At 52.9% G+C, this 62,162-nt stretch overlaps 5 protein-coding genes across 8 annotated transcripts in view; 2 read left to right on the forward strand and 3 right to left on the reverse strand.

Annotated features, from left to right (window-relative positions):
- Nucleotides 1-10,621, forward strand: part of CERS4 (ceramide synthase 4) — a 33,021-nt gene extending 22,400 nt beyond the window's left edge. Inside the window, exons 1-11 of one of the 2 annotated variants that reach the window (XM_029216200.1) lie at nt 3,147-3,152; nt 3,253-3,426; nt 5,656-5,773; nt 6,059-6,177; nt 6,276-6,333; nt 6,733-6,783; nt 7,140-7,232; nt 7,453-7,581; nt 7,886-7,992; nt 9,734-9,890; nt 10,165-10,621. In XM_029216200.1, coding sequence (XP_029072033.1) covers nt 3,254-3,426; nt 5,656-5,773; nt 6,059-6,177; nt 6,276-6,333; nt 6,733-6,783; nt 7,140-7,232; nt 7,453-7,581; nt 7,886-7,992; nt 9,734-9,890; nt 10,165-10,341 — 1,182 coding nt within the window. In that variant the 5' untranslated portion in view covers nt 3,147-3,152; nt 3,253 and the 3' untranslated portion in view covers nt 10,342-10,621. Of the gene's footprint in view, nt 1-3,146; nt 3,153-3,252; nt 3,427-5,655; nt 5,774-6,058; nt 6,178-6,275; nt 6,334-6,732; nt 6,784-7,139; nt 7,233-7,452; nt 7,582-7,885; nt 7,993-9,733; nt 9,891-10,164 lie in introns of those variants that run through there. The other variant, XM_029216199.1, reaches the window with a different exon arrangement.
- Nucleotides 10,622-31,212: 20,591 nt separating this feature from the next.
- On the reverse strand, nt 31,213-37,861 carry CD320 (CD320 molecule). The gene is made up of 5 exons (XM_029219230.1): nt 37,488-37,861; nt 34,698-34,823; nt 34,101-34,334; nt 33,661-33,819; nt 31,213-33,501 (listed from the first exon to the last, which is right to left on the reverse strand). Exons 1-5 carry the CDS (start codon nt 37,624-37,626, stop codon nt 33,362-33,364), a joined length of 798 nt encoding a protein of 265 aa, XP_029075063.1. The 5' UTR covers nt 37,627-37,861; the 3' UTR covers nt 31,213-33,361.
- A 2,337-nt stretch (nt 37,862-40,198) lies between these two features.
- On the reverse strand, nt 40,199-45,811 carry NDUFA7 (NADH:ubiquinone oxidoreductase subunit A7). The gene is made up of 4 exons (XM_029219223.1): nt 45,729-45,811; nt 45,225-45,274; nt 41,763-41,912; nt 40,199-40,410 (listed from the first exon to the last, which is right to left on the reverse strand). Exons 1-4 carry the CDS (start codon nt 45,777-45,779, stop codon nt 40,320-40,322), a joined length of 342 nt encoding a protein of 113 aa, XP_029075056.1. The 5' UTR covers nt 45,780-45,811; the 3' UTR covers nt 40,199-40,319.
- Nucleotides 45,812-45,912: 101 nt separating this feature from the next.
- Nucleotides 45,913-47,052, forward strand: RPS28 (ribosomal protein S28). Its single transcript, XM_029217787.1, has 4 exons — nt 45,913-45,987; nt 46,082-46,129; nt 46,637-46,770; nt 46,976-47,052. The coding sequence occupies exons 1-3, from the start codon at nt 45,949-45,951 to the stop codon at nt 46,757-46,759; spliced, it is 210 nt and encodes a 69-aa protein (XP_029073620.1). The 5' UTR covers nt 45,913-45,948; the 3' UTR covers nt 46,760-46,770; nt 46,976-47,052.
- A 169-nt stretch (nt 47,053-47,221) lies between these two features.
- On the reverse strand, nt 47,222-60,281 carry KANK3 (KN motif and ankyrin repeat domains 3). 3 transcript variants are annotated; one of them, XM_029217783.1, is made up of 10 exons: nt 60,253-60,281; nt 56,570-56,686; nt 54,504-55,781; nt 54,320-54,419; nt 53,919-54,116; nt 53,723-53,810; nt 53,026-53,242; nt 48,967-49,109; nt 48,466-48,837; nt 47,222-47,499 (listed from the first exon to the last, which is right to left on the reverse strand). In XM_029217783.1, the coding sequence occupies exons 2-10, from the start codon at nt 56,601-56,603 to the stop codon at nt 47,422-47,424; spliced, it is 2,508 nt and encodes an 835-aa protein (XP_029073616.1). In that variant the 5' UTR covers nt 56,604-56,686; nt 60,253-60,281; the 3' UTR covers nt 47,222-47,421. The 3 variants fall into 3 exon arrangements, with proteins under 3 accessions (XP_029073616.1, XP_029073617.1, XP_029073618.1); XM_029217784.1 differs by lacking the exon at nt 60,253-60,281 and having other exon boundaries at nt 48,466-48,564; nt 48,637-48,837; nt 56,570-56,802; XM_029217785.1 differs by lacking the exon at nt 60,253-60,281 and having other exon boundaries at nt 47,237-47,499; nt 48,466-48,564; nt 48,637-48,837; nt 53,723-53,807; nt 56,570-56,803.
- Nucleotides 60,282-62,162: the final 1,881 nt, after the last annotated feature.

Consider the following 62,162-nt stretch of genomic DNA (forward strand, 5'->3'; position numbering starts at 1 on the left):
GTGGCAAAGGGAAAGTGAGGTTGCAGATGGAATTAAGGCTGCTAATCGGCTGACCTTGAGATGGGGGGACGATCTTGGATTATCTCGGTGGGCCCCCATTCTGGCCTCCAAGGCCACTTCCTGTATGGAACCAACCCCCCCCCCCCCCCCCCCGCTTGCCATCTCACCTAAAATAAAAACACGGGCCATAGAACTCCCAGACTGCACGAAATGGAGTGTAAAATGGTACAGCCACCCCAGAGCACAGTTGCTTATGAAGGAAAACATGCAGAATGACCCAGCAATTCCACTCCTCCGGATGGACCCAGGAGACAGGAAAACTTCTGTTCACACAAGACTCGGATGTGAATGCTCTTAACAGCTTTGCTCATAATTCCCCAATGCTGAATGCATCCCGAACACCTATCAACAAGCAAATGATAACCAATCGTGGTATATTCATTTGGTACCAAAGATTAGGGAATAAGAAAAAAAGAAGCTCGGGACTTCCCTGGTGGTCCAGTGGTTAAGAATCCACCTTCCAATGCAGGGGTCACGGGTTCGATCCCTGGTCGGGGAACTAAGATCCCACATGCTGCAGGGCAACTAAACTCGCACGCCACAACTACTGAGCCCCAGCGTGTGCGCTCTAGAGCCCACACGCCACAACTAGAGAGAAGCCTGCATGCCGCAACTAAGACCCGGCACAGCCAAATAAATAAATTTTTTTTAAAAAAAAAAGAAAGAAGGGAGCTACTGATCTTGGAACAATAGGGATGAATCTCGAAAATATTACACAAGTGAAAGAAGCTAGACACAAAGACGGGGTTTGTGATTCCATTTATATGAAGTTCTGGAACAGACAAAAGTAATCCCTGATGGAAAAAAAAACTGGAGCAGACGTTACCTTTGGACAGTAGAGATGGAGGCTGACTGGGAAGGGGCCCAAGAGAGAACCTTGTGGAGGGATGGGAGTGTTTGTGGCCGGAGGTTGGTTTACACAGGTGCGTGTATTTGTCAAAACTGAGCAACTGTACAGTTAACATGAATGCATTTTGCTCTAGTAAATTTTACCTTGAAAAAAAAAAACACATTCGTCAATATCGAGCTCTCGTTAATGATCTGTACGCTGAAAATATTTAGGGGTGATGTGACTTGATGTCTGCTGCTTTTTAAAATTTTTTTCTTGAAATATAGTTGATGTACAATGTTGTGTTAGTTTCAGGTGTACAGCAAAGTGATTCAGTTATATATATATACACACACATATATTTAATTTTTAGATTCTTTTCCATTATAGGTTATTACAAGATATTGAGTATAGTTCCCTGTGCTATACAGTAGGTCCTTGTTGATTATCTATTTTGTATATAATAGTGTGTATATTTTAATCCTGAACTCCTTATTTATCCCTCCCCCCACCCCAGCTGCTTATTTTGAAATGCACAGAGAAATGCACTGGTGGGTGGATAGAGGGATGGATGGATACATGGGCAGATGTGTGATGAAGCAATAGACCAAAACGTGAATGGGAGAGTCTGGTGGCGGGTATATAGATGTTCACTGTAAATTCACCTTTTCTGTGGGTTTGAAATTTTTCATCATAAAATGTTGGAGGAAATCATCCAAATTCCACGGGTCCTGCATGACCTGCCCCGTCCCCTCCCCCTGCTCTCCCCTTGCTCACTCTGCTCCAGACACACAGGAATCCTCACTGGTCCTCCAACACTCAGTTTTACTCAATCCTGCCTCAGGGCCTTTGTACCTGCTGCTCATTTCTCTGCAAAGCCCCTCCCAGCTCCCTTCGCAGCACCACTACCTTCTGCACAAATCCAGGCCCTCCTCACCTCTAGGTCTCAGCTCAGAGGGTGTATGAGCTGAGACCTAGCTCAGACCTTCCTTGATAAATCGCACCACCCTGTTTCTTTTCTACCAGGCCCATCACACTGTGTTATTTATTTATGAATCTGTTTACTTGTGTATTGGTTGCCTCCCCCTGCTGGGCTGTGAGCTTCATGGTGACAGGAATGTGTCTGCTTTGTTCCCTGCTTGTGTCCCCAGCATCCAGCCCCAGGCGGGCATGTACAAGCCACTCAGAGGATATCTCATGGACGGATGGATGGATGAGTGGATGGGTGGGTGGATGAACAGATGGATGGACAGATGGCTGTGCGCATAGATGCACAGGTGGGCGGGCAGATGGCTGGCTGGATGAGCAGATGAATGATAGGTTGATGGATGGACGGATGGACGGATGGATGGGTGAGTAGATGGACAGTGGGTGGGTGGATGGATGGATGGACAGACAGGTAGACAGACGGGTAGACGGACGTTATGGATAGGCGGATGGATGGATGGGAAGATGGACAGGTAGGTGGGTGGGTGGATAGATGGCAGGCTGGCTGGCTGGCTGGCTGGGTAGGTGTACAGGTGGGCAAGCAGACGGTATGGCTGAATGGATGAACAGATGACTAGATGGACAATGGGTGGGTGGGTGGGTGGATGGACGGACAAACGAATGAACCAACTTTGCAAGTGGGGACCAGTGTGGGGTTGGGGCACTTAGTCTTAAATCTTGGGACCAGGAGAAGCTATGTGGGGTCATCAGGACAGCTGGGCCCCACTGCAGCTCCCCAGCAGCTCTTGGTGGAAAATTGGCCCACCTCGGCCACTGCTTCAGTATCTGGCAGTAAGCTCGATCACGCAGTAGGCTGTCTCGCCCGGCTGCAGCCGGGCTCGTGGGATAGCGAGCGAGAGAGCCGACATTCACACCTCAAGGGGAGTCCACGTGTGGATAGTTGGCCAGGGAGAGAATTGTGGATTTCCTTAAATCCTTCATCTTTGGGCTGTATCAGAGGCACCTTCCCACAGTGGCAGAAAACCTTCCCGGACATTTTGAGACCTCAAGTTCGTGACCCCGATCAGCCACTCCCTTGATTCTGGCCGCTGTTCTCTTGTCTGTAGAGTACAGAATAATAACTACTGTCATGAGCTATATTTAAGGGTCAGTGAACACTGCGCTAAGCACTTCGTGTGCCGTATCAGCCTGGGCTGAGAGGTGGGTATTACTGTCCCTATTTTACAGATGAACTTGAGATTCAGAGAGGTCAGGTCATTTGCCTGAGGACACCCAGCCCAAGTCTATCCTTAACACTGGCTCTAATAAACTTCAGGTTGCTAGGCGCTGGGGGGTGTGAGGGCGAGGTGCTGGGCCCTCCCACTCTACCCGTCCTGTGTGCAGAGTTCTCCATTAACTGGACCCTGTGTCCACAGTATGTGGTCCAGCCTGAATGAGTGGCTATGGCAGGAGAGGTTCTGGCTACCACCCAACAACTCATGGGCTGTACTGGAGGACCGCGATGGCCTGGTCTACGCCCACCCCCAGGACATGCTGATGGCCCTGCCCCTGGCTCTGGCCCTGGTGGCCGTGCGCTTCACCTTCGAGAGGTGAGTGTCCGCTGTGCCCTGGCAGGTTGACCCCGTCATCGCTCGTGTGTGCGCAGCACCCGCCCTGTGCTCTCCCATCTGTGTGATTTCATCCTCATGTGTCCCTGGACGGAGCCTGGCTTTGAGTCAGAGTGCTTTTCTGGGCTTCATCCTGCCCCCAGCTGCCGCCACCCCCACTCCGATGGTCTCTGATGCCTGGAATGCTGGCTGAGCTCAGGTCTGGGTGTGCCAGCATCTTCAGAAAACAAGTGGGGGCCCTGGAGGGGATGTGCCTGCTTTGCTGACCTACGATGGGTCTGCAGAGGCCAGTGAGTCAGCGAAGGAACTCCTGCCCACTCCCTCCTCCCTCTGCCCTGTATGGGCACCTCTCCCCCATCCCCACCTCCTGTCCTCTCCCTTACCACCTTTTTCTCCCGCTCCCCTTTCTAGCCAAAGGAAGGGGCATAGACACTCCAGCCCTCCCCCCCCCCGCTTTGGGGCCCCCCTCCACTCACCTGCAGCCTGGCACCCGGCCCCCGAGTATACGCCGCCTGCCCAGGTTCCCAGCGCCCTCCTGGTTGCCAGGCCCCGTGGATTTTTAGTCATTTCTCATGTGACTCAAACGCTGCCCCAAACTGGAGTTCCTCCTCCTTCTCTGGCTGTTCGACTCTTGGGTCCCTTCCCTCTGACCTAGGTGGTCCCACCCTTTTCTACCTGACTAATGCTGCGGCCACAGCTCCCAGACCTGCCTTGCCCCCATGGCCTACCCCCACCGGGCCTGCCCCTGCTTCCCCCGGCTTCCCCCTCCATGCCTGAGGGCCCCTCCCCCTCCCCTTCCTCCAGGTCCCCCACCTTCTTTGCGACCCCCTGGCCTTTGCACTCACTCCCCTGCAGTTCCTTCAAGGCTGGGTTCCAGGGAAGCCTGCCCTGACCCTCTCCCCACAAAGCCCTTAACCCCCTCTGGCCCTCACTTCGGGTCCTTCCCTCTGTCCCACTCTTTGGCCACAGGGACGTGCGAGCGTTCCATACTTTGCTTTGACTCTCCCACTCACGAGGACCTTCCTAGGGTCTGGGCTCCCAGGACACAGGCTGGACATGGGGAACCCAGGGCATGTCCACTGACACTGTATTTACCAGACACTCTTTGGGTTCTTCCTCTGTGCCACCCATTGCTCTAAGCAGTTTGTTTGTCTTAACTCAGCCCTCACCCAGTGAGGTGGTACTGTTATTATCCCCATTTTACAGAAGAGGAAATGGAGGCACAGAGAGGTCAAATGACCTGCCTGAGGTCACACAGCAGGTAGTTCAGCGAGGATCGAGGCTTTGCCTGAGGGATTCTGGGAGGCCCAATTCAGCCAGGCCTTGAAGGCTGGGTCTATTTTCCCACCTATTTAGCCAGTGGCTCCAGCTGAGGTGGCAGTGTTAACTCCTCCCAAAGCCATCCCTTGCCTTTCTAAAGGGCAATGGGGTTGGAAGTAGCTTTTCTGGGGTCAAACAAAGGCAGAGGTTTTCCCTGTTAAGGGAAAATGAATCCTGGGTTTGCCATTCACTTGCTGTGTCACCTTGAACGTGTTTCTGGCCTCTCTGAGCCTCAGTTTGCCCATCAGGACAATGGGGACAATAATAGTGTTAAGTGAGCCAGCACACGAGGTGGACTTGGACACATGCTTGGCAGATCCTAAGTGTTCAGTAAATGGCAGTCATGTCCCAACCCCACCCCCGCCTGCCCCCCACCACAATTGAGTCTGGAATAATTTCCTTGCTGGGCTGCTCTGAGCCTCAGTTTCCCCCAATGAAAGGTGATATTAGGATGGTGGACATGCAGTTTGGTCCTGACCCCTGGTCTTGAGGGCCCCCCTGTGGGCAATGTGGTAATTGACTCACCAGGGTCCCAGCTCCTCCAAGTGTGCACAAGGGAGGGGGGGATGCTGGGTGGAGGGAGGCCTGAGAAGAAGCAGACCTGCTTCTGCCCATGCGGGGGGGCCCCCAGCCTGGTAGAGGGGCAGATCAGGACCCAGGCCATCATAAGACAGGCATCGAGGGGACTCTCATCCCTGGTTTGGGATGAAGTGAAGGTGCCTGGGTACCACCAAAGTTGTTCATCCCCCACCTTGAAGACCAATCCAGCTTCCTCTCTTAGGTTGGGTGCAATGCAACAGCCAGGCTACCGCCTCCAGGGTCCTAAAATGCGGCCCAGTGAGCCCCCGTTTCCCCACCTGGACTGACAAGCTGTGTTTCCCCTACACCCAGATTCATAGGCCTGCCCCTGAGCCGGTGGCTGGGTGTGCGGAACCAGACCAGGAGGCCGGTGAAGCCCAATGCCACGCTGGAGAAACACTTCCTTATGGAAGGGCAGAGACCCACAGAGGTGAGATCCCCGACCCCCTCCTCCCTCCCCATTGGCCTGCTTGGGTCCCCTGGGGGAGGTTCTAGAGGGGGTGTTTGTGAGCAGAGCTGGGTTTTTATAAGGCCTCTTTTTGGGGAGACCCGCACCCTGTGAAACCCCCTACTCCCCCATCTCCAAAGGTAGAGCACCCCACAGGCGAGGTCTGGGGCTATAGGGGAGGGGGGGAGCAGAGCTGGGTCCTGCCTGTCCTGGGACAGGGGCAGGAGGCCACCTCTGTGACCCTGGCCCCCATCACTCCCTCCCCAGCCCCAGATGAGCCTCCTGGCGACCCAGTGTGGGCTCACCCTGCGACAGACCCAACACTGGTTCCGGAGACGCCGGAACCAGGACCGGCCCTGCCTGACCAAGAAGTTCTGTGAGGCCAGGTAAGCCCAGGGTGGGGCCGGGAAGGGGGAGTCTGGGGGTGCGGCGGGGGGGTCTGGTCCTTTGGCAGCTGCCTCAGGGGCTCCCTCCCCGCCTGCAGCTGGAGGTTCGCCTTCTACCTGTGCTCCTTCATCGGTGGAATCTCGGTTCTTTACCACGTGAGTGTACCTGACAGCTCACCTGCCCTATCCCTCAAGCACCTAGTATACGCTGGGCCTGGATTGGATTGGGAAGGGGTGTGTGGGGTTCGGGCAGAGGGGGAAACATGTGCCAAGGCACAGAGAGGGAGGGTGGAGGGAATGAGGCCAGGTCGTGGTGAATGTTCACTCCATGGGTGCCTATTGAGAGGACCTACTGTGTGTCTGGGCTGGGGATTCTGAATCAGCCCCTGGTCTACAGTGAGAGCAGAGTTGCAACCAGGCAGGAAACAGCCGGCCTGAGTGACAGCAGCATGTCAAGGGCCAGGGAGGCCTGAGGAGGCCCCAGGCCTGGGGTTGGGGGGTTGGGGGGGCTGGGCTCTAACCTCTGGACAACTTCAGACTCCCGTGTCCCTGCAGGAATCGTGGCTGTGGACGCCGGTAATGTGCTGGGACAGTTACCCACAGCAGGTGAGTGGGAGGGGTGGTGTTTGGAGGCTAGTGGGAGGATCAGGGCAGAGTTCCTGTGGCCACAGGCAAGAGCGCCAAAGCTGGACATCACACCATCATTCTCCCCCTTGAATCCCACTCTATTCTTTGGCTCCCGTGTGGAATGGAGAGGGGCCAGGAGTCAGGACACACTGGAAGCAGGAGCTGCCACAAAACCACTGCCCTTGATTACCTCTAAGGATGGGGAGCTCATGCCTTCCTCACTCATTGGGATTCATGTGTCATGGGTTTGAGCAAATGGGGAGGGCCCTACCCCACGCCCCATGTCCCGTGGGAACCTCCACTCCCCACAGCTAACCCTGCACTCCCTGCCACAGCCCCTGAAGCCGGCCCTGTACCACTGGTATCTCCTGGAGCTGAGTTTCTACATCTCTCTGCTGATCACGCTGCCCTTCGACACCAAGCGCAAGGTGAGGCCAGGCCAAGAGTCTGGCCTGGGGCGGTCGTGACCCAGTTCCAGGAGGAGAGGGGTGGCCTCACCCCGCTCCCAGAGACCCTTGGTGTCTCAGGCAGGAGGCGTAGGGTCCACATGCCAAGCAACCCCCTGGGAGGGCCTGCTCCCAGTCCTGCGGGGTGGGGCCGCTCTGGCCCCCCAGCCTCATTCCGGCTATGACCCTCCGTTTCCCGCAGGATTTCAAGGAGCAGGTGGCACATCACTTTGTGACCATCACCCTGATCGTCTTCTCCTACAGCACGAATCTGCTGCGCATCGGCTCTCTGGTGCTGCTATTGCACGACTCCTCCGACTACCTGCTGGAGGTGCGCCTGGCGCAGCCCGACCCCTTCCAGCCCCCCGCCCTCCCAGGTGCCCCTGGTGTTGAGGCCCACCCCCTGTCAGTCTTCCTGGGAGGTGAGGCCCCACCCCCGTCATCCGCAGACCACGCACTTTCTACCTTTCTAGGCAGTTCCTAGAGATAAGACCCGCCCCAACTCACCTGGCCCAGGCAGAGGCACCTTTTCCCTGGGAAGAGGCCCCGCCCTTTCTCGGCCCCGCCCCGCCCTTCCCGCGTGCTTCCGCCGCAGCCCCACCCCCAGGTCTATTTCTCTCTGCTGTCCCCTCCAGGCCTGTAAGTTGTTCAACTACACGCACTGGCGGCGCGTGTGCGACGCTCTCTTCATCATCTTCTCGTTGGTCTTCTTCTACACTCGCCTCGTGCTCTTCCCCACCCAGTGAGTCAGCCCTCCCGCCGGGGGTTGGGGAGGTGGGGGGCGGTAAGGCGGAGATCCAAGCCCGCCTCACCCTCCGTTACCCGGTTCCCGGGTTCCGCGATCCAGATAGCTGGGGTGTGGCCTGGGAGGTTTCCAGGAGGAGGCAAGGAAGGGCGTTCCCGGCACAGGGCGCAGCATATGCAAAGGCCCAGAGGTAGGAGAAACAGAAAACTGGGCTTAGTCATCATCCCGTGCCGCGTGCCTGGAACATGGGTTGGGAGACAGCGTCGGGCCCCACGCGCTAAAGTCTTTGCCCGGCAATTTGATGAGCTTGTTGCAACAAGCAGAGGGAACAACGTGAAGGTCCCTGCTCACCTGGAGCTGACACTGGCAGGTGGGGAAATATAATAAGGCAAACAAGTAGACTATAGAATATGTGAGGCAGTGATCGTGCTAAAGAGAAAAGAAGTTGGGAAGGTCACAGGAACTGTGTGGACAGCTGGAAATAGGGTGGTCGGAGAAGGCCTCACTGACGGCGTTCATATATAGACTGCAGGGAGGTGAGGGAGAAAACTACTGATACTGATCACAGGGGGAAGAGCACGTGCAAAGGCCCTGAGGCAGGACCGTGCCCAGCATGTCGGAGGAACAGAGAGGAGGCCCGTGTGGCAGGACCAGAGTGAGCAAGAGGGAGAGAGGCAGGAGGGGAGCGCACAGAGCTGACGGGAGAGAGTATGCAAGGTCTTGTAGGCCTTGGGGAGAAGTTGGGCTTTTATCCCAAGCCAGGTGGGAGCCCTGGAGGGTTCTGAGCAGAGGATGGGTGGGACCTAAATCGAGTACTCACGGGCTCCCTCTGGTGGCTCCAGGGGGAATAGCTGGTAAGAGGTTGGAGCAGGAGCTGGGGGACCAGGGCGGAGGCGACAGCACTGGTCCGGGTGGGCAATGTTGGGGCTCGACCAATGCAGTCGAGACAAGTGGGTGGACTCAGGGGGATGACTCAAGGGTCATGAGATGAGAACGGGCTCAGAGTTACTGCTTGAGGATCAGGAGCTTAGCTCTGGCTGCGCCGGGTTTGAGGGGTCTGCAACACGCCCCTCAGGCACCACCACCGAAAAGTGGAGGAAGCAGTGGACACCAGCCTGGGGTTCTGGGAGAGACGTCCATGTCCAGTGTTTGCAGTCGCAAGACTGGACAGAGTCACCGAAGACCAGGTGTGGACAGAGAGGCCCAGTCCTGGGGCCCCCTGATGTTTGCAGGTCGGGGGAGCCTGCAGAGGAGATGGAGAGGGAGAAGCCATGAAGTGGGGGCATGGGAGTGTGGGTCCCTGCAGGCACGTGAGGAAAGAACATGAGGAGGAGGGAGGCCAGCTGGGTGCCTGCTGTCTGATCAAGGCGGGTCACTGATGACCCTACAGCTGATCTGGGTGAAGGTGGTAGTGGGAGGGAATGGGGAGGGACCTGAGAAGGTGTGAAAGGACCACCCAGGAGAGCTGCTGGGACACTAAGCACCCCCTTGGGGTTTACAGTCACGACCGGCCAGTTGTCCAGCTTGTTCATTCTTTGAATTTAACATAACCAGGCGTGTGGGGGGGGGTACTTAAATGCCCAGCTGAAGGGCACAGGTATCATTCTTTGGAGGTGGGTAATGGGGAGCTATAGAAGGTCCTGGAGCAGGGAAGGTCACGCAAGTTAGAGATTCCTAGGACCGGGGGCAACAGCAGCTTATAACCCCTGCCTCTCTCCCTCCTGCCCACCCACCGTAGGATCCTCTATACCACATACTACGAGTCCATTGCCAACTCGGGCCCCTTCTTCGGCTACTACTTCTTCAACGTGCTTCTCATGACACTACAGCTGCTGCACGTGTTCTGGTCTTGCCTCATCCTTCGCATGATCTACAGCTTCATAAAGAAAGGCCAGGTAGGTGGTCCAGTGGTTAAGGCTCCCCGCCTTGTCAATGCAGGGGGTGTGGGTTCGATCCCTGGTCGGGGAACTAAGATCCCACATGCCATGCACGTAGCCCAAAACTTTTTATAAATAAATATTAAATAAGTAAATACATATAAAATAATTTTAAAAAAAGAAAGAAAGAAAAAGACCAGGTAGGGCCGGGCAAGGGTTGGCTAGCTTGTGCCTCCCTGGAGCCCCCAGCCCAGCCCCGCCCCGCCCCTCCTCCCTTCTCCCTGTTCCCCAGATGGAGAAGGATGTTCGCAGCGACGTGGAAGAGTCAGACTCCAGCGATGGGGAGGCAGCCCAGAAGTACCCGCAGCTGAAGAACAGGGCGGCTCACCGGCCCGGAGCAGCCCCCACCGAAGGCCCTCGGAGCCGGGCAGCCAGGCGGATGGCCAACGGGCACACACCAGCCACGTAGCCGGCCGAGGACTGACCCCAAGGGGCTGCCCCAGCACCCGGCAGCTCGGATTCGTGGGGCGGCTGGACTGGGGACCCTTGGGCCGATTCTGTGGAGACAGGGAGGGCCCCACCCCAGGGGCTGATGATCTGTCTCCAGCCCCTTCCTTCTGCCCACCCTCCCTCCTTCCCTCAGGCAAATGGACAGAGCTGCGGCCGGGGGAGAGAGGGGTACAGGCAGCCCGGCAACTGTGAAGAGCCCCAGGCTGAAAGGGGGTCCAATAAAACTTGACCGGAGCCAACTTCTCTGCCTGAGAGCTTGTGTCCCTGTCACAGCTCCTCATCTATCCCCAGAGGCCCCAAGGCAGCCAGGACTTACATACCTCACCAATGGGTCACTCACTGCCACCCCAAGACACAGGCCCACCCCCAGGGGACCCAGACAGTGAGCAGCGCGTGGGGACCCCCTGGGGTGAGTCCCTGACTCCCAGCAGAGCCTCCTTCCACCCCAGGGCAGCCCTTGGTCAGCTACTCACAGACCTTGCGTACAGATGAGCAGGTGCTGGGCTCAGACAGGTGGAGTCCTTTGCCCAAAGTCACACAGGTCCAAACAGAAGGGCGAAGGGGAGACTCACACCTGTTCCTGCAGCCCCTGCTCAAGCCTGGCAGTTCCCCGTCCTCAAGGTCCCCAGGACCTCCCTGGAGACAGTGAAATAGGACTTCGTGGGAGGGCAACTTCCTGCAGGCTTCCCAAGGGTTCAGCTGGCTGATTTCACTGTCTCCTCAGGAGCTCTGCAGGAGGGTGCCCCCCCACACACACCCCAGAAATCACTGCCACAAGGTCCCACGCAGGGCCAGAATGTGCTGCCTTCAGGGGAACACCAGAGACAGGAGTCAGAGAAGAGAGAGAAAGCGTGGGGGGACGGGTCTCACCTGTGCTTCTCAACAGAGGAGAGGATGGGAGTGGGGAGAGATGGCAGAGAGGAGAAAGGTCCCTGCTGTGTCTCCACTGAGAAACAAGGATGGAGGGAGAGGAAGGTGTTACATATGATCCAGCAATCCCACTCCTGGGCATATATCTGGACAAAACTATAACTCAAAAAGATACATGCACCCCCCCCCCCATGTTCATAGCAGCACTATTCACAATATCAAGACATGGAAGCAACCTAAATGTCCATCAACAGATGAATGGATAAAGATGTGGCACACATATACAATGGAATATTACTCAGCCATAAAAAAGAAGGGATAATGCCATTTGCAGCCACGTGGATGGACCTAGAGGTCATCATACGAAGTGAAGTAACTAAGAAAAAGACAAATATCATACACTATCACTTACATGTAGAATCTAAAAACAAGGATAGATACGAACTTATCTACAAAACAGTAAGAGACCACAGACATAGAAAAACAAACCTATGGTTACCAAAGGTGGGGGGAGGGATAAATTAGGAGTTTGGGATTGGCAGATGCAAGCTATTATATATAGAATGGGTAAACAACAAGGTCCCACTGTGTAGCACAGGGAACTGTATTCAATACCCTGTGATAAACCATAATGGAAAAGAATATGAAAAAGAATGTATATGTATGTATAACTGAATCACTTTGCTGTACAACAGAAATTAACACGACATTGTAAATCAACCCTACTTCAATAAAATAAAAATGTTTTAAAAAGAGGCAGGTGTTAGAATCACTGGAAAGAGGGACTGGAAAGATGAGAGAGGAGGGAAAAATTAGAAGAGCTGAGATGTCATGGGAAGTAGGAAACAAACAGGAAAAGAGAAGGGACAGTGGGGGAGGTGGAAGAAAAGGCGGCATTGGAGAGACACCGGAGATGAGAGGGGAGAGAGCAGACTAGGAGCTTGGAGGATGTGATGTCAGAAGATGGTGAGACCTGGAGGGAAGAAAGGGAGAGGAGAGAAGAGAGAGAAACGGGAAAAGAAGAGGAGAATACCGAGGTGTGAAGGGGTTCTCAGACAGAAATGTGAAAGAAGAAAAGTGAAGAGAGGGAGAAGTAGATCCTAGGAGGAGAAGCGAGGGAGAAGTAGATCCTAGGAGGAGGAGCGAGGGAGAAGTAGATCCTAGGAGGAGGAGCGAGGGATGAAAAGATGAGCAGGTGGTCCACAGGAGGGAGATGCGAATGGCTTGGAAGCGGATAAAAAGATGCTCAGTCTCACTCCATCTGAGCGAAGCGCAAATTAAACCTACAATGAAATGCCAATTCTCCCTGGCTATCCCCGGCAAAAATACAGAGTGATAGCATCCTCTGTCGGTGAGATTTGCAGGGAAAACGCCTCTGTCCTGGAACACGCCCCTCCCACCACCACCACCCTATCCTCTTTATCCCTAAAAATACGTCTAGATCTTCCTAGTACACCTACAACTCAGTAGAAGGACAACCGACCTAAAAATAGGAGCAAAAACCACCATGGACACTTACAGAAGAGAAGATACTTATGGCCAATAAACGGATGAAGACATACTCAAATCTCAGTGATAATCAGGAAAATGCAAAGCAAGGTGGTGAGATACCATTTTAAGCCCATTCAACTGGCAAAAATAAACTGGCCAGGGAATTCCCTGGAGGTCCACTGGTTAGGACTCCACGCTTCCACTGCAAGGGGCACGGGTTTGATCGCTCGTCGAGGAACCCCGTATGCCACATGGGGTGGCCAAAAAATAATAATTTTTTAAAAATAATAAATTGGCCAAAGCAAGTATTGGAGAAGATGGGAATCAATAACCTCACATATATTACTGGGGAGGGGGGAGTGTAAATTGCTACAGTCATTTTGGAAAACCACTCACCATCATGTCAAATTGTTGACCGTTCTATGAAGTTCAAAAGCAACTCAAACAAGATGATGTATTGTTTAGGCATACACATCTATCTAGAAGAATTATTTCTTTAATAAACAGAAAACATAAACACAAAATTCAGAACTTATCAAAGTTACCTTTGATTTGGAGAGGGGGATGGCACTCAGGTAGATATAAATTACTGTCACTGTTCTAACTTTTGAGGTTGTGAGGTATAGTGACAGATACTCATTTTATTGTTAATAAATACAACTTAAGGGACTTCCCTGGTAGCGCAGTGGTTGGGAATCCACCTGCCAATGCAGGGGACACGGGTTCAATCCCTGGTCTGGGAAGATCCCACATGCCGCACAGCAACTAAGCCCGTGCACCACAACTACTGAGCCTGCACTCTAGAGCCCGCGAGCCACAACTACCGAGCCCACGTGCCACAACTACTGAAGCCCACTCGCCTAGAGCCCGTGCTCTGCAACAAGAGAAGCCACCACAATGAGAAGCCCACACACCACAATGAAGAGTAGCCCCCACTCGCCGCAACTAGAGAAAGCCCACGCGGCAACGAAGACCCGACACAGCCAAAAATAAATAAATGAAATAAATTTAAAATAAATAAATAAATACAACTTAAAAGGGATATGCAAAAATACATGCAGCAGAATGGGAGACACTATTTGCAAACCATATATCTGAAAAGGGTCTAGCACTTAGAATATATAAACACTTAAAAACAAAAAAAAAAATTTTTAAAGATGGCGAAGGACTTCAATTGACATTCCTCCAAAGAAGATATACAGCTGATAAGCACATGAAAAGGTGTCTTAAGGAAATCTAAATCAAAACCACAAGATACCACTTCACACCCATAACCATAAATATAGCAAAAAATAAAATAACCACTGTTGGTGAGGTTGTGGAAAAATTAGAACAATTCTTGTAATGTTGTTGGTTGGAATGTAAAATGGTTAATTACTGTGGAACATCGTTTGGTAGTTCGTTGGAAAGTTAAACAGATTTATCATCTGACCTAGCAATTCTACTCCTAGGTATATACCCAAAGGCTTGAAAACAGGGACCCAAACAAATACTTGTATACGAATGTTCATAGCAGCACTGTTCACAATAGCCAAAAGATCACAACAACACAAATGTCCATCGGTAGGTGAATGGATAAACAAAATGTGATACATCCCAAAACGGAATATTAATCAACCATAAAAGGAAATACTGGTACATGCTACAACGTGGATGAACCTCAGGAACATTATGTTAAGTGAAAGCAGACAGACAAAAGGTCACACATTTTATGACTGCTTTTATACGAAATGTCCAGAATACCTAAACCTATAAAATAGTACAAAAAGAATTTGAAAAGGAATAGATAATATGTGTTGAATATATGTATAACTGAATCACTTTGTTGTACCCCTGAAACTAACACAACACTGTCAATCAAAAGTAGAGGAAAGGGCTTCCCTGGTGGCGCAGTGGTTGAGAGTCCGCCTGCCGATGCAGGGTACACGGGTTCGTGCCCTGGTCCGGGAAGATCCCACATGCCACGGAGCGGCTGGGCCCGTGAGCCATGGCCACTGAACCTGCGTGTACGGAGCCTGTGCTCCGCAACGAGAGAAGCCACAACAGTGAGAGGCCCGCATACCGCAAAAAAAAAAAAAAAAAAAAAAAAAAAAAGTAGAGGAAAAATAAGAATTTTATCTTCCGGGATGGAAGATAGCTAAGGAGTATCTCTCTCAAAGCAGAGTAAAGAGAGAACTTCTCTCTCAAAGCAGCATAAAGAAGAAATTCTCTTCTTCTTCTTTAAACCACATGGAATATAGATCCCTACAGACCAACATCTGTCTAAAAGTAGTAAAAAGAATTAAGAAACTGAAATAGAAAGGATTATTTGAAAGAAAGGAAGGAAGGAAGGCTGGAACATTCCCAAAACTGAAGAAATTCATGAGCCCCCAGATTGAAAGAGCCCACTGTGAGCCAAACGAAGTGAATTCCTTAAAAATTCCACACTGAAACTTACTGAGATGAAGTTCCAAGCCATTAAGGATAAAGAACAAAACCCCAAATCTACCAGAGGAAAAAGACAGTTTTTCTACAGGAGATGAGCAGTTGGAGAGCACAATTTTTAATCTGTACAACAGATGCCTGACAATAGAAGCGAATCCTCAGAGCCCACAGTATAAATATCTCAGAACTGAAAATTCCATACCCAGCTAAACTACCACTTTAGGATAAGGGTGCAATAATGACATTTTCAGACAAACAAGATCTCTCATGTTCTCCCCTTAAAAAGTCTTCATATTCCTTAAGCCCTCTCCACTGTCCAGTACCCAGGCATCAGCTCCCAGAGCTCTGGGTTGGACATATAGGCTCTGTGCAACTTTATCTGTTTTTGTTTAATTGTTTTTACTTTTTATTTTGAAATAATTTCAGACACAGAAAAGTTGTGATGATAATATAAAAAAAGTCCCGGCGGGGAGGGGTGGGTGGGATGAACTGGGAGATTGGGATTGACATATATACACTAATATGTATAAAATAGATAACTAATGAGAACCTGCTGTATAGCACAGGGAACTCTACTTCACCTCGCTGTACAGTAGAAACTAACGCAACATTGTAAAACAACTATACCCCAATTAAAAAAAGAAAAAGTCCCACATACTCTTCATTCAAATTTCTCTAAGGTTAACATCTCACCACATCTCCATTATCCCCATCATCTCTATCATCTCCATCTCCATCATCATCATCTCCATCTCCTCCTCTTCCTCCTCCTCCTGCTCTCCTGCTCCTCCCGTCCCATTCATATATATATATACACATACACACATACTTTTTTCTGAGAGAGTAACTTACAGACATGATGCTCCTTTACCCCTAAACAGTCAGTGTGTGTTTCCTGAAAAAAAGGACATTTCCTTACATAACTACAGTAGAGTTACCAAAGAAGGAAAGTTAGCGCTGTTACAGTACTATTATCCAATATGCAGACCATCAGATTTTTCCATTGTCCCACTCATATGCTGTATAGGCTGCAACCCAGGGTCACATGGTGCACTTAGTTATAATTTGTCTCATCAACTCTCTCTTCAGTTTCATTTAATCTGGAACAATTCCTCAGGCTCTATGTCTTGTGTGACTGCATCCTGATCAACAGACGTCAACCCTCTTCGGACACACACTCTTGTCACATCCTAGGTGAATATGCAGTGTCCCACCAGGGTACTCGATCTGGCCACCTGTGTCCCAGGAGAGGTTTTGGCTCATCAGTGGAGGCCAGGGCTGTGTGGAGACTGCTGGGTGGAGCTGAGGTCTCTGAGAGGCTCCAATGGAAGCTCAAAGCCCTCAGACCACTAAGAGGAACCCAGGTACATCCAAGGGGAAACTGAAGCATGGAAGTAGTGTTGCAGCTACAGGAACAGAGGGGAAGGACCAGCCTGGACTCCCCTAGGACAAGCTGGTGAACAGGGATCCAGGGCTTCTCACAGATCCAGACAGTCCTGTGTCCCCTCACAAGGAATATGCCCTCTAGTGCTGCCCCCTGCCTCCAGCCAGTTCTCCTTCCTGTGCCAGTGGGCTCCCCCTTTCTCTAAGACATGCAGACACCCTCAGCACCTTCAACCTCGCCCACCTGGACCAAGGCGGTGAGCACCTCTGCTTCCTGAAACATGATGGTGAGATTCCAGCCACCCTCCCAGAGAGAAACAAGGTTAGGGCATCTGGTCTCTTCTCTGTTCACCCACCTCTGATACAGCACTCCTGGATCTTGCCTGACCTGAAGGTGTCCCGTCCATCTAGTGCCAGGTGCTCTTAGACCACTAGTCCCTCAGTCTGACATAGGAATTTTGGTAATTTCCATTCACTGAGGCCCACGCTGGTTACATCCTGCAAGTGCTGATGTTTGTTCCCCAGCGTGTGTCTTCATACGTTTTTCTCCACATTCTAGTGACTTAGGCATGCTGTCCTGTGTGTCCTCATGTGTTCTGTGGGCTCATGCATATTATCACGTGTGTGTTTGTGTGCTTCGTCTATAGAGGATATGTTTTATTCTATATAGAAAGTTTGTGCGCATCTTTATTGGGGGCCTATGTGGAGGGCCCACGAGCCTTCTCCGAGGTGCTGAAAGTTCACCATTCAAGACCCACATCCACTCAATCTCTCAACCGAGGCAAGGCTTCCTCCTCCAGGAAGCCTTCTCAGATTGCCCCCATCTCCTCTTCAACTATGGGATGCAACATCCATTGCCTATGTCTTCAAGCCCCCAGCCCTTCCCCACCAGCTGGCCCTGCAAAACCTGGCCTCGCCTGTGCAGACCCTAGATTCACAACCCAGGACTGAGAGTCCATCAGCCTGGCCAGGACCTACTGACCAGACAACAGGTACCCAGCCAGGCAGTCCCAAGGAGGGAGGCTGCGCTCAGCAGGAGAGGTGACCTGGCACCAGATCAGGAAGTGCACAATAGAATTTTTGTTTTTTTTTTTTTTGGCCAGTTCGTGCGGCATGCGAGATCTTAGTTCCCCAACCAGGGATCGAACCAGTAACCCCTGCGTTGAGAGCGCAGAGTCTTAACACTGGACTGCCAGGGAAGTCCTAGGAAGTGCACAATAGAGAAAACCCAATGACACAAGAAAATAAGGAAGTAACACAGATTAAAGAAATCAACAAAACAGAGGGTAAAGGAACAAAAATGGCCAGAATAAAACCAAACTCTGGCTCCTTGGGAACATTAATAAGATAAACCCCTGAAGAGAATGAGCAAGGAGGAAATGAGGAGAGTTGTAAAAATATATATGGGAAGGTTAAGGATAACTATACGTCAAAAAGACAAGAGATGACAAGTGTCAGTGAGGATGTAGAGAAAATGGAACCGTAGTTGGAATGTAAATTGGTGCAGCTACTATGGAAAACAGTACAGAGGTTCCCCCCAAAATTAAAAATATGACTACTGTATGATCCAGCAATTCCACTTCTGGGTTTTTATCTGAAGGAAACAAAATCACTATCTTGAAACGATATAGGCACCCCTCATGTTCATAGCAGCATTATTTACGATAGCCAAGATATGGAAACAGTCTAAATGTCCACTGACAGACGAATGGATAAAGAAGACGTGGTATAGGGGACTTCCCTGGTGGTGCAGTGGTTAAGACTCTGCACTCCCAATGCAGGGGGCCCGGGTTAGATCCCTGGTCAGAGAACCAGATCCCACATGTATGCCGCAACTAAGAGTTTGCACACCACAACTAAGGAGCCCATGTGCCGCAACTAAGGAGCCCGCAAGCCACAACTAAGGATAATGCCTGCTGCAACTAAGACCCAGAGCAACCAAATAAATTAATTTTAAAAACGAAGAAGATGTGGTATATATACAATGGAATATTACTCAGCCATAAAAAGGAAATCCTGCCATTTACAACAACATGGATGGACCTTAAGGGCATTATGCTAAGTGAGGTTAAGTCAGACAGAGAAAGACGAATACTGTATGATCTCACTTACATGTGGAATCTAAAAAAAACCAAACTCATAGATAGAAAGAACAGATTGGTGGGTGCCAGAGGCAGGGCAGGGCATGGGGCAGGCAAAATGGGTGAAGGCGATTTTAAAAAACTATATGAACGATAGGCTGATAAATTTGAAAATCAAGATGAAATGAATTCATTTATGGGGAAATATAAAATGCAAAAACTGTACCAAGAAGAATCAGAAAACTTGACTAGACCCATAAATGTTAATGAGCTGGAAATAATGGGGGGAAAAAACTCCCTCTACCTAACACACAAAACTTAGAGGATTTTACAATCAAGTTTTATCGCCATTACAAGTAGCGGATAATTCCCATCTTATTCAGATTGATACCAAGAATTAAAAAAAAAAAAAAGGTGGGGGGTAGGGCAGAATACCCAACTTCTCTTAAGAGGACGATATAGGCTACAAACCAAAACCAGATAGGGCTACAACATGGATGAACCTCGAAAACATTATGCTAAGTGAAAGAAGAAGCCAGACATAAAAGGTTACATATTGTATGATTCTGTTTATATAAAGTATCCAGAATAGGTAAATCTACAGAGACAGAAAGCAGATTGGTGGTTACCAGGCAGAGCGGGAGGAGAAGGAATGGGAGCATATGTTTGAGTACCGGGTTTCCTTTTGGGAGCATGGAAATGTTTTGGAACTAGACAGAGGTGGTGGTTGTGAGTACACAACATTGTGAGTGCACTAAATGCCCCTGAATTGTTCGCTTTCAAAAGGTTAATTTTGTTGATGTGAATTTCACCTCAGTGAAAACAAAAACAGATAAGAATATGGAACAAGGTAGGAAAATTCTGACCAATTTTCAGTGATGACCATAGAAGCAAAAATCCTAAATAAAATACTGCTACCCACAAGACATGGAAGCAACCTAAGTGTCCATCAACAGATGAATGGATAAGGAAGATGTGGTACATATATGCAATGGAATATTACTCAGCCATAAAAAAGAATGAAATAATGCCGTTTGCAGCAACATGGATGGACGTAGGGATTATCACACTAAGTGAAGTAAGTCAGACAAAGACAAATATCATATGATATCACGTATATGTGGAATCTAAAAATATGATACAAGACTTCTCTGGTGGTCCAATGGTTAAGACCCCATGCTTCCACTGCAGGGGACACAGGTTTGATCCCTGGTCATGGGAAGCTCCACATGCCAACCAAAAATAAAAAGATACAAATGAATTTATTTATAAAACAGAAACAGACTCACAGACATAGAAAACAAACTTATGGTTAAGAAGGGGAAATATATATATATATATATATATGAATCACTTTGCTGTACAGCAAGTGTGAAACTAACACATTGTAAATCAATGTTATACTTCAATAAAAATTAAAAAAAAATACTCCTACTCAAATCTCGCAGTGTTGGGAGAAAATTACATCATGACCAAGGACAATTTGGCCAGAAGAGCATAGATGAGTCAGTCTCAGAAAACCAAGGTAACTGATCTCTGTCAGCAGATGGACTTGCTTCTGACATAGGCGCTTGTTTTTGCTGCAGCGTCATATGTGTGTTCTAGGAACTCAGACCTGAGAGCGCTACGGCTCATGCAGGCAGAGGGCTGGGACAACCCGCTCAACCTCCTTGCAATCCTGGAAGCAGAGCATTAACAAAAGCAGAAAGGAGCTTAAGAAAAACACTTGCAGGGTTTAAAAGTTACATTTTTAACTGTTACATTTCTAATAAGCATCAAGAAATATAGAAATTCGCCTTTTTAAAAAATTCAGAAATTCTGACATGTGCTACAACATGGATGAACCCTGAGGACATTATGCTGAATGAAAGAAGCCAGTCACAAAAGGACAAATACTGTATGACTCCATTTATGTGAGGTCCCCAGAGGAGTCAAATCCATAGAGACAGAACATAGAATGAGGGGTGCCAGGGGCTGGGGGAGGGAGATGGGGAGTTAGAGTTTAACGGGGACAGAGTTTCAGTTTTGCAAGATGAAAGGAGTTCGGAAGATGGTTGATGGTGATGGTTGCACGAGATGAATGTACTTAATACCACTGAATTGTGCACTTAAAAATGGTCAAAGTGGTAAATTTTGCGTTATATATATTTTACAATTAAAAACGTACAAAGGAGAAGGAGAAGGTTGCTTAATGGAAAAGAGAGTGAGGAAGGGTCGAGGCAAAAGCGAATGCATAAAGGCTGGGAAGAAGAGCAAAATAAGCACGTGGTCAAAAGGAAACCCTTGGGACTTCCCCGGTGGCGCAGTGGTCAAGAATCCGCCTGCCAATGCAGGGGACACGGGCTCGAGGCCTGGTCCGGGAAGATCCCACATGCTGCGGAGCAACTAAGCCCGTGCGCCACAACTACTGAGCCTGCGCTCTAGATCCTGGGAGCCACAGCTAGTGAGCCCACATACCACAACTACTGAAGCCCTCGCACCTAGAGCCCATGCTCCGCAACAAGAGAAGCCACCGCAATGAGAAGCCCGCGCACCGCAACGAAGAGCAGCCCCTGCTCGTCGCAACTAGAGAAAGCCCACGTGCAGCAACAAAGACCCAACCAAAAATAAATAAATAAATACACAAATTTATTATTTTTTTAAATAGTTAAAAAAAAAAAGGAAACCCACGGCTGGATCAGCATCAAGCGCAGGGAGACAGCGCCACCTACTGGTGGCTTCCTGTGTTCGTCAAGGGGCTGAAAAAACATGCTCAGAATCCACTGCTATTTCCTCCTTATACTGACATCATTCCCGTTTACCAACAATTTTGTCAGAACAGACAGTATCACTGAGACAATAGAAACCAGCAGGAGAAAAATAACTTCCAAAGCCACCACCCCCTTCCAACCTGCATCCAGATCCACGCGCCCGCCCAGCTCTCCTTCCTGCTGCTGTGAGTAAACAATTTGCCCTGATCCCAGGCAAACCTAGGCCATCTCCACCAGCTCCCACCCTACCTGCCTATTTAAGGAGCCACCTGAACAGTCTTCCCTCTGAACTAGATTATACCCACAGACATACAAATATGCTGATTCATTTTCCACCTTTTTGTTTTGTTTTATTATTGAGATGAAATCGACATAACATAAATGTGGTTAAGAATCCACCTTCCGGGCTTCCCTGGTGGCGCAGTGGTTGAGATTCCGCCTGCCGATGCAGGAGACGCGGGTTCGAGACCCGGTCCGGGAAGATCCCACATGCCGCAGAGCGGCTGGGCCCGTGAGCCATGGCCGCTAAGCCTGCGCGTCCGGAGCCTGTGCTCCGCAGTGGGAGAGGCCACAACAGTGAGAGGCCCGCGTACCCCCAAAAATAAAAATAAAAAAAAAAAAAAGAATCCACCTTCCAATGCAGGGGATGCAGGAGGTTTGATCCCTGGTCAGGGAACTAAGATCCCACATGCCGTGGGGCAACTAAACCTGCGTGCTCTAGAGCGCCACAACTAGAGAGCCTGTGCGCTGCAACTACTGAGCCCGCACACTCTGGAGCCCGCACGCCACAACTAGAGAGGAGGCCACACACCGCAAAGAAAGATCCCAGATGCCGCAACAAAGATCCCACATGCTGCAAATAACACCTGACGCAGCCAAGTAAATAAATAAATACCTTTAAAAAATAAAATAAAATTTCAGTGCATACAGCACATTCATAAAGCTGTGCAACCACTGCCAATATCTAGTTCCAAAACATATTCATAGTGCAAATAAGCACATGAAAAAAGGCTCCACATGTATCATCGGGGAACTGCAAATTAAAACAACCGTGAGAAACCGGTACACACCTATGAGAATGGCCAAAACCGAGAAAACCGATGACACCAATTGCTGGCGAGGATGTGGAGCAACAGGAACTCTCGTTCATTGCTGGTGGGAATGCAAAACGGTCCAGCCACTCTGGAAGGCAGTTTAGCGGCTTCTTAAAAAACTAAACATACTCTCACCATATGATCCAGCAATAGCACTCCTTGGTCCTTACCCAAAGGGGTTGAAAACTTATGTCCACACAAAAACCTGCATATGGATGTTTACAGCAGCCTTATTCATAATTGCCAAAACTTGGAAGCAACCAAGATGTCCTTCAGCAGGTGAGTGGACAAACTGTGGTACATCCAAACGATGGAATGTTATTCACTGCTAAAAAGAAACAAGCTATCAAGCCATGAAAAGACATGGAGGAACCTTAAATGCACATGACTAAGTGAAAGAAGCCAATCTGGGACTTCCCTCGTGGTCCAGTGGTTAAGAGTCCGTGGTCCCAATGAAGGGGACCCAGGTTCAATCCCTTCTCGGTGAACTAGATCCCGCATGCTGCACCTAAGAGTCCGCATGCCGCAACTAAGAAGTCTGTAGCCAAAACAAACAAATAAATAAATAATAAATATTAAAAAAAAAAAAGAAGAAAAGAAAGAAGCCAATCTGAAAAGACTCCACACTGCATGATGCCATCGCTATGACATTCTGGAAAAAGGAAACATATGGAAAGGGTAACAATATCAGTGGTTTCCAGAGATCAGAGGGGAGGGAGGGATGAAGAGGCAGAGCATAGAGGATTTTTAGGGCAGTGAAAATGCTCTGTATGATACTATAATGGTAGATACATGTCATTATACATTTGTCCAAACCCACAGAATGTACAACAACAAGAGTGGACTTGAAGGTAAACTATGGACTTCGGGTGATAATGACACGTCACTGTAGGTTCATCAGTTTTAACGAAGGTACCACTCTGGTGGGGGATGTTCTATTTATAATGAGGGAGGCTATGCATGTATGCAGGCAGGGAATATAGGGGAAGTCTCTGTACCTTCCTCTTCATTTTTCTGTGAACCTAAAACTGATCTGAAATACAAAGTTTTTTCTTTTTAGTTTTTTTCATCACCACTTACTCATTAAGCTGTTGCTTCCCATTTGCCTGCTCCCCCAGCCCCTGGCAACCATTGATCTACTTTCTGTCTCTATGGATTTATCTATTCCGGACATTTCACACACTAAAGGGACTCATACGCTCTGACTCTTTCTGTCTGGCTTCTTTCACTTGGCATATGTATTCAAGGCTCAACCACGCTGTAGTGTGTGTCAGAAATTCCTTCGTTCTTATGACTGGATAATATTCCATTGTCTGGTTGGACCACATTTTGTGTATCCATTCATCCATGGATGGACACGTGGGCTGTTCCTATGTTTTGGGTAGTGTGAATAACACTGCTATGAACATGCATGTACAAGTATTTGTCTGAATACCTGCTTTCAGTTCTTTCGGGTACATTCCTAGGAGTGGAATTCTGGGCCATATGGTAATTCTGTGTTTAACTTTTGAGGAAACGCCAAACTCTTTTCCACAGAGGCTGCATCATTTTACATTCCCACCAGCAATGTACGAGGGTTCCAATTTCGCTGCACCCTCGCCATAACTTATTTTCTGTTTCTCTCTCTCTCTCTCCTCTCTCTCTCTCTCTCTCTCTCTAATTATAGCCATTCTCATGGGCATCTTCCACTTTAAAGGGAAAAAAAGACTCTGAGCACCCTCCCCGTCTGGCCTCTGCCCTAAGTCTCTGCCTCCGCGCAACCCAACCCCCTGCCCAAGCAAAACTGTAGAAAAAGTCATCCATACACCCTTTCTCCTTCCCGTTTTATCTTCAACCGGTGGAACCGTTTTTGCCGTCATCACCAATGACCTCCACTTTATTAAACCCCACGGTCTCCCTCTACGTCCGGTTTTACCTAACGCATCGCAGCCTGTGACGGGATGGCGGACTTTTGCTTGATTCACTCTGTTCTGAACTCTCCTGGTTTCTCTTGCCACCTCTACGGTCGCTCCTTCTTTCCTGATTCTTCCTCACCCCCCAGAAACCTCTAGATATCAGCCACACTCCCTCCTCCTTTCCAAACCACGGCCACCCACTGGGACAACTCTGAAATTCATCTCTCCAACCCAGACAGTAGGGCCAAGCGCCTTCCCGGTCTCTCCACGTGGGGGCCTCGCAGGTCCAAACTTAGCTCCCAGGGGTCCCCCCCTCCACCCTCGCCCGGCCCCCACCGTCCTCCCCATCACGGTCGGCTCCATCCTTCCGCAGCTCAGCCCGGATACCTGGGAGGCGCGCTCGTTTCCTCTTTCTCACGACCACATCGGATGCGCCACCCAATCCTGCAGCTCCGTCGGCTTTTCCTTCGAAACAGATACAGAATCCGACCACTTCTCACCACCTGCACGGCCCTACCCCGCGAGAGCCCCATCATGCCCTCCCTGGACCAGGGCGGTCGCCTCCTCTCTGTAGTCACCCCCAGGCTCCCATCTCTGTGCCTTCCCACCGTATACTGTCCCCCCCCCACTATAATCAGAAACACAGCCCCCACTTTGGGGGACTCTTTTATTTATTGCTATATCCTGAGTGCCTAGAACAGTGCCTAATACCTAGCACTATTCCACAATTTCTTTTTCCCACGTGCGCTGCTTTTGGGATCTTAGTTCCCCCACCAAGGATGGAACCCGGGCCCTCTGCCGTGGAGGGGCAGAGTCCTAACCATTGGACCGCCAGGAAATTCCCCAACAAATGTCCTTTTTTTTTTTAAACATCTTTGTTGGAGTGTAATTGCTTTACAATGCTGTGTTAGCTCCTGCTGTATAACAAAGTGAATCAGCTATATGCATATGTATATCCACATATCCCCTCCCTCTTGCGTCTCCCTCCCACCCTCCTTATCCCACCCCTCTAGGTGGTGCAACTTACTGAGCTGATCTCCCTGTGTCATACAGCTGCTTCTCACTAGGTATCTATTTTACAAACAAATGTCTTTTTTTTTTTTTTTGTGGTACGCGGGCCTCTCACTGTTGTGGCCTCTCCCGTTGCAGAGCACAGGCTCCGGACGCGCAGGCTCAGCGGCCATGGCTCACGGGCCCAGCCGCTCCGCGGCATGTGGGATCTTCCCGGACCGGGTCACGAACCCGTGTCCCCTGCGTCGGCAGGCGGCCTCCCAACCACTGCGCCACCAAGGAAGCCCCAAACAAATGTCTTTTTAAACGTGAGATATAATACACGTTTTAGTCAGTTAGGGTTGCCCTACCAAAATAATACAGAATGGGGTGGGGCGGGCGGGCGGGGGCTTAAACAACAGAAACATTTTTTTCCTCACAGTTCTGCAGCCTGGAAGCCCAAGATCAAGGTGTCCGCGGGGCTGGTTTCTTTTGAGGCCTCTCTCCTTGGCTTGCCCTGAGTCCTCATATGGTCTGGCCTCTGGGCCTGCATCCCTGGTGTCAGAGTGCGCAAATGTCCCCTGCTTATAAGGACACCAGTCAGATTGGATCAGGGCCCACCCGAATGGCTTCGTTTCAATTTAATCACCTCTCTAAAGGCCCTGTCTCCTACTATAGTCACTTTTTGAGGTATTGATGGTTAGGGCTTTGACACATAAATCTGGAGGGGACAAAATTCAGCACCCATAAAAATGTACACACATATCTTAAAATTCACCCACTTAAAATGTACAATTCAAGGCTTTTTAGTATACTCACAGATAATGTGAAGCCATCACCAGAGTCAATCTGAGAGCATTTTCATGACCACAAAAAGAAACCCCATATCCTTTTAGCTATCACCCCCTTTCCCCGCCTATCCCCCAGCCCTATGCAACCACTAATCTCCTTTATGTTTCTATGAACTTGCCTATTCTCGATATTTCATATAAATGGATTCATACACTATGTAACGTTTTGCTCCTAGTTTCTTTGACTTAGCATAATGTTTTCAAGATTCGTCCACGGTGCAGCGTGTGTCAGAATTTTATTCCTTTTATGGATGAATTACAGCTCACGTTATGGTCCTACCACATTTTGTTTATTCATCGTCCACTGATGGACATATGGGTTGGTTCCACCTTTTGGCTGTTAAGATTAGACCACTATGGACATCTATGTACAACAAGTATCTCCTGAATAAACGAAGAACCTTTCATAATCTAACCCAAAGAACTGCATAAAAGTAGAAACTTCAGACTGTGACAGGACAGTAGAAGAAAGTATCAGAAAGATCTTTTTTTTCCCCTAGTTTTTTTTTTTTGAAGGAGAATGAATCAATAATAATACAAATTAACATAAGTGTTGTTTCAGAACAAACCGGACCTACAAATTGTTGTTACTAAACCAATTTGGTAAAAATCAAAAACAAAATGCATAGTCTAACTTAAGCCAGAAGGTTTCAAGATTGAACTCGGGCCCAGCAGTGAAAGCCTGAAATCCTAACCACTAGGCCACCAGGGAACTCCCAGGAGGGATCTTCTTAAACAACAAGGACCTACTGTAGAGAACAGGGAACTGTATTCAATATCTCGTACTAACCTATAATGGAAAAGAATCTGGGGACTTCCCTGCTGGTGCAGTGGTTAAGAATCCGTCTGTCAATGCAGGGGACACAGGTTCGATCCCCGGTCCGGGAAGATCCCACATGCCGCAGAGCAACTAAGTCCGTGTGCCACAACTACTGAGCCTGTGCTCTAGAGCCCAAGAGCCACAACTACCGGGCCTGCGTGCCACAACTACTGAAGTCCATGCAGCTAGAGCCCACGCTCCTCAAGCCACTGCAATGAGAAGCCTGCGCACTGCAACAAAGAGTAGCCCCTGCTTGCTGCAACTAGGCAACGAAGACCCAACGCAGCCCAAAATAAATAAATAAGTAAATTTATTTTTAAAAAGAATCTGAAGAATATATATATATTACTAAATCACTTTGCTGTACCCCTGAAACACTGAAATCAACCATACTTCAATTAAAAAAATAAAAACAGAGGGATCATCTTATTGCCAAAACATCCTTTAAAATCTAAATCAATTATAAATCAACTGTACTTCAATTAAAAAAAAAAAACTAAATCAGAGAATGGTCACCTCTGCTCAAAACCTCCCAAAGGCTCCCCATCTCACTACATACCCTCTGTGCCTCCCACCCCCGACCCCGCATTCTCTGCCATCAAATCTTATGACCACCACCACCCTCACTCCCTGCAGACCTACTGTTTCTGGAACCTGTTGCTGTCTCAGGGCCTTTGCACGGGTTGTTCCTACTTCCGAGAATGTTCTTCACCTATACACCTGCACAACTCACCCATCCTCTTACTTCCCTTCAGGTCTCTACTCAAGTGTCTCCATATTCGAGAGGCCTCTCTTGACCATCTAACATAAAAATAGTGACCCTTCTTTCCCCCAACCTGGAACGTCCATCCCTCCTACTCTGGCATTTAGTCCCCAGAACAGAACCATGATGTACTTGTTTGTTGGTTGATCCTCTGTCCCCTCCCCACAACCTCCACATCATGGGGGATGGGGCTTTGTTCTGTTCAAGGCCAAGTCTCCAGGTACCTATAACAATGCCTGGCACCCGGTAGGTGCTCAATGAATGTTTGTCCTCCTGCAAAAATTAACCTTCAAATGCGATGCGATCCCAAAGTCCCAACTAGATCTTTTACCAGGTGCCAACAAGCTCAGGAAAAGATTCGTGTACGACTAGCTACAGGTGATGTACTATATTATGAATGTGCTAAATGCTGCTGGATTGCTCACTTTAAAATGATTACATTTCGGGAAATTCCCTGGCGGTCTAGTGGTTAGGACTCTGCCCTTCCACTGCAGGGGGCACGGGTTCAATCACTGGCTGGGGAACTAAGATCCCACATGCCGCCCAGTGTGGCCAAGAAAATAAATAAATAAAAATAAATAAATAAAATGATTACGTTTCCGGAACGAAGTGAGAGAGTGGCATGGCGATATAAACACTACCAGATAGCTAGTGGGAAGCAGCCGCATAGCACAGGGAGATCAGCTCGGTGCTTTGTGACCACCTAGAGGGGTGGGATAGGGAGGGTGGGAGGGAGACGCACGAGGGAGGCAATATGGGGATATATGTATACGTATAGCTGACTCACTTTGTTATACGGCAGGAACCAACACACCATTGTAAAGCAATTATACTCCAGTAAAGATGTTTAAAAAAAAAGATTACATTTCTGTTATGTGAATTTCACTTCAAGTACAGCATAATACCGTCGCACACCTGTGAGAATGGCTAAAATCAAAAAGACTGCCCACATCAGCTCATGCCAAGGCTGCAAGGAGACGAAAGTATATACATCGCTGGGAGGGGGGAAGGAAAGTAAGGGTACATCCACTTCGGAAAACATGTTGGCGATTTCTTTAGAATTTAAATATACACCTACCATATGATGCAACCGCTGCACTCCTGGGTAGTTTACCCGGAAGAACTGAAAGCAGATGAACGCGCTTACACATAAATGTTCTCGGCAGCTTTATTTGCAATCATAAAAAACTGGAAACCATCTAGATATCCATCAACAGGGGAATTAGGTAAATGGATGTGGAACAGCCGTACAGTGGAGTACAGCTCCGCCATAAAAGCGAGCTCACTTTCCCTACATGCAAATCACTTTTCCTACATGCAAATTATTGTAAAATAATTGTGTCAGGTAAAAACTGCCAGACCAAAAAAAAAGGCACATACTCCATGATTCTAGGAATGCAGCTAATCTACAGTGTCAGAGCCAGTTGGTGGTTGCCTGGGTAATGTGGTGGTAGGGGTGGGAGCGGTAAAAAAAAGGGGCACAAGGAGGCTTTTGGGGAAAGAACCTGGCAAACATGATGCTCAGTGAGAGAAGCCAGACACCAAAGGCCACCTACGGTACGATTCCATTTATACAAAATGTCCAGAAGTCCAGAGAGACAGAATGTGGATCTGTGGTTTTTGTGGTTGCCGGGATGGGGGTGGGGGAGAGGAGTGACCGCTAACGGGGAAGGGGTTTCCTTTCGGGGGGGGGATAAAAATGTCTTGCCACTAGACAGAGGTGAGGGTTACACAACACTGCAAGTGTACTAAATGCATTGTAGGCTTTAAAACAGTTAATGGTTAATTTCATGTTATGTGAGTTTTCCAATTAAAAAAAAAAAAAAGAGAAATGGTGAGAGCTGGATAAAGATACACACACGCACACACACACACCCTGGACCCCCCCCTCCCCATCTTCACCACTGCAGCCCACACACATCCCCGCCACTCCATCCCCTCCCTTCTCAGGCCCATCAGAATTTCCCCAGGTACTGGGACCCGTGACCACTTGACCATGTCCCCCTCCTTGTGGGCTCCCCAAACATCCCTCCCTTTTCAACCTGGACCCTCCCTGGAGTTTCTTGGAAGCCAGTCACTGGGCTTGCTGCCTATAGGATGGGGTGGGCAGCTGGTAGCACAGGGTGACCCTGCTTGAGAGAACAAAGGCAGCTGAAACCCAGCCTGCTCATGCATGATGGGCGTTTGCACCTGTGGCTGCCCCAGTGTGCAGGTGACAAAGCTGGCCCTGAGACAGCAAAGCCACCTGCCCACAGCCAGTCAGCTGGCTCCAGTGGACAGGAGTCGCCCACTCCAGCCTGCCCATTCCCAGCTCGTGCCCTCTGCCCCCGTGGTGGCCCCAATGAACTAGGCCTCCCTGGTGTTCGTACCCTTGTGTGGCCCCCACCTGTGCCCCCAACACACACCTGGGCTGACCTGAGACCCTGCTGAATCAGCAGAAAGCAGCAGAAGCGATGCTGGCCCAGTTGTGGACCTGAGCATTAGAAGCATTAGAGGGGTTTTGGCTCTGCGCTTTGGGGAAACCCCTGAGTCACCAGGAAAGGGATGCGGCCGTCCTGCTTGGGGGCCCACATGGAAGGGCCATCCAGAGAGGCCACGTAGAGAGGGAGAGGCGTCCCCATCCACCCATGCGCCAGACACAACGTTGGCACCGTCCCATGACATGGTAACATCCAGCCAGTCCAGCCCCCAGATGCCAGCAGCCACCATTCACGGGGAAACAAAGAGCCACCAGCCCCAGGCCGGTCAACGTGGAACCACAAAAGAGAATATGCCGGTGGTTGTGTGGAGCCCGTCAGTGCAGGGTGGTTTGTGCCACTGATCACTGAGAATCCAGCTGACACCCAGGAAGATCCAGACCCTAGACCTCAGCTCAGGTGGCGTCTGACACCGGCCTCACCGCCCTAACATGCCCTGTTGGCCCACTGCAGCTGTCCACACCTGAACAAAAAGGAAGGGGGAAAAAAATCTAAAAACAAGAACATTCTACTCTCTGGCATAACTCCTTCCTGCCAACTAGAAGAAGCCCACCAGGGTTCCAGTTCTGCAGCAGGAAACCTCGGCCCAGCTCAGGGGCTGGGAGGTATCCAGCGGGCGCCGGGGGAAGGCCTTATACCCCAGGCAGCTGGGCACCCTCTGGCCCACCGTCAGTCAAAGTCCCCCCATCCTGGCTGCAGCCCACCTCCCAAGCCCCCACAGCTGCCCGACAGAGAACTCGGGCCCCTCACAGGCTTCCTGAGGCCCAGACTCCAAACCCCATTGGGAATTCCAGATCCCACAAGACATGCTGCATGGACCAAAACAAACAAACAAACAAACAAACAAACAAACCTCCCGTGGGGGGCGGAGCCCCAATGCTGAACTTTCCCACCCTTCCCACCCCCAGGAAGATCTATCTTCTTCCAGCATGTTGTCATCAGGGACCAGCTCCCTGCTTGCTGGATGTCAAAGCCGCAAGACCCTGTGTGGGACCCTGGGTGCTCCCCCGGGCTACCAGGGCCCCGGCCACCGCATTCAGAGATGAAGAAAATGAAGGTCAAAGAAGAGCCCTGTCCTCATCACCCAGCAGTTACGGGGTGTATTAACTACACTTTCTGTATTCTTTTTCTGTGGCCGCGCCACACGGCTCGCAGGATCTTAGTTCCCCAACCAGGGATTGAACCCAGGCCCTCGGCAGTGAAAGCGCGGAGTCCTAACCACTGGACCGCCAGGGAATTCCCAGTTTCTGTATTCTTGACACCCTGTCAGCTGAGGCCTCACTGACCAGGAAGGGGCTGTCCCTCGAGGGGTCAGCGAGTTCCTGGAGATGACAAACAAGTAACCAGTGAGTGTACCTCTCCTGTGCATACCAGCCAATCCAGAGCCACTGTGTCCCTTCCCTGATCACCCCAGGGCCACTGTAGTGTGAGTCCCTGACATTAAGCAGGATCTTAGTTCCCCGACCAGGGATTGAACCCGTGCCCCCTGCAAGGGAAGCGTGGAGTCCTAACCACTGGACTGCCAGGGAAGTCCCTGACGTTAAGCTTTTGATTGCCAACACCCACCATGAACAAACACACAGATAGCTGCATGACACAGCTACTAGCAACACAACCTACCTGGTTATTAGCTACCCCAACCTAGGAAGGTCCCCTTTTCAGAAACCCTAGGCAACCTTGACAAGTGACGCCTTGAACGACCCCGCTTCCCCTTTTGGCACCCTAATTCCAGCTCTTATGCTTTATATTCAATAAAGAGTGAATCCGAGACTCCGACCCCCGGACCCTAATAAAGGCAGAGACCCAGGTCTGCGTTCCCTCCCTCTCTCTCTCCCCATGATCTTGCTGGGTGGCCCTCAGAGGGGGTGCCTGCTGTGTGCCCTCCAGAACCTGTGAGTAACGAATCTTGCTCTGCCAAGTTTCCTGATGGTTTTTCCTGAAGTACGTCCCGTGATCATGATAAGAACCGTGAGGGCCGGCCTAGCCACAGTGCTGGCTCTAGCTGGGGTAGCGTCTGTGAGGGCCTTGCTGTAAGTAGTAGGGGCCCACGTGTACTCCGATACTGCTCTCTGAAAGCCTTGCCATCGATAGGCTGGGATGCACACGATGCTCAGTGCCGACGCCCCGGAGCCCATGGAAATTACTCAGTCTAGCCAGTTCCAAGCCTGTTTACCCTGCCTCACCCACTCCTTCCAGTGGAGACCCCAATAAAAGCTCCTGTCCATGTTGTTCCCTCTCCCTCTGCCTCCTGATGGACCCTGGTGCTTCCCCGTGTAGCTCCACATGGCCTGTTATGCCCTTCCTCTTGGGATCGGTGAGTAACAAAGTGTCTTTTCAGTGGCAGTCATCTCCTGATCTGTTGGCCTTGCCATAGCTGCATAATAAGAAGACCTACCTTTGGAAACGGGGTGGAGACCAACCTGGGGACACCCAGCTTCCATCTCAAAGAGAAGAAGCCATAATGGATGGAGGTCCCCCAGCCCAGGACTCTGGGAGGCACTGCCCAAGTTCTGCTCCATTTGGGGGAATGCAAACTGTCCTGCTGCCCCCAGCCCCACTGTCCCCCTGCTTTGGATTCCAGGAAGCCAGAGGCAGGGTCCCCAACTCCCACCCTCTCTGAGCTTGGGTGCTCCAGAGGAGGGGCTGCAGCAGAGCCCCCAGGCTGCCCAGGCAGAGGGAGACAGAGGCCCAGAGGCAGGCAGAAGACGTGAAGTAACTTTAATCACCACCCTCAGGAGGGGGCAACAGTAGTATCTGAGCAGGGGGGCCACCCCGGGAATGACCTAGGGCCAGCCCCTCGGTTCTGGCTGTGGCACGTTCCCCGGATATCTGAGCAGGGGGGCCACCCCGGGAATGGCCTAGGGCCAGCCCTTCGGTTCTGGCTGTGGCACGTTCCCCATCCAGGCTCCTCGAGTCCAGGGGAGGGTCTGGACACTCCCAGCCTCCACGATCACATCTGCAGGAGCTCAGGTACTTGGCGGCACGTGGCCAGAAGAACCCAGGTCTGGGGGATGGTGTGCCAACAGCCACGCGCGGGTCCCCATACCTGCCGTACTCGGGACCGTGTGATGTGGCAGCAAGAAATCATCCTCAGAGAACTGAGGCCGTCCTCTCTGACTGCAGAGACCCCTTCACAGACACCAGCAGCCCCAGCGGGGACAGGCGTCCCTGGGCACAGAGCCGTGACAACATGAAGAGGATGGCGGCGGCCAGACCTACACTTAGCACCACTGTGGGGGACAGAAAGACAGGAGTGGGTGAGGGGAGGGGGTGGCAGGAGGCTCACACCCACCAAGCTCCTAACACACTGGAAAGGGGGTTCTGCAGCCTGCCGGCTCCCAGGAGCAGCTGCTCCAAGCCCCAGTGGTGGGAGGACCTGTTTATCTTACCAGCAGCTGCAATGATCCCATAGGCACTTCGGTTTCCAGACTGAACTGAGTCCCGGTCCCCGACAGAGGTGACTGTGGCATTCCTGAGATAAGTGACACTCTCCAGGGTCACAGGGGTCCCCATGGACGTGGCACTCCCTTCTTGGAGGGTCTTGGTTCCTGCAATAAGTCCAGGCATTCAGTAGCTGGGGAGGGGGCACCTGGGGCATGGGGGGGATGAACAGATGTTTCTGGTGCCCAGGGGGGACCTTAGGGCTCACCCTCCATCCCAAATTCAGTGAGGTTGGTGAGCCCTGCTGCCCGAGTGCCCTCGTGCAGCCGCCATGGGAATACGGGCACAGGCAGACACACGTGTCCACGCTCCCAGCCTTGTCATACACTGGAAGGTGTCAGGCGTCCTTGTCTACCGACCCACCCTCCCCGCCCCCACAGGCACACACCACAGCCAAGCTCATCGCTGGAGTCGGAACAGTCCGGGTGGCCATCGCAGAGCCACGTGCGTGGGATACAGGAACCGCCCAGCGGGCAGCGCAGCTCTCCCTCCGGGCAGGGCTGGTGCCCGCAGTTGAGAACATTCTTGTTGATGCCATCAGGGCAGTCATCGATGCTGTCACAAGAGCAGGGGCTGCCAGTGGGTGGCTTGCACTGCCCGTCCTGGGCACACGGCTCAGTACCTGGGGTACAGGGTGAGTCAGGTCTCAAACACCCAGCCAAGAGGGCCCAGGTACTCCCCACAGCCCAACCTCCTGCAAGCCCCGCCTTCCGAGAACAATCGACCCTATATGTTTCGCCCATCCCAAAGGCTCCTCCCCCTGCTTCTGTTAGCTCCACCTTCCAAGGACTCGCCTCCCTGCAAGCCCTCCCTCCCGACCCCACTAACTCCGCCCCGCTGCAAACCCACCTCTCCCCAGATCTCCTTCCTTTCAGGCCCCGCCCACCCCAGAGCGCCCTGTCTGAAAGCCACATCCCTTCCACAAGCACCTCCTCCCTGTGGCCCCACCCCTTGCAAGCCCCGCCCCCAGGGCATGGCCACTCACTGCACTCCTCCTCGTCACTGCCATCAAGGCAGTCCTTGTCAACGTCGCAGCGCCAGGTGAGGGGCACGCAGCGGCCATCACTCCTGCACTGGAAGTCGGTGGGCGGGCACGGGGCTGCGCTGGGGCCTGAGAGATGCACACAGGTGAGGCCTGGGAGGTCTGGACCCTCCTTTGGAAGCACAGTGTCACCGGCTGCGACCACCAGGAGACAGGCCAGGTCCCAGGAGCTACATTGGTGGTCACCCTTTGCTAAGGATGCACTATATGTGGGCCTTGGAGCTGAGCAGTTCACAGCCTCACCAAGAGCCCTACGGGGCAGATTCTACTCCCATGCCCATTCTACACAAGACACTTAGGAGAGGTAAGGCCTGAGGCTGCAAGCTAGTGGCAGAGTCGGGGTTCGAACCCAGGTCTCACTGATGCCGGGGTCTTTACTCGGCTCCAAATGGCCAGATGGTCTCCCCAGGAGTCTCTCCAAGGTCCGTGGTTAAACAGACTGGGGGAGGAGCCATCTCTGAACCTGGCCTGGCTCAGGCCCACCTGTCAGGGTCAGCAGGGCCCATTATGTCCCAGCTGCTCAGCAAAGGGGAAACTGAGGCCTTGGGTAGAGGACCTGCTTAGTCACTGTGGCTTGTCGACTCACCTACTAAACTCCTCCCAGATCTGACCACTTTCCCCATCCTGAATGTGCCACCACCTCTCCAGATTCCCCACCCCCATCTCCACTCAGACACCAGAGACCTCTCAGAACCACACCATTTGGTCACCCACCCTTGCCCCCTTTGCTCAAAAACAGCCCTTGGTCAGAAATAGAGACACAGATGTAGAGAATAAACATATGGACACCAAGGGGGGAAAGTGGCAGGGTGGTGGTGGCGGGACGAATTGGGATTGACATGTATACACTAATATGTATAAAAGATAACTGATAAGAACCTGCTGTATAAAAAAATAAAATAAAATTCAAAAATTCAGAAGAACCCAGAAACCCAGCCCTTGGTCCCATGAGTCCTCTCGCAACCAAATTCTACAACCTCCATGTGGCCCGCAAGTCCTGACCAGCCCTGAACCCTCCCTGGACCTCCCACTTTCCCCCTCTTCATCAAGCTCCCTCTGACCTGGCCACCTTGATGCTTCTGCAAGAGGCCTGGCCTCGTTTTCCCCCTCAGGGCTTTTGCCCATGCTGTTCCCTGGCCCAGTTTGCCCTCTCCTCCCTCCTCTCTGCACCTCGTGATTTCCTCCTCAGACTTCACGTCTCAGCTTATTTCCTGGGAGGGGTCTCAGGCCCCTCTCAGAGACCCCTGAAGCTCAGCCTCCCACTTAGAACAATGGCCCTTGCACTGGCACCTGCGTAGACTGGACACTGAGTGGTGGTCAGGGCAGTGACCTTTTGACTGTAAACCCGGGGCAGCGCCTAGTGATAAGTGGGCACAGGTCACACAATGGTCCGGGCTGAGTCCAGCTGAGATGTGAGTCTTCCTGGACCCAGAGCAGGATGAACACAGAAGGGCCTGGAAGCTGGGCCATCAGGCGGGAGTCCAAGGAACAGGGGAAGGGAGTGGGCTTTATGGTTTCCTCCTGGGTGCAGCAGGGAGGGTGGCAGATACCTGGCTTGGCCCCAGCCTAGTCCCCCTCCATACAATCCTGGTCCTCTTGTCCCTTCCACCTTTACTCACGAGGTCCTGTGCCTCCAAGCCCCCACTCCCCACAGCCAGCCCCTCCGCAGGCCGGCCTCCAGGCCCAACTGTACCTGTGGGCCACACAGTCCCTAAGCTCTGTGGAGCCAACTGCAGCTGACTTCCTTCCCTGCCCATGGGGGTCTGGCAACCTAAAGCTTCCTCCCCAGGACTTGCCACTCTCCCTAGCAACCTCTGACCTCCTTCCCCGGCCTGCTGGAGCATGTGTCCTTCTGTAAAGTGGGTGGGCAGCAGAGCAGAGCGGACCTGGCTTCACAGGGCTTTGGTTTGGAGCAACCAGTGGTTGCACCTCCCAGACTCAGTTTCCCCACCTGTAAAAGGGGCACGCTAGGAGTCCCTACCACAGTGTGCTAAAGAGAAGAGACTGCTTGCGTGTAGAGTGTGGTACTTGGTTAACGTGAGTCCTGATCCTTGAAGGAACCAGGAACATTTAGCCTGAAAAGGCAGAGGCTTTGGGGTGAGATGGGGAACCAGATAAGACGGTGTGTGAACCTGAGTCACAGCTGAAAGTCAGGGGCACCTGTGAGCACAAAGAGGTCACTCTAACCTGCCCAGCTGCCTCTGGGTACCTCTGAGAGGGCCACCAACATCATTTAGGCCAAGGCAAACGTGTCCAAGGGCCTGGGGTCACAGGGAAGACCTTTTTTTCTCTAAGGCCGGAGAAGGAAGGTGCAGAGATTGGGAGGGCGGGAAACGGTCGCCACATGGCCCTAGGCGCCAGGGTATGGAAGCCGCGGCTGCTGCACAAGGCGCCAGGTGACCAGCTCCGGAAGTCGGAGAAGCAGAGCCTGTAAAGAACTTTCCTGCCCACGCTGGAGTGAAGGGTCGCTTAGAGGTGACACCGGGGCACGACAAAGCAAAGCGAGTGTAAGCAGGGCCGAAGCAGGGTAGTTAAAGGCTGGCAGAGCACCCAGGCGGAGGGTCCCTCACTGGGGAAGGCTCGTTCAAGGGCCTGGGTCCCCTAGAGCCACGTGCAGGGGGGAGTGTCCGGGACAGACGTGCAGCGCAGCCAACGGTAAGGCGCTGCTGGCGGGCAGGGGCGGAGCTAAGCTGCAGGCTTGGAGGGCGCCAGGGCTGCACGGAGCACACTTACCTGGGGCCTGGGTCAAGGACCATGTCGAGATCGAGGTCGGGGCGGCCTCCAGGCCCAGCCCGAAGCTGAGCAGTACCCGCAGCGCTAGGCCGAGGGCCGCATCCCGCTGCGCTCGGCCCCCCGCCATCCAACCGCTCATCGCGCCACCCCTGCCTGGCGCCGGCTCCGGCCAAGACCAGTCCCTGCCTCGCTCTGATCCAAGTACGCGCGTGCGCAAAGATCCGGGGGGGGCGGGGCCCACGCCCGAGGCGGGTCCCGAGAGGCGGGTCCCGAGGCGGCCCCGCGTTATGGGTACCGTAAATGTCCGAATGCGAGGGGACCCACTATTTGAGGCTCTTTCCCACTTTTCCCTGTGACAAGGTATATCGAAAGGTATTGGTCCTATTTGAAATTAGAAACTTCTGGAGGTGCAAACGAACTAGTACCGACAAGTCTTGTCTACTTACAGTATTTAACATTCCACATGCACCAAATACTCCTGCCTAATTATCCTAATATGGCAGCCACTTCGCTCAGGCACGCCCTCCTCCTGCTTTTCTCGAGCTCCCGACTTATTTACTTTGGTTTATTGTCTGATTCCCCACTAGAGCGTCAGGCCCAGGAGGACAGGAATGCTGTGTTGCTCATTGTATCCCCAGTGCCTGGAACTGAGCCTGACACATAGCGGGCTCTTAAATATTTGGTAAATATATGAAGGAAACGTTGGTTCTTGGTTTTCATCCTGGGTCCTCTATCCCTTGCACCTGGATGTTCTCACCGACGCTCACTACCTCATTAACCCGCATAGGCACATAAAATACAAACCTTCTGCAGGTTTTCTATCCAATTGGCTGCTGTTTTATCTACAGCTCTGCCCCTAGGAGAAGCAGCGCTACTGCCAGCAGGCCCCCCAGACAAGTCACTGTCCTCAGCGTTGTAACAGCTGTGCAAATCTCCCGTGAAGCAACACTAAAGCACAGAAAGGCCTCTATTTGCAGGTTGATGGCATCCTTATTCAAAAGTGTTAGAGATTATAGCTGCATTTGGAGCGTATGTATATATATACATATATATAAATTTTTTCATAATCTCCAATTCCCAGGAGACATGGGGTAAGAGGCAAAGGTGCACTGGTGCAGAGGCAGTTGGAAAGGGCAGCAAATAGGACTGCCTGCGGCAGGGGAAGGGAGGGGAGGGGAGCGTCCCACACCACCTGTGAAGCTTGGCTTCTTGGTGAGGTTGGCATCTGGGGTCCAGGGAGAAAAACTGAAGAAGTTGTGGATTCACCCAGCTGACAATATGTAGCGGCTGAGTGCAGACCCATCAGCGGCTAGGTTCAGGGCCATCTCTCAGCGAGCCTGAGAGTTCTTTGTCTCTTCACGCCTGTTCTTCTGTTGAGGGTAAAAGGGTTTGACAACAGCTATAACCTCACAGGCTTGCTCCGGGAAGGAACCAAGATCACAGATATAAGGCATTTAGAACGGTACCTGGCATAGAGGAAGTGCTCAAGAGGTGTCAGACCTCTTTCTTACTGCAGTCCCTCACCAAACTTCAAGTCTGGGTCATAAATCTTTTTTTCTTTTTTTTGGCTTATACAGTAAATGACAATTTATTTTCTCACGGTTCTGGAAACTGGGAAGTCCAAGACCATGGTGCCAGCAGATTTGGTGTCTAGTGAGGGCCCGCATCCTCACTGACAACCATCTTTTCACTGCTACCTCACTTGGCAGAAGGGGGCTGGGTCATAAAACTTTATTCAGAAACTTTCAATGGCACATCTTGCCTGGGGTCTTTAAAAGCCCTCCAGCGTTACCCTCCTTGTGGCCTCTGCACACCCTGCCCAGCTCTCCTGATCCTTCTGTATCTAATTCATCCTTTGTTCCAACCAGAATCCCACCTCCTCCAGGAAGCCTTCCCAGCCTTTTCTTCTCATAAGCATTTAGCATTTGTACCACCCACTCTTGGGGCACTTATACCTCCTCCTGGGACTGTGACCCTTTTCCTGCCTTGCTCCAAGCTTCCAAAGGCGGGCCAGCCTCGACACTCTCCTGGCATACAGCTGATCTTCACCTACTGATGGGCTTTGGGGTTCTTCCACAGGGCAGCCACAACACTCCCCCACCTGAGGTCACCGCATGGCTCCCCTTCGCTCCTACAACCAAATCAAGGCCATTTCCTTTGCAGCTTTCACTCCCTGCTTATTCCTCCACAGAAAGAAGCCCCTTCCTTTCCTGGGCTGACTCCGCCTCGCGTCCCCCGGGCCCACACAGAAACGTTTCTGGCTCAGGGAGGCCTTTCCCCACTGGCCTAGGTGAGCCACCTCACTGTCCTCTGCCGTCCCTGCTGAGCGGCAGGGTGGTCAAGGTCAGGCAGGGGCCGCAGTGGGAGCCTGCTGGTGAATGTCCGCACAAGCAATGGCTAGGAGAGCTCTCGGGAGACAAGGAAGCGAGCTGTTTTTGTTCCGCCGCACTGTCCTTTACAGTCAGTGCCCCCAAACACCCAGAGGTCCTGGAACCCGCTCTGACACTCTCAGAGTTAGAGCCAGGCCCTCGAGAAAGGGACGGTGACATCTCTGTGCCCAGTGACAGCACCGTCACCCTGGAGCTCGAGAACCACTATCCTCCCCTGCTTCTGGAGCGTTCATGGGATTAAGAGATTCGGCACCAACTTCACCCTGAAGTTCAAGTAAGCCTGTGTGTCCTTTCAAAAGTAAAAACAGAAGCGATTCTGGAGAGCTCAATATATATTTTTTATAAATTAGGTCACGTTCTCCCCAGAGGGAATCCGAAGTCCAAGGAAGAGGAAGCACTCCAGTGGCCCTGAGCACTTAGCCAGGCGCCCTGGGGCACAGTGTCACAGGTAAGGCTGATCCCTGGACAGCTCCCACCTCTTTATGGGAGGAGCTGGCGTCACAGCCTTCTTCTCAGTGGCTGCTACAGCCGAGCTGGAAGATGAAAACAGACTTGAGTTAGGCCCAGGTTTCAGAGAACAGTGCCCCGGCAGGAAGACACCTGCTGACACCATGGATCTGGAGGCCAGGGTGCAGGGTGTTTCAGAATGCCCAGAGCCCTCCAATGGGGTCCCCCAAAGGGTGAGCTGACAAGCCCCGAGCCCTGCATGAACCCCTGGTCGGCGTGCCTTGGCTCCTGGTCCCAGAACCAGCATGAATAGCTGGGCTCCTCCTCCAGCACCCCTTCCCACTCGCACCCCACTCCCGCTGCCCCAGAACAGGACACTGGCAGAAGGGCCAAGGACCACCACTGGGGGTCTGGGCAAACTGCTTTGAAATCATGCGTCTACTACCTGCCAGCTGTGTGACCCAGGCAGGGCACTTGGTCTCTCTGTGACTCAATTTCTTCTTCTGCAGCAGGGGCCGTCACTGCCTAACTCATGGAGTTATCAGGGGCAGATATGGCACTGACTCCATTCTTGAGCTTACAGATTTTAATTATGAGGATTAATCCTCAGAACGACTCTGCTATTGACAGAATGTGTCCCCACAAAATCCATATGTTGAAATCCTACGCCCCAATGTGATGATGTTACAGGGTGGAGCCTTTGGGAGGTGACTAGATCATGAAGGTGAAGCCCTTATGAATGGGGTTAGTGCCCTCATAAAAGACCCTAGAGATCCCTTACCCCTTCCAACATGTGAGGACATGGCAAAAAGATACCATCTGTGGGGACTTCCCTGGCGGTCCAGTATTAGGACTCAGCGCTTCCACTGCAAGGGGCATGGGTTCGATCCCTGGTTGGGGAACTGAGACCCCACATACTGCACGGTGTGGCAAAAAAAAGGATACCATCTATAAACAAAGAAAGTGCCAGACACTGAATCTGCAGGGACCTTGAACTTGGACTTCCCAGCTTCCAGAACCAAGAGAAACAATTTTCTATTGTTTATAAGCCACCCAGTCTGTGGGATTCTGTCCCAGCAGAACTCTCTAAAGTAAATAACATTATTGTTCCTGTTTAATTAAGAGACAGTGCCTGAGGCCAGGGACCAAAGTGGGTTTTGAGGGGCCTGAGGTTTATACAATTCTCTCTTTAAAAAGAATATAAAATTACAAAAACAACAATGCCTGGGCTTCTTCCAAGGCCCTTGAAGGGCCCTTGGAGCTTCCTCTGCTTTTTGCAGGAAACCCACCCAGGGTGGGTGGGGATTCATGAGCTCTCAGATGAAAAGCCCCCGGCAGTACATTTCCTGCCACAGTTGATGCTCAACAGACTTGGGACCTTGAAAAGCACAAGCAGGAGAGAGGGCTGGTCGCAGGAGGGGTGTTGAGGCATCCTCACCTCTCTACTGGCTTCCCTGACGCCAGCACCTTCTGTGAGGACATGACGATCGAGGGCGGCGTGGCTTCCCGGCGGCCATCACGTGTACAGTAGTAATTGTTGGAGAGTTTGTGGCTGGGGCCCACGGGGAGCTTGGGAGGAGGCTGAGTTCTGAGGAAAAAGAACATGGGCACTGAAACAAAAATGACAAGTCGTTCTCACTGTGTGGCTGTGCTAGAACATGGCCCATCACCTCAGTCACGAGGCTTGGGGTCGGCAGCCCCTGGGATGTGTTGCAGGCCAGGGGTATCCCTTGATACACTGCCATGACCATATGCCTGGGAAGGGTCCAATGGCCAGAAGCAGGTGGGAGCCCCTGCATTGGATGTGAAGGTGCTGGAAGGCCAGGCCTGGGTCTGCCCCACCACAGGTCCCCGACCTGCCCCAAACGTGGCAGGTATGGAGGACCCTTTCATGAGGGAGGCCTGTTCCCACCTCTCCATGGCCCAGAGCTTGGCAGCTGGCCTCATTTCCACCGCAGGTCCTCGGGAAATGAAGAGGCTGGGGCCTGGGGCTCTGCCCATCACCTACCAAGTAATCGTGGTCAGCAAACGCTTGGGAAACAACCCCAGACTTGGCTCATTCTGAGGGGTTTTGTCCCCAAAGGCCAGGCTGCAGAACCTCTGGGTTTCCAGTTCTCTCAGGAACTCTCTGAAGAACTCTACAGGGATCAAGCCTTATTACTCAAAGAGCATTTTGTCCTCTGGGGTCTCTGCTGCCACCTCGTGGTCGCTGCCACCAGAGGGGGAGTGAACAGAGCTCTGTCCTCGCTTGACTAAACCCTGGGGTCAATATACAAAGTTTGAGGCCTGAAAACTAATCGCTAACCTCGCTAACAAAAGACACTAACAAAAAACAAACAAACAAAATCACTAACAAAAGATGAGCTTCCCTGGAAACCACTGCAGAGAGGGAGAGCAGAAAAGATAGAAAAATCATAAACAGATCGGGTTCTCATTCATCTTTTTTGTTTGTTTAATTTATTTATTTGTCTGCGTTGGGTCTTCTTTGCTGTGCACAGGCTTTCTCTAGTTGTGGCGAGCAGGGGCTACTCTTCGTTGCAGTGCGCGGACTTCTCATTGCAGTGGCTTCTCTTGTTGCAGAGCACGGGCTCTAGGCGCGCAGGCTTCAGTAGGTGTGGCTCGCGGGCTCTAGAGCACAGGCTCAGTAGTTGTGGTACACGGGCTTAGTTGCTCCGCGGCATGTGGGATCTTCCCGGAGCAGGGCTCGAACCCATGTCCCCTGCATTGGCAGGAGGATTCTTAACTACTGCGCCACCAGGGAAGTCCCTCATCTGGGTTTTTAACCAACTTTTTTCTGATAATCATTTTGCCAGGACTTAAGTTTTTCTTAAAACAAGTGATAGTCATTGTACCAAGGAGAAAAAAAGAAATACAGATAAAAACAAAGTTTAAAAACTTAATATTAAAAGCAGTATCCTAATTCCCTGGCAGTCCAGTGGTTACGACTCGGTGCTTTCAGTGCTATGGCCCGGGTTCGATCCTGGTCAGGGAACTAAGATCCCACAAGCTGTGTGGCACGGCCAAAAAAAATTTTTTTAATAAATAAAAAATAAATTAGGGACTTCCCTGGTAGCACAATGGTTAAGAATCCACCTGCCCATGCAGGGGACACGGGTTCGAGCCCTGATCTGGGAGGATCCCACATGCTGCGGAGCAACTAAGCCCGTGTGCCATAACCACTGAGCCTGAGTGCCACAACTACTGAAGCCCGAGCGCCTAGAGCCCGTACTCTGCAACAAGAGAAGCCATCACAATGAGAAGCCTGCACACCGCAACGAAGAGTGGCCCCTGCTCGCCGCAACTAGAGAAAGCCCGCGCACAGCAACGAAGACCCAATGCAGCCAAAAATAAACAAATATATTTTTAAAAAATTAAAAAAAAAATAAAATAGGACTTCCCGGTGGTGCAGTGGTTAAGAATCTGCCTGCCAATGCAGGGGACACGGGTTCGAGCCCTGGTCCAGGAAGATCCCAACATGCTACGGAGCAACGAAGCCCATGCGCTGCAACTACGGAGGCTGAGCTCTAGAGCCCGTGAGCCACAGCTACTGAAGCCCGCGCGCCTAGAGCCCATGCTCCGCAACGAGAAGCCACCGCAATGAGAAGCCCACGCACTGCAAAGAGTAGCCCCCGCTCGCCGCAACTACAGAAAGCCCGCGCGCAGCAATGAAGACCCAACGCAGCCAAAAATAAATAAATAAATAAATTTTAAAAAATAAATAAAATAAATAAAGGCAATATCCTGTGTTGAAGTTAGAATCTGCTTAACCCCTGGAGCGCAGAGATGACCCTCTGTTGGCCAGGGACCAACAGAAAACGAGCACACAAAGGATAAAAAGAACCAGCGCCCAACGGAAAGGCCTAAATGAATCACTAGGGGGCGCCATTATCCTTTTAAAAAAAAAAGTTGAAAATTTTACAAAACTGTTTCCTCAACTGTATCAACTACCCTGGATGGAAAAGCAATTTAAAACTTTTGATATTTGGAATCAGTCACATCATGCAGGCATTCACATAGATTTGGTTATTTTAATGTTATTGTTCTTCTTTTCATGCTAACCCTCCATGGCTGCCTTACCTTTGCCTGCCACTCATATATATATCGCTATTCCCCATTCCTCAGAGTGTTTCAGCCACACTAGCCTCCTTCCTACTTCTGGCTCTGTCGGGCTGCACAGCCTTGGCACTTACTGCTGCCTCTGCCCAGAATGTTTTAATAACTATCCTTTGGAATTTCAGGTGCCTCAAATGTCAATCCCTGAGGCCTTTCCTGATTACCTGATCTGAGGTAGGCACCCTCCAGCTTATTCACTTTGTTTTGTCTTCAGAGCATTCTAGAACAATGTTTTTTACTTGCTGTGTTTATTTCCCTACTATGTTGTTTCTCCCTCCTCCCCAGGATATGAGCTCCATGAAAGGAATGAGAATTTTTTTACCAGTTAGCACTGGTATCCCAGAGGGCTGAGGACACAGCAGGGGTTTGTAAATGTCAAGTAATTTTTGGACTCAAATGAGTTTGAAATCAAGACACTTCTGGGTTCAAATCCCAGCTGTTACTTGCTGGCTTCTGAGTGATTTTAAGCAAATGATTTAGTCTCTCCGAGCCTCAAATATTTTCATGTGTAGCTTGGGGATGACAACACTAACTAGCAGGGCCACACTTAGGACTGCAAATCACACTGAGGATTCCCACTCATAATTCAAGCCCCATCTGGTTGTTCCACGAGCACCACTCTCCGACATAGTCCAGCAAGATTAAAGGCAAGCCTCTGCCTCCACAGCGAGCTAGGCGGCTAGAGGCAGGATTTCGGCCCAGTGTTTCAGGGGTCTAAAAGAACAGGGGTTTTGTTTTTGATGGAAGGACAGGATTGCAGTCCGGGCAGCGAGCGGGGCTTGCTCACCGCTTGGAGATCTCCTGGTAACGCAGCTGCAGCTTCGCCTGCAAGTCTTGCTGTGGGAGAAAGAGAGGATGGAGGTCAGCCCGCAGGGCACCCAGGAAGAGAAGGCCAGCGAACGTGGGGCAGTCCGGGGCTGGACAAATGAAGGGAAGGCGCGAGATGGGCATTTGGCGACAAGAATATGGGCCCTGGAGGTGAACAGGAAAGCTGGAGGCCGGGGCCACAAGATCCAAAGCTAAGAAGGACTAGGTAAATCCCAGGCCTGAGTGGGACCCCAGCCAAGAGAGGGCCAAGGGCTGGAGGTGGAGGCGGGCGTGCCCTGGGCTGGAAGGGTCAAGAGTTGGAGGCTCCGGGCTGAGAGCGGGGTCCCGGTTTATAAGGGGAATCTCGGCACCACTAGCCTCAGCCCCAGAGGTGCAGGAGGGGGGTGAGTAACGGGAGCGTGTCCGGGGCGCACGGAGCCCACAGCCCCACCCTCCCCAGTGCAGCCCTTCCCGCCCCGCGCACCCCGGATGCCCAGTTCCGCAGCCGCTGGACGAAACGAGTAGCAGACGCCATCTTTCAACCCTGCGCTGAAGGGCGCCGGTGACGTCTCTACCGCGAGGGCTGCTGGGAACATGGAGTATGGTCTCGCGAGAACGGGAGTGGGCGGGGCTAGGACGCCTTATAAACGTTCTCTCCGAAGCACGTGACTCCTCTCCGCCCGATCAGCCGCCGTACCTCCATTATGGATACGAGTCGTGTGCAGCCCATCAAGCTTGCCAGGGTGAGGCGGAAGCCCGGGTTTGAGGGCCCGGATGAGGGAGGAAGGAGTAGGGGAACCGGGTGGTCCAGATCTGATCCCAGCTTCTTTACCCCAGGTCACCAAGGTGCTGGGCAGGACCGGTTCGCAGGGACAGTGCACGCAGGTGAGGTGGAAGACGAGGAGGCGGGGTCTGGGGTCTTGAGTCTCCGATGATGACTTCTGTGCCCTGGTATCTGAGAACCGATACGTACCCTTTTTCGGAAAGCTCACGGACGGTCCGAGCCTTTGCCGAGGCCTTGCCCACCGGGTCTGGGCTCGGTCGACCTCATTCCTTGGGCTCTGACATACCTCGTTCTGCTGGCTCAGCCAATCCCAACGACCACTGTGTAGCTCCACGCCCTCACGATTGTGCTCCCGTCCCCGACGGGCCCAGAGCGGCAGTTGTCCCCCACCAGTGGCTTTTTCTGGCGCTCGAGAGCTTTGTTCTCCACGCTTCGGCCCCTCTCCGGCTTCTCTCCCGGCCCAGACCTACTTCCCAGGCTCAGCCCCCTTTTTAAGTGTGTCTAAGCAGGCACGTTCTCTGAATCCAAATCAGCTGGCTATCCCACGGTGCCAGTTTGTGGCCGACACTAACTTCTTCCCGGTCCCCCGCCTCCCGTCAACCCCGTAGGTGCGCGTAGAATTCATGGACGACACGAGCCGTTCCATCATCCGAAACGTGAAAGGCCCCGTGCGCGAGGGCGACGTGCTCACCCTATTGGAGTCAGAGCGAGAGGCTCGGAGGCTGCGCTGAACTTGGGACTGGTGAGTGCACAACTGGAGTGGGAAACAGTAGACCTTTGGCTGGTGGTAGGGAGGTTTCGCCAAGCATACGGATGAGGGGCTCTTGCAGGGGCTCTCGGTGGCAGGGTGTGAAGAAAGGGTTTGCTGAGATTGGCAAGACGGGGGAGGGAGTTTGCCACTTGCTGAGAGGGACCTGTCAGCATCTCATACTTGGGTTTGTTTACAGGGTCCTGGATGTCTGGGTCGACTACCTGGCCCACGAGGATGATTTGCTGTTAATAAAGCGTTTATATTCTGTGTAAACTTGGGGTTTTGTCTCAGTTGCCACTAAGCTTATAAAACCCTCCCATGGGACCCCCAGATGGTCTGCACTGACCCACTGTACTCTGGAAGGGGGGCGGAGGGGTTGTCTTCCCCAGCAACGCGTTTTCTTTTTGAGGAGGGAGAAGCACGTGTCTGTGTGTATCTCCAAAACAAGACAAGCTGAATTAGGAATGTTTTATTAAGGAAGAAGGTTGGAGGAGTGAGTGGACCAGAGTGCCTCAGGTCCCACCTCACCCTGCAGAGTTCAAGCTGAGCCCCTCCCTGTGGACCCTGACCCTTGCTGTGCCCCGAGGTTGAGGTGGGCGAGGGAAAGCTCTCCCCCAATCCAGGTCCGGTGTGTCAGGCCAGTCACTGAGGTGGGGGGTCCTCTCCGCCGTCACTGCAGCCTCCTTCACTAGGCTTGGCCGTGGGGCGGTCAGAGGGCAGCTGGTGAGAGAGGTTGAGGGGGGCTGCTGTCAGTCTCCTGTAGGCAGGACACTGGCTTTCAGCCCCCTTAGACTCAGGGCTGCTTAGCGTAGTGGAGGTCCTGCCTCTGTCCGCTGAGCTTGCCTAAGCAGGAACCGCACCTTTTACAGCAGAGCCAGAGCACCTGGCTTTGAATCCTGCCTCTGTCCCATGTGACCTGGAAGAGGCACTTGGCCTCCCTGATTCCTTTCCCCCATCTCTACAGGAGAGTGCAGGATGGCTAGGCTCACAGCATGAGTTGGTGTTATGCTTCGTTTTGTGTTCTTTGGCCGCGCCATGAGGCATGCCATGGCATGCGGGATCTTAGTTCCCTGACCAGGGATTGAACCCGTGCCCTCTGCAATGGAAGTGCAGAGTCCTAATCGCTGGTCTGCCAGGGAATTCCCAGGATGATTTTTAATTATGAAAGTGCTGAGAACAGCCTGGCACTTGCCTTTTGAGCATAAGCCTCTCCCCCTTGGGGACAAACTAAGTGCTCTGCCCCCAAACCAGCCCTTCCTGCCTGCTGCTGGCAAACTCCTCATCTCCAACCCTGAAGCTCTGACTTGTGGGGAGCCTGCACCCCCCCCCCCGCCCCTTCGACCTAAAGGGCCCCTTATTCCTTTGCTATGAGCCTGGGGGCAGTAACAGGAGTCCACTGACACGACATGGTCTGACCTAGGTCTGACAGCTCTATTTTGACCTTACGCATGTCCCCTCTGGAGGCCTCAGGTTCGTGACCTGTAAAGTGAAGGTGTGTCTAGCCCTTGGGTGTTCTGCAGGTTGAACATCAAATCCCAGCCACATAGAATTCAGGCGCATGTTCCCCACCCCTGGTACTCCCCCGGGGTGCATGAAGAGAAGCCACCTTCCTGGGGCTCACTTGGGATCCTTGAGCTGTGCAGCTGGGAAACTGTCTCTTGGGGCTGGGGCTGGGGCTGCACTCACCGGGAGACCAGGCTGGCCTGAGCTCAGGTGGGCGTGCAGCAGGGCGGCCACCTCGTCCTGCTCAGCCTCCAGGGCAATGGCCAGGGCACTGGTGCCCTCCTGAGGGATGATAGGGATAGTCAGGTCCCTGAACCAAGGTGTGACTACCCCACCAGCCCCATGGTGGCTCACGTTGTCCAGGAGGGCAGGGTCGCAGCCTGGCTGGGCCAGGAGCAACCGGACAGTGTCCAGGCGCCCATACTCGCTGGCGCACATCAGCGCTGTGGCCCCATCTGCATCCTGCACGTTCACATCTGCCCCACATGCCAGCAGGGCCGCTACCGTGTCCTGGCGGCCGTGGCTGATGGCCAGCATGAGGGCTGTCTGTCCCGTCTGGGAAATGGGAAAGAAGGGGACAGGGCTGGTGTGGGCTCCGGGGGAAAGAGGGGGGTCACAAGACATTTGGCTCCAAAAGTGGAAAAGACCCCTGGACTCCGAGCCAGGGAGGAGGTATCTACGCACCTGGCTGGCCTTGGCATTAACACTGCCCATGCGGAAGAGTCTCTGGACCACAGCCATGTCCTCCTCTTGCCCCACAGAGGTGAGTGCAGCCAGCATGAGGGCGGAGTAGCCAGCTCGATTCTGGTGGTCAATCTTGCAGACCCCTGGGAGAGAGAAGAGGGGTCAGTCCACCAAGAAGCCGACACCCTCTAGTCCACTCGCCGCCCTCCAAGCCTCAGGTTCATTTGTTCAGTCAGGTTGGTCACTGAGGGTCATGCGTGATTTTACTGTTCCCTCTGCTTACAAGGCTCTCCCCGCAAGATCCACATGGCTCCTCCCTTACCTTCAGGGTTCTGCTTGCATCTCATCTCAGTGAAGAGTTTCCTCACCTTCCTATTTCAAACTGTGTTGGGGGCTTCGTTCTGTCTGCTGCTGTATCCCCCAATACCTAGAGTAATACCTGCCACCTAGTAGCTGCTCAATGAATGAGATAAATGGACGTTTCTATTTTCCCAGCTACTACCCATCAAGCCACCACTGTTGCTCCCCCAGAGAAATGCCAGCCGGACCCCCCTGGTGTCCAAGTCCACTCCAGTTTCCATGCAGCAGCCAGAAAGAGATCGAAAGAAATTTGGCCCCATCACCTATTTAGAGCCCTCCTATGTCTCCCCACTGCACCTGGAATACAGGCCGTTGTTCACCACCGCCTCCGAGGCTCTGTTATCAACTTCTGTCCCTTCCTCTGGAGTTGGCCTTTCTCCCCCAAGCCTATGTTACAGATTGAATTGTGTCCCCCCCGCCATTGCCCCACCAAAAGATATGTTGAACTCCTAACACCCAGTACCTGTGAATGTGGCCTTAATTGGAAATAAGATCTTTGCAAACCATAATCAAGTTAAGATGAGGTCATTAATGGTAGGCCCTAATTCCATATGACTGGTATCCTTGGAAGAAGCAAAGACAAAGAGCTATGTGATGCAGAAGGCCGAGAAGACAAGCTGCCGTAAGCTGCGGAACGCTGCGGGTTGCTGGCAACCACCAGAAGCTTGGAGAAAGGCACAGAACAGATTCTCCCTCTGAGCCCTTAAGAAGGAAACAGCCCTGCTAACACCTTGATTTTGGACTTCTGGACTCCTGAACTGCAAGAAAATTAATTTCTCTTTTCAACCACCCACGTTGTGGTACTTTGTGGCACTTTTTTACAGCAGCCCTAGGAAACTAACAGCCTGGTTACTGCTGCCCATCCTTCCGAACTGAACACAGACGACAGCTCCATTTTCCCTGGGGTCAGTTCTGTTACCATCCTGGCCCTCTTCCTCACAGCACAGCACCTACTTCTGGACCTCATTCCCCAGAATGTTTACCGCTCATGTACCCCACCATTCTGAAAGCTCCACAAGTCTAGGGACAGTCTGCAGAGATGAATGGGTGGGAGAGGTTTGGGGAAAGGAGTGGATCAGGGTCATGGAGAGGGTGCCCTAGTGAGAGGGGATCTGAGACAACCAGCTGGGGAGTAAAAGGGTTAAGTCAGGATTAAGGGTGTTCCCTAGTTGTGTGGCATACTCTCTAGGTGTCCAGTCCATCCACAAGCTTCTGTGACCCTGGTGGAGGGTGTTGGGCGCAGAAGGAGGCTCAGAGAAATAACCAAAGTGGGGTCTCTGCAGTTAGCCAGGGGACCCACCTATTTTCCCTCTCCCTTTCCCTTCCCTGAGGCCTTGCTAAGCTAAAGGATCACACTGTTTCTTGATTCCCTCCCCTGGTTTTATTTTGTCATGGCCCTTACCCCTATTGGAAATTATGTTTACTTGATAATTATCGAGTAAAATTGATAATTATCTCTGCTCCCCACACACACACACCCAGAGCCCCTGCTCATGAAAGCTTATTCATTCATTCAACAAACACTTGAGGGTCTACTGTGTGCCCCACTGGGGTCTGCCAGGCAAGTAGGGTGAGGTGAGGGAGGGGTATGGGGATGGGTTTGAAAGGGTACATAAAGGAGTAGTTAATGATAGGCCAGGAGGCAAGGAGACAGAACAGTGAAATGTGGTGGGAGCAATGGATACTGGTCCCACGAGGTTCAAGGACTGTGGGAGTTGGGCAACAGGAGACAGTGAGCTGAGATGTTGGAAGGTGAGAGTTCAGGAGAGAATGCTAGGAAGTGAGATTATGGAGGGGGCATAGTTACTGATGACATCAAGGTGTTGTGGTGACCTTGCAAGTGTAAGGCTGATGTCAGGGTGAAGGGAGAGGAGTAGGTCAAGGAACTGAGAAGGGACTTCCCTGGCGGTCCAGGGGTTAAAACTCCACGCTTCCACTGCAGGGGGTGAAGGTTCGATCCCTGGTCGGGGAACTAAGATCCCACATGCCTTGTGGCATAGCCAGAAAAAAAAAAAAAAAGGGAACTGAGAAGCCAGGAAGTGGGAGGGATCATCCATCAGGAAACTGATATTGGTGAGGATTAGGCTGGAGAGGAGGAGAACCAGCCAGGAGCTAAGATTCAAGAAATGAAGAGTGACGAGATGAGAGGGAGAAGTCAGAAGGGGCGGAGGGAGTAGTGGTCTGATCAATTAGAGGCTCCAAGATGGGACTAAAGGAGGAAGGGGAAACGGTCTGGAAGTGGAGATAAAGAACAAGGAGGACACAGCCATGTCCAGGCCCTTCATTCCACGGAGATGAGAGGAAACAGCCCCTGCATGAAGGGTGCACTGAGGGCTCTGGGTCCTGGGGGTGGGGAGGGCCAAAGGGGCTGACCCATGTGAGAACCAGAAGGCCCACGGCAAGGTCTGGAAAGTTGGAGCTGAAGGGGGGGGTGTTCAAATGCAGGGAATAAGAGGATCTAAGGAGCCTCGGGCCTTGCAACCAAGATGACTGCCTTGCCACCCTCCACAACCCCAGTCCTCAGCCCCCTTTAAGACAGGAGCTGCCCAGGAAATACCTTTTTTTTTTTTTTTTGGCTGCGACGCGCAGCATGTGGGATCTTAGTTCCCCGACCAGGGATCGAACCCGCACCCCCTGCATTGGAAGTGTGGAGTCTTAACCACTGGACCACCAGGGAAGTCCCAGGAAATACCTTTTGAATTCATGCATTGTCCCCTCCTCCCAAGCCCCAGCTCCTTGTCCAGCCCAGAGTAGCTATGCCCTTCCCCCTGGTCACCAAGACCTGCAGGAATGGAATGGATCTGTGTATTTAGGGGGGTGGCATGCAGGATGGGACAGCAGGACCTGCCTCAGCCTGCAGTGAGAAGGAGAGGCAGGGCAGGCCCCAGAGGATACTGGACCTGAAGGAGGACACCCAGGAGAGCTCTTGGTGGGCAATCAGTTTGTCTACTGTCCACTGTCCCCTCTGCTGTGAGTCCCATGGGGGTGGCCCACCCCCATCCTGGCACTGCACCGGTGCCTGGAAGGCTCTCAGTATATGTCTGTGGGCTCAGCAACACCTGGATGTGTGTATCTCTGCTCCAGAGGGGGAAACGTTGAGACAGATGATAGAAATGTGTGTGAGATGGGGCCCATGCAGGACCTGGTGGTGGAGGACTGCAAGCCCACTGTCCCAGCCCGGGAGGCAGTCACAGCCCTGACCAGTCAGTACCTCCCCTGGAGGCTGAAGAGGCAGTGGATGGATATTGGGGCTCAGGAACAAGGTGAACGCCAAGGCTGGAGATTCAGGGACAGAAGGCATGGGGACCATTGACTGACCTGCGTGCCTGGTGCTGTTCTACGTGTGTGTTTTCACAATTGCCCAGGGAGGGAGGCACTGCATCCCCCGTTTCACAAAGGAGGAAGCTAAAGCTGGTGAAATGAAGTAATTCCTCTACATTTAGGTCTACCCAATCCCAAAGCCCAGAATACCCTCACCCTGCAAAGTAAGAGGCAGGTCAGGGCAGAGCTCACAGCTCAGAGTGGTCAATCTATCCACAACGGGTCATGTAACCTCCAGAGAAGGGCCAGTGGTGCCCTCTGCCTGGCCAGCCCTTCTCTGCATCCTTCTCCAGGTCCTCCCAGCCAGGACCTGCCCAGATTCTCCCTTTCCTGGCTCCCTATTCCCTGGTGCCCTCCCCACCCCTCCTCAATGCTGACCTGTATCCAGCAGCAAGCTCGCGATGGCCAGGTTCCCATGGGACACGCTGTAGTGCAGGGCTGTGTTCCCGTTACCATCCGTCAGGTTCACCACGTGTTCCAGCAGCTCACGTCCCAGGCGCACCACCGCGCCCAGCACCCCGGCCACGGGCTCCGCTTGAGAGCGCCGCTGGCTCGACACTCGAAACCACTCCTGGGCCACCAGGCGCGCCGCGCCCTGCCAGGACGGGGGAAAGACTTCGGCGAGGGTCCAGGAAGGGGTGGCAGGGAGGGTGTGGGGGCGGGACTGGGAACCCAGGCAGGGGAGGATGGTTACTCCTAGGGCCACACCCCTTTCGAGGAGGGAGTGCAGTTAGTGTGGGTATCCGGCTCGAGGGGACAGGGATGCTCTCCTTCTGAGGAAGATCCTGGGGAAGAAGCTGAAGTGGCGGAAGGCGGTGAGCGCTTGTCTTTGGGGAGTCCGGGAGTGGGGCTGGGGCTTGGGGCGGACCCCTTTTGGGAAATCAGGGAAAGATCAGCCCTGTCCTGGGGCGAAGAGCCCTTTGGAGAGCTTGGGATCCGTGCAGGGCCCTGGCGCGACGTGACGGAACTTGGGACCCTCCTAACTCTAAAGACCCCGATGCTCTTCCCTAGGTAGGCGTCAGAGGAGGTCCCTGGCGGGCCTATGACTCCTGCGAAGGCCTCTCCCCGCACTCACACTGTCGCGAGCGACTCCGCGGGGCCGGCTCAGCTGCCGTTGCAGCGCTGCGCACGCCTCCCTCAAACGCGGGCTCAGCTCGCACCTACTGCCGGGGAGACGCAGACAGGGAGAGGCTAAGGAGGGGTTGGGATGGGGAGTAGGGAGACGGGAAAGAGAGCAGCCGTTCCTATTACGTGTCCGCGGCGCTGCTCACCTCCCCTGCGCGCCCGGCTGAGGCTCTGGCTCTGCCTCCGGCTCGGGGTCCCGGGCCTCCCCGCCGCTGGGAGGGCCATGGGTCCCGGAGTCGGATCCCCCGCCGCTGTCGTCTCCTGAGCCCGACGAACTGCTCCTCGGGAGCTCGGCAGCGCCGTCCTCGCTGTCGCTGTCGCCCTCGCTGGATGAGCTCTCGTACCTGGGGGCAGGGTGAGAGACATCTGCTGAGCCTCCCCTGGGGGCTCATTCTGGAGTCCTGCGAGGTGGGAGTGGCTGTTCCCATCTTACAGATGAGGACACTGAGGCTTGCCAAGACCACGCCGCGAGCGAGGGGCAGAGCTGGGATTCAAACCCCATTCCAGTCCCAGAAGATGCTGCCATGGGGAGGGGGAAAGTGCTCACTCTCCGTTGAGGACCCCAACAAACTGCAGGCTCTTGGGTCCGGGGCTGGGTTGGGCGCCAGGTGTACCGTCTCTCCTCTTCATAATGGATTTGAGAGTGCCTGGCGGAGATCAGATGAAGACAGTGAGTTAGAATTCGGTGGCCAGCAAACCAGGGCTCAGCGAGGGACGGGGAGGGGACTCACCCGCGGGTGCCACTGCCCTGTCCCCATCCGTGGGTCCGGGCAGGTTCTCCTGCGTCGGGGCAGGGGCCTCCACAGCGGGCTCGGTCTGCGTGGCCCTCTCGGCACAACCCCACGGGGTCTGGGTGGCAGCCTCGCACAGCTGGGGCTGGGCCGCCACCGCTGCCTGTGCCTCCTCGGCAGCCTCGCGGGCCTCCTCCAGCTCGCACAGGCGACCCCGCAGGAGCTCGCTCACCCCGCGCTGATGCTCCAGGCTGGCGCGAAGCAGCTCCAGCTCGCGCTCGGCGGCCGCGGGCAGCCCCAGCAGAGCCTCCGTCACCCACACTTCCGCCTCGAGGGTCTCGGGAGCTGCCTCCACGCCGGCCTCTTGGGTCTCCGGCAACGCCTGGGCTCCCGCCTCTTGAGTCTCCGGCACGGTGTGGGTGCCTGTATCCCGCGTCTGGGGCGCCCCATCGAGGACCTGCAGCACACCCTCACTGAGGCTAGAAGCCGACCCGTCGGGGCCGTCAGCCCCGGGGCTGGCCCTGGCGCGAACGCCGCGCTCAGAGGTGGCCAGGCGCTCGGTGAGCCGCCGCAGCTGAGCAAGCTTGTCCGGGCGCGCCTCGGCCTCCCCGTCGGGCTCGGGCTGCCGGCGCCCGGCAAGCAACCGCGCCTTCTCGGCGCGCAGCGCGCGCACCTGCTCCTGCAGCTCGGGCAGCGCGCGCGCCTGCCCCTCGAGCTCGCGCAGGCGCCTCAGCGCCGAGGCCATCTGCTCGCGCACCAGCTGCAGTTGCGCGGGGCCGGGCGAGGCCAGGGCCGGGTTGGGGGCGGGACTGCTGTGGCCGGACCCGCGCGGGCTGCGCGGGATCGCGCGGCCAGGGCTGGGCACGCACTCGTGCGCCTGCGCTAGCTCTAACCGCCGGCTGGTCTCCAGGAGCGTGTGCTCGACGCGCGGATTGCGCACGGGTGCGCGCGGCGATAGCGGCAGCAGCATGAGCCCCGACGGTGCGCCCGGGGAGAGAGCGCCCGGTGGTGCTCCGCCATCGTCACTGGCCAGGGACTCGCAGGATGTCCAGGCGCCTGGGCTGCGCGCGCCTGCGAGGCCGGTCCGTGGCGCGCGGGGGCGACGCGCGGGCTGGGGGCCCGGGGCGCGGCGGGCGGCGGGGCCGCGCTCCAGCTCCTCCACGTACTTGAGGAAGTCCAGGTCCAGGTGGAAGCCATAGGGCGTCTCCACCGAGTAGGGCGAACTCGGGCTGCGAGCTCCCCCAGTCACGCTGGGGCACAGGCGAGGGCCGCCCATGTCTGTGGGCATGACAGGGGCGTGGAGGGGCGTTAAGCCGGAGAGACCCGGAGAACGCGTCCCCACTGCCCCACGACACGCCTGCACGACTCCACCTGCACCAAACCCTGCACACCTGGATTGCACACCCAAGGCGTAAACGCCTCTCTGCTCCCCAAAAGTCGAGGGTTCACGCGTTAATTGAGCACCTACTATGTACCAAGCACTTTTCTAGGTGCTGCGGACATAGCAGTGAACAAGACAAGCATCCCTGCCCTCTTATAGGAGACAGATAAACACAATCGTTCCAAATGGTGCTTAGGGCAATAATAATAATTCCAAGATGAAATAGAGAATAACTGACAGACGTGGGCTCTGGCTGTCAGGGCAGATTTCCTGAGGAGGGGACTTACAAGCTGAGCCCTGAATGAGGGGGAGGAAGCAGCTGAGACAGGAGGTTCCTAAAAGTAAACAGCCCACGCAGAGGCCCTGGGGTGGAATGACCAGGGTGGGCCTGAGTAAGAGCTGGTGGAGGCGAGGATGCGCAGAGCAGAGTGAAGGAAGGGACGGGGGAGGAGTAGAAGAGGTGGGCTCGGACCAGATGGTGGGGAACCTTCTGGGCCACCATGAGGAGATGGAGTTTTATTCCACCTGTGACAGGGCACCAGAGGCAGATTTTAAGCCATGATATTATCCACCTTTATAAAGGGCCCTCTGGCCACTCTGCAAAGGAGGGAGCTGCAGGGCTGTGTCTGCATCTGGGTGCCAAGTGTGGATCTGTACACATGCAAAGCCCATTTTGCACACTTACCAGGCAGGTTCTGATTCAGGGCAAACTTGGCCATGTTTCCTGGAGTAGCCCCCAGAGGGGGTGAGAGTGGGGCTGGGCCCTGTCCCTCTGGCTGTGCCTCTGGGGTCAGTCCGGACTCTGAGTGAGTAAACAGACCCAAGAGGTCCTCTCCACCAACACTCCAACACCTGCCCCCCCCACAGGCCCTCTCCTCCCTCCTCCCTCCTCCCTCAAGTGGCCTTGAAAGTTTGGAATGGGGACTTCCCTGGTGGCACAGTGGTTAAGAATCCGCCTGCCAATGCAGGGGACACAGGTTCGAGCCCTGGTCCAGGAAGATCCCACATGCTGCGAAGCAATTAAGCCCGTGCACCACAGCTACTGAGCCTGTGCTCTAGACCCCATGAGCCACAACTACTGAGCCCTTGTGCCACAACTACTGAAGCCTGTGCGCCTAGAGCCCATGCTCTGAAACAAGAGAAGCCACCGCAATGAGGAGCCCGCCCACCGCAATGAAGAGTAGCCCCCGCTCACCGCAACTAGAGAGAGCCCGCGTGCAGCAATGAAGACCCAACGCAGCCAAAGATAAATAAATTAAATAAATAAATGTATATATAAAAAAAAGAAAGTTTGGAATGAATGACTGTGGGGACCCTCACATGCCAGGCCTCAGCCTGCTGGGCAGGAGGAGGCAGGAAGGGCATCAAAAGGAGAAGAGAGGGGAACTCCCTGGTGGTCCAGTGGTTAGGAATCCGTGCTTCCACGGCAAGGGCAAGGGTTCGATCCCTGGTTGGGGAACTAGGGTCCTGCATGCCACATGGCGTGGCAAAAAAAAAAAAAAAGAAAGAGGATGATGATCAAGAGAACAAGAGCAGCTGGGGCGGGGGCAGGGTGAGGTGCATTCCAGACCTGCTGAGTTTTCTTCGGTCCCTGGGGAAAATTAGAAATTGATGCTCAAAGGGATGGAGTGTGAACATTCAGAAGAGGAAGGCGAGGGTTGGAAGCCCTTCAAGGGCTCATGTACATCTGAATTTATACCAGGGTCACTTGTGAGATCCTTTAGGAATGATGGAGAGTTGTGGGCCAGACGCACCAAGGATGCAAATCAATGGATACCAGTCTTCCTGGGATGTCTCTACTGGAGTGCCACAGGGCTCTGCCCTTGACTTGTAAGAGATTGTAGTGGAACCACAAGCACCCAGGTTGTCAGAGCTGTGGCTAGGGAATTCCCTGGTCGTCCAGTGGTTAGGATTCGGTGCTTTCACCGCTGAGGGCCCAGGTACAATCCCTGGTCAGGGAACTAAGATCCCACAAGCCGTGCCATGTGTTGAGGCCAAAAACCAGAAAACAAAACAAAACTACAAAAACAAACAAACAAACAAAAAACTCAGAGCTGTGGCTATGCTTAGGGCTAAAGGGATAGAGACACTTCAGGTGATGTGATGGAGGCTCTAAGAAACTGGGGAGATTGGGCCACATCTAATAATGTGATATTTAACAAGGACAAATATTGAGTCCAGAAATTTGATTCAGAGAGTATAGGGCAGGAAAGATGGGGCTTTGAAGAGCTCACGTGAAAAACCCTGAGGGAAGGGAAAGCAGCTTGTATCGAGTGCCTACTCTATGCCTGGCCTGACTAAATGTAAACCCCACACACACAAGTATAATCCTGCAAGGTGGGATGTTTCCCCCTTTCCCAGATGGGGGAAATGAAGGCATAAAGCAGTTAAGTCAATTGCCTATGGGAAATGCCCTCAGACTGGGCTTTCATCTTCTGGCGGGGACCTCTTGTCTGCCCAGCCCTCCACCAGCAGGTGCCTGCCAGACCCGATCTGTACGCTTCCTGACCTACTGCCCATCTGTGCTAACCACCTGGCAACCTTCCCAGTCACCCCTTCTGGTCTCTCGCACTCCGGATGACCACCTGCGTGCCTAATACCCACCAGCAACTGAGCACCCGTTGGTCTACCTGACTCATTCTGCTCCACAGCTGGGGGAACCCTCCCACTCACCACTCTGTCCAGCCTGGGTCCCTGACACCTCCCCCAACCCACCCCAAGGAGGGAGAGTGACGGGGAACTTCCAGTCCTGAAGCAGCTGTTTCCCGTCCCCTCACACTGGCTGTAAGGGGCCGGCCAGCAGGGCAACACGGAGGACAGCCAGTGCCTCTCAGGACTTGTTTTCAGGAAACTGCCAGGCAAGAGCTGGGTCATGGAAAAAACCTGGGCTGGGGCTTAGGGGTCTGGGCTTGCCTCACACACAGCTGGCCGTGTGACTCCGTGGGGTCAGCCCCCCCACTCCGGAGACCTGGTTACACCCAAATCTGAGACCCTGGGAATTCAGAAAAACAGCTGTGAGTCATTCCTAAGACCCAAACCAGCTGGAGGAGCCAGACCCAGAGACTGACCTGAAAAATGGGTGGATGCCCCAAGAATGGTAAATAAAAATATGCCAATGACTTTTGACATTTACTATGGGCTAGCCTCTATTCTGAGCAATTTATGGGTAACTTAAAAAAAAATCCTAGGTAAACCCTTTGAGGTAGGTTATTCTTTCCCCCTATTGTGCAGATGGAGAAACTGAGACACAGGGATTAAGTGACCCAGCCAAAGTCGGACATGGGCAGAAGCAGGATTTGAACCCTGCAGCTTTGCCAGTGTTTCTGCATTGACCCCTCCACTTGATGGCTTTCTATAAACAGCCCTCCCCTCCCCAGGAGGGGCAAAGAGCCAGAGGGGGTCGGCCCTCCCAGCCTGCACTCCTGCCTGTCCCCTGCGTGTGTCCCTGATGGGAAGAGCAGGCCCAAACCGTGGCGGCTCCAGGGGCTGCAGCCTCACCGGAGTGGAGGCGTGCAACTGCCCTCCCCTCTCCTCCACTCCCTGCCCGAGCTGGGAAGCTTAGATCCGGATCCTCTGCCTGAGACCCCCCTATTAGGCCGTCAGAGCCGACGCCACACGCCCCCACTCCCGCCCCAGGGACTATTTTGGGACTCAGAGCTGTGCTCACAAAACCTGAGGGGTGGGATACGAGGCGGGCAGTGCAGATCCCGGTCTTGGGGAGGGGGCGTCTTCCCGGACTGAGGCTCTGCGTGGTGGCACCCCCTAACTTTGGGGCAGGACTGTCAGACCCCTGAAGTGGGAATGGAGGCTGATGATGGAGGGAGGGGAGGGACTGAGGTCAGCACCCCCCACCCCCCTGTCCCCTCAGGACGGCCTCACGGAGACAGAGCAGTTTCCTACAGGAAACGCCGCCGGGCGGTTCCATCCGTTGTCCATTGTCTGCCGGCCCGGGGGCCATCCGTCCCTCCCCCCAACACCGTTTCCGAATCACCCCCCATGACACACACACACACACACACACACACACTCAGGTCCAGCGCGAGGGAATGGACCCGGGTCCCCAAGCTGTCCAGGAGCGACTCTGTGAAAGCATCCCGAAGTCGGTTGCGGCGCCAGGGGGCGAACAAAGCCCCCCACTTCGCTCCTGAAGGGCGGGAAGTAGGAGACCTCAAGAATCCAGAGCCCCCCGACTCTGCTCGCCGCCCACCCGGGACTCCCAGTGTGGGAGGGGTCCCAGCCAGTGGACACAGCGCCTGCCCCGTCGCAGCGCGCTAAGCCCGCAAAGGGGCTAGAAGCGCAGCGCCCCGTCCCGCTGCGTACCCTGATCCCCCCAGGACCCCATCGGTGCCCCGAAAGCCGGCGCTTTACCTGAAGCCGCAGCCACAGCCGCGCCCGCACCCGAGCCCGCCCCCTCGAAGCTCGGGGACCGATTATCAAGGCCTTGACCCTAACTGACGGCCACGTCAGCCAACCAGCGTTCCATGCTCTCCGAAACTGTCCAATGGTGAGGCGGGGTGGACCGCACTGTCCCGGCGCTGAGAGTGTGGGGAGTGGCTTGGGGTGGGGCCTGGAGTGACTGCCCTTGAGGGCGTTCGGGTCCGTAGTGGGGAGAGCAGAGGCCGAGTGGTGCCCAGCTCAGGGCTAAAGGGCTTCGATATGATCCACAGGGGACAGGGAGCCTCGGGAACACTCTAAGCAGGACAGTTACCCGGTGGGATTTGTGTATTTGGAAGATACCTTGGGTGGAAGCTGACGCTCCTGTCGCAGTGTCTGGGTGAGGGACCTGGACCCTGGATCTTTCCCACCGCAGCGCCTTTACGCATGCTGCTCAATCTTCCTGAACTGTTCTTCCCTGAACCTGTTCACTTGGCCACCTTCTCCTACCTTTGGGGGCTCAACCTGTGTGTTCCAGTCCCCTAAAGGCCTAACGTGGACCTTCTCCAGTCACTATCTTTCCAGTCACTCTGTTTTATGAATCTAATAGCTATATACTTTCAATATCTGAAAAAAATCTATTATTTATTTGTTTCTTTGTTTGCCATCTGTCTCCCCATAAGGACAGGGAACTGATTGATTTTGGACACTGTTTCATCCAGTGCCCCAAGCACACAGTAGGTACTTAATAAATGTTTGTTGAAGAAACAGACTCACCGACATAGAGAACAGACTTGTGGTTGCCAAGGGGGAGGAGGGGTGGGGGAGGGAAGGATTGGGAGTTTGGGATTAGCAGGTGCAAACTATTGTATATAGAATGGGTAAACAACAAGGTTGTACTATATAGCACAGGGAACTATTTCAATATCTGTGATAAACCATAATGGAAAAGAATATGAAAAAGAATATATATATATATATATATCTGAATCACTTTGCCGTGCAGCAGAAATTAACACAACATTGTAAATCAACTATACCTCAATAAATTAAAAAAATAATAAATTTAGTTATTTATTTTTGGCTGTGTTGGGTCTTTGTTGCTGTACGCGAGCTTCCTCTAGTTGCGGCGAGTGGGGGCTACTCTTCATTGCGGTGCACCGGCTTCTCATTGCGGTGGCTTCTCTTGTTGCGGAGCACGGGCTCTAGGCGTGTGGGCTTTAGTAGTTGCGGCACGCGGGCTCTAGAGCGCAGGCTCAGTAGTTGTGGCGCACGGGCTTTGTTGCTCCATGGCATGTGGGATCTTCCGGGACCAGGGTTCGAACCCGTGTCCCCTGCATTGGCAGGCGGATTCTTAACCACCAGGGAAGTCATACCTCAATAAAATTTTTTAAAAATGTTTGTTTAAAGAATGATTTGAAATTACATTGAACTCTTTAACCCATTTGGAAAATATTATGATCGAAAGTGAATCTACAGATTTTTCCCCTATTAATATAGCATTTATTGAGCACCTACGGTGTTCCAGGCACTGTGCAGGTCCTTGAGGGGAACATAATCCCTGCCATCCTGGGCCTCAAAGCTGAGAGGAGGAGACAGATTTTCAAGCTATGGTTTATGGTCAGGGGGTAACAGGGATGGGAGCTGGAGTCTATGGGAAGAGAAAAGGGGACACATCATTGTCATAGAGGATCTGGGGAGACAGCCTGTAGGAATGACACTTAAGGAAAGGTACTCCAGACAGGAGAAAATGCACATGCAAAGGAAGATATAGTGAACTTTGACTAAGTCATGATGTTGGTGGGAGGGGAGCTGGAGGGACAGGCAGAAGGGTGTGTCTGAAGCAGCTCAGACTTTATCTGATAAAATGGGGCCCATTGGAGGCAAGTTACTTTATTCCAAAG

The sequence above is a fragment of the Monodon monoceros genome, unplaced genomic scaffold, assembly GCF_005190385.1.
Source record: "Monodon monoceros isolate NGI ecotype Baffin Bay Population unplaced genomic scaffold, NGI_Narwhal_1 Super_Scaffold_12, whole genome shotgun sequence".
NCBI lineage: Eukaryota > Metazoa > Chordata > Mammalia > Artiodactyla > Monodontidae > Monodon > Monodon monoceros.

Coding starts and splice junctions, on each gene's coding strand:
- CD320 (XM_029219230.1), bottom strand. CDS start 37,626: ATGAGCGGTTGGATGGCGGGGGGCCGAGCGCAGCGGGATGCGGCCCTC. Junction 34,824..37,487: donor GTCCTTGACCCAGGCCCCAG/GTAAGTGTGCTC, acceptor TGCATCTCTCAG/GCCCCAGCGCAGCCCCGTGC. Junction 33,820..34,100: donor CAGCGATGAGCTTGGCTGTG/GTGTGTGCCTGT, acceptor GACTTATTGCAG/GAACCAAGACCCTCCAAGAA.
- NDUFA7 (XM_029219223.1), bottom strand. CDS start 45,779: ATGGCGTCTGCTACTCGTTTCGTCCAGCGGCTGCGGAACTGGGCATCC. Junction 45,275..45,728: donor TGCGGAACTGGGCATCCGGG/GTGCGCGGGGCG, acceptor TTTCTCCCACAG/CAAGACTTGCAGGCGAAGCT. Junction 41,913..45,224: donor TACCAGGAGATCTCCAAGCG/GTGAGCAAGCCC, acceptor CTTTTTCCTCAG/AACTCAGCCTCCTCCCAAGC.
- RPS28 (XM_029217787.1), top strand. CDS start 45,949: ATGGATACGAGTCGTGTGCAGCCCATCAAGCTTGCCAGG. Junction 45,988..46,081: donor AGCCCATCAAGCTTGCCAGG/GTGAGGCGGAAG, acceptor TCTTTACCCCAG/GTCACCAAGGTGCTGGGCAG. Junction 46,130..46,636: donor CGCAGGGACAGTGCACGCAG/GTGAGGTGGAAG, acceptor TCAACCCCGTAG/GTGCGCGTAGAATTCATGGA.
- KANK3 (XM_029217783.1), bottom strand. CDS start 56,603: ATGGCCAAGTTTGCCCTGAATCAGAACCTGCCTG. Junction 49,110..53,025: donor GAGCTTGCTGCTGGATACAG/GTCAGCATTGAG, acceptor TCTCTCTCCCAG/GGGTCTGCAAGATTGACCAC. Junction 48,838..48,966: donor TTAATGCCAAGGCCAGCCAG/GTGCGTAGATAC, acceptor CCCATTTCCCAG/ACGGGACAGACAGCCCTCAT.